The sequence below is a fragment of the Sesamum indicum genome, linkage group LG10 (assembly GCF_026168435.1).
Source record: "Sesamum indicum cultivar Baizhima isolate 11 linkage group LG10, ASM2616843v1, whole genome shotgun sequence".
Classification (NCBI taxonomy): domain Eukaryota; kingdom Viridiplantae; phylum Streptophyta; class Magnoliopsida; order Lamiales; family Pedaliaceae; genus Sesamum; species Sesamum indicum.
In genome coordinates this window covers 7,064,516-7,136,604 of record NC_142666.1, presented here as the reverse complement: position 1 = coordinate 7,136,604, position 72,089 = coordinate 7,064,516, and the positions used below count along the sequence as shown (strand labels likewise).

The 72,089-nt window shown below is 35.8% G+C and overlaps 2 protein-coding genes across 3 annotated transcripts; both read right to left on the bottom strand.

The window, feature by feature from the left end:
* Positions 1–6,373: 6,373 nt before the first annotated feature.
* PNG1 (peptide-N-glycanase 1) lies at positions 6,374–22,719 on the bottom strand. Of its 2 annotated transcripts, XM_011093651.3 has the most exons (17): positions 22,519–22,713; positions 22,374–22,427; positions 21,616–21,783; positions 20,840–20,938; positions 20,467–20,553; positions 17,547–17,629; positions 16,648–16,761; positions 11,179–11,233; positions 11,026–11,112; positions 10,520–10,575; positions 10,364–10,423; positions 10,130–10,217; positions 9,278–10,033; positions 9,116–9,176; positions 8,022–8,124; positions 6,981–7,115; positions 6,374–6,902 (listed from the first exon to the last, which is right to left on the bottom strand). In XM_011093651.3, exons 1-17 carry the CDS (start codon positions 22,594–22,596, stop codon positions 6,806–6,808), a joined length of 2,181 nt encoding a protein of 726 aa, XP_011091953.2. In that variant the 5' UTR covers positions 22,597–22,713; the 3' UTR covers positions 6,374–6,805. The 2 variants fall into 2 exon arrangements, 1 of the variants encoding a protein (XP_011091953.2); XR_016067809.1 differs by lacking the exons at positions 6,374–6,902; positions 6,981–7,115 and having other exon boundaries at positions 8,081–8,124; positions 9,116–9,184; positions 22,519–22,719.
* Positions 22,720–46,294: 23,575 nt separating this feature from the next.
* Positions 46,295–51,360, bottom strand: LOC105172273 (acetyl transferase 1). The gene is made up of 2 exons (XM_011093650.3): positions 50,822–51,360; positions 46,295–47,405 (listed from the first exon to the last, which is right to left on the bottom strand). The coding sequence occupies exons 1-2, from the start codon at positions 51,281–51,283 to the stop codon at positions 46,491–46,493; spliced, it is 1,377 nt and encodes a 458-aa protein (XP_011091952.1). The 5' UTR covers positions 51,284–51,360; the 3' UTR covers positions 46,295–46,490.
* Positions 51,361–72,089: the final 20,729 nt, after the last annotated feature.

Sequence of the window (72,089 nt, the reverse complement as noted above, 5' to 3'; positions counted from 1 at the left end):
ACCATCCTCGCCACATACCCCAACTACACTGGATAAGGCTTATGATGACCACGCCTTACGACACAATCACCTCTCGCCATCTCCAAGACACAGTCTTCATATGCACGCGACTGCTATGATTCCTCAAGTCCGAGTACTAATCCCATACTATTGAAATCGTGAATTCCAGTCTTACCGTCCAAGCCTTAAGAGGATTTCATACGATGTTTCCCGTAAGTCAGTTCAGTCAGTCGACTATCTTGCCAACTAACCCACTAAAATTGTATAGACAACTATAGTTAGTGCAAGTCTCTATATGTCCCTCGATGTCCTGTATTGGAAGTCTTCAACTTAGAACATTCCAGACCGACCCTCAAGAGTTGGTTCTATAGCTGCCAAACCTATGCGCAGCCCAACTCCACGGGTTTAACCTTTTGCTCTGGGGGCATTTCATTATGACATTGAAACTCCATTCAATATCAACGGTAAGCACAAAGAAAATACTGCCAACTTGATGACTTCTTACTATATTCATCAATCCAATATTATTTGACAAAGATTGACGAATGACAAACATCTAATTTGGTCACCTTTTCAACAATCTCCCATTTGATTACTACGCCAATTACCCATGTCACTGAAAACCTTCTGAATATGAATAATCTACGATACTGACTCAGTTTCATAAGTCTACTTTATTTTTTGCTGGAGCTACATGGTCCAATCGTGTATTTTTTTTCGCTATCGCTACTTGTAGATGATTGTTATCTAAGAATTTTTGTGGATCTTGTAATGAGATCTCGGGTCCAAAGGCTTTCTCCTTAGCCTTGTCATTCCTTCAAGGTTACAACCGGCTTGGTCGTGCTAGGCACCACATCCATCCAATGGATGCTGTTTTTTTATCGATCTAAACCACTTTCCAAGATCTACTTGTTAAACTCATGCCATATTCGGCCTTTAAGATGGGACATCTGCTTGAAATCCTTTCAGGGTACCATGCTCACCATCAACTCCAAACATGCATATACTTTTATCCATTATTCACTTGAAGTTGGAAGCTAGTATCACTTAGCCTTTCAAAATAAACTCTCCATAATTAGTGTGTCAGGAACACCACTTTAATCCTTATTCAAGTATTAAAGATTTCTTTTGACAACTGTCCACTATATCATCAGTGTATTTGTGATATACGTTGTGTCATGCCCATAGCATACACAACATCAGGTCCAGCACACCGAACCAATATTTTTGTGTTGCTTATGGCAAAGATGTAGGGAATGTCAAATACATCTAAGCTTTCTCATCAATTAGACGCAACTGAGTCTTGAACAACTTAAGTTTTCTCATGAATCAACAATGACTTAGTCTTGAACAGCTTGAGTTTTCTAATGAGTCCCTCGACTGATTCTTGAGTAGCTCATCTAATATTTGTTGGAAGAGGTGACGAAATAATCAACTGGGATTGACAATTCTGGGAACTATTTAAGCAATCTTTATTCAATTAATATTTCCCCGACGAGTATGGAAAGTATTCATCTTTGGTATATGTGTGTTTTGTGCTTACCAATTGCGTTAAGCAATCCTTTAATGTCACAACAAATGTCCACAGACCATTTTGATAACCCATGTGGTTGGGCTGCGGGTTGGGTGGTGACTATGAAACCAAATTCTGAGGGTTGGTTTGAAATGTTCCAGGTCAAGAACCTTAAGATTAGGCATTAAGAATCCTATTGAGACTTGCACTGAGTATTGCATTCAGTGAATGAGTATCGTGTTTCATCGACTACAGATGTTGGATGACTATGCAATTTTAGTGGGTTGGCTGACAAGGTGGACCACTGATTGAACTAACTCTCGGGGATCGTCATATAGAAACCTAGGAGGCTTGGTCGGTATGACTTCAATCCCCAGCTCCGATATTATGGAAGTAGTCATCAGAATTGAGGAACCATGGCAGTCACATACACAAGAGGGCTATATCTTGGATTTGCATGAGAGGTGATTGTGTCACAATTATGATCATTATAAACCTTGTCCAGTGCAGTTAGAATGTATAGTGAAGACGGTGGGTTCCAAGAAGAGGATCCATTTCCTGTCAGTATGTGACAGGGGTATCTCCTATGCACTTAGAGATGCATTTACGTCTCATAAAATCTGTAGCTACAGTGATTGATTGAATAGGAAATGATTTTCTATGTCGAGCAATTAAGCGAAATGCGGTCTCAAGTATTAAAGAATAGATGCCTAGTCCAGGATGAGAACTGGCACTAAATTCCATTCCTCTAGAATAAGAGACGGAAAGACCGTACCCGTATGAAATTGGGAGCCTAAATGTTCACACGGATATTCACCTGATCTCTAGTACCATGAATCGTTGCTAGACGGCCAACAATGTAGCGGGCTCTCTTGATAAATGGTAGATCAGGAACTATTAATTTGATTTGATTTACTTAATTGATAGTGTTGGATACTAGCCCAAGTCTAGTTGAAAGATGAACCTAAAGAGTCACACACAAATCACCATGGAAGAACAAGGAATTAATTTGAAATTAATATTAAAAAATATAAAGAATTGAATTATTTACCCGCGGGATGATCCATTGGATGCATGCCCCAATATTAAATTAATTGAATTAATTTAATTAGATTTATCTTAATTAAATTAGATTTACTAATTAGAGAGAATTGGACACATGTCTTTAATCGGATTAAATGGCATTGAGTTTAATTTAGTTTGGATTTATGAAATTGGATTTAATTAAATTCACATGCCTTGAAATTATTTTAATTTAATTAAAATAAAATCTAGTCCACTAAACTAAGGCCCACTAGCAATAGAGTTTACTTCTATTATTGAAAGGAGGGTTAGTCAAATTGCTCTTTTGAAAATTGCGAACTTGACCATATTTGGAGCCCTCCTTTATATAACATGATTGGATCATACCATACAGGATGGAGGTTGCCTTGTAGGTAGGTGGCATGTATGTAGACACATTTCTACCTTCCCATACAAAGCATATATATGTGTGTTCTTCATTATTCACATGATGACAACATATAGTAAAAAGTGTAGAGAACACACACTCCATTCCTCTCCAAGCTTGAAGCTCTCGGCCCCTCTCTCTTTATCTCCCTCGCATCCCTCTAATTCTCCAACTCTAATTGATCTAGGATCAAGTGTAGAGCTGTAGAGAATTTTTTATGAAGCGAATACACTAATTGATAGTGTAGTTCTCTTTGATCATTTCTTCCAATTTTGATTTCTTCTAGCAAAGAGATCAAAACCATCTTGCCATGGTGTGGTGTGGATCTTTTCTAGAGGGCTCCTATGTTGGAACCTAGGGTGAACAAGGGGTCAAACGTGCATCGCCTGTTCAAACGAAAAAGGAAAGAGGTAAGGTTTCGTTTAAATACCGCATCTCTTTTGTTTTTAATCTATAGCATTATATGTTGGAATGTTGTTGTTTTATTTTAATTCACATACTACATTGAACCCCGAAGAACACGAAGGGTTCATCCCTTGCTTGGTTGTAGAAATTAGTTTTTTATTTTGCTTTAATTATTATCACTTCTTTCATTTTTCTGGCAATTCCACTCGCGCACTCCTGGGCCAATCCGCTTCTCTTCAAGTGATACCAGAGCCCGGTTCAATGTATGGCTATAGATTTTCTGTATTCTTTATTTGATAAGCATGAAGAACATGCTTACCGGCTTTTAAAGCTTGATTCTATTGCTTAAATTTTGGTGATTCTATGTTAGAATTAACTTGTTTAATTTTGCAATTATTTTAGACATTTAGTGTATTTAAGAAAAAGGATTTTCTGTAAATATAGGATTATATTTCAGTTTAATGTGCAAAAACAAAAAAAATTGAAAAACTGTTGTAGCAGCGCGCTGCATGGCAGTGTGCACACACGCGAGAGCCTGCGCAACCTTGCCAGCGCATGAGCAGGCGTACGCGAGGCAAGCGCAACGCGCTGTAGGGCAGTGTACGGTAGGTGAGAGCCTATGTAGCCTTGTCAGTGCGTGAGCAGGGTTGCGCAAGGCAAGCACAGTGCGCGCGCACAGCCATCTGTGCCAATAGCGGCGGGGCAGCTGAACGGCTGGGCCGTTTTTTAACTGTTTTTTCAAAAAAATTGGATTTTCTGGATTTCAGCATATTTTCTTAAATAATTAACTTTGCTAATTTAATTTTTGAAATAAATTGGATTTTTTAATTAAATTGCTTAATTAATTGGTATATTTTGTGCATTGAATGCACATATTTTATTATCCATTTAATTACATTTTTAAACATGTGTTATCTATATATAATTTTAATTTTATAATATTGAATATCATAGGTAATATAATGCATGGTATGTTTTATATGTGTTAAGCGTGATTATTCAGAACTATTATGCTTAGATGTTAGTTGGATTAACATGAGATGATCATGGAGCCCATAACCATATGTATGGATCTTTTTAATTTCTATTGGGTGGGCCTGCATGCCCCTTGGTTTTATCTCTCTTCTCTCTTCTCTCTTCTCTCTTTTTATGCCTTGAAATAATAAGGCTTGCTTTCCTCCCCACTCATGTAGTCCCCCCGGCCATAAATAGAAAACAACCAGTCCAATTGATTTTTTGGTCACCTTTTCCAATAGAATGATATGTCGTTAGTACTTGCAAATAAAAATGTGTTGACATGCGCTTTTACATGAGTAGTTGCTTATAATAACGGCAGTATGTAGACATGGAGCGATGGTAAAAAAACTACATAAGTATTATATGAATATCCTTTGACCATCTTGAACAGCCTGTGTGGCAAAATAAAATGAAAATAGCTACAATGCGTAATAAAAAGAGCTATTATGCAAAACGAAAGAGTTTTGATGCAAAACGAAAGAACTATAATACGAGACAATATTGATGAGCCTGTGCAGCATGTCACGAGGTTTCACTAAAACATTAACTAATGAAAACTGAGGTTGAGTTGCTGGAAAAAACACACTATATTACCCTCTTGTAAGCAAAATAGGAAAAGAGGAGTTTAATTGATTGTCTTTATCATGTGATAATTGCATTATGAAATAAGGTTAATCGTATTGGAAATAAATTGATTATATTTATATATGTTGCTTGCTTTGTCTTGTCTAAACTATATTTAATTTACATGTATAGGTAGTCTCGGTTTACTTACTAAGTTTCAAGCTCATTCCTCTACTCATATTTTTCAGGTATAGATCTTGTTGTCCCTACTCATCGAATGTTAGGTCCGAGATTTGCATTCCAGTCAGGTTGGGCCAGTATGCAATTTTCTTCTCACTAGCCAATTAAAATAGAAATCACATTTCAGGGATATATAAATATGAATAATAAAAATGAGGATGGCATGTGAACTAATTATGAAAATTTTATTTTGTTGTATTTGGTATATATATATATACATACATATAATCTTGTAGATGGGAAGTTTATTGTGATTGTTTTGACTATTATTAGGTGTACATTCAACAATTACTGAAATATTTGCATATATATGACATGATTTATTTAAAGTGTGATACTTAGGTGATATGTTGTTGTAGTGCCGTTAGGAGGGTGCTATATTCAATTATATTATGGCACATATTACATTCTCTAGGAAGTATTGGTTGAATTGTTGTATTATACATAAAATATATATGTATGTATTATGAATATAATTACATGTGTGCATTTCATGGATGATGGAAGAGTCAAGTGAAAACACTATTGGCCCAAATGAGTCATTAAAGTATGTACAGGGTCATGATCATGCATCTAAATGTCAGATATTAAAAGCCCAAAATAGAAACATCTCACAACCATATATAAATACTTTTTTATGCAACAATTCCTAAAATCTATACAAGGGATGGCTCCACACCTACAACCGCAACCACAAGATGTAGTCATTGCTAATAATTGTGAAGTAGTAGAGAGACATGGTACAAAGCTATTTGCAAGTATAACTGATCCTATAGAAGCAGAAGAATGGATGAGAAACATAGAAAAAGCTTTAGGCATAATTGAATGCATTTATGAACAAAAGTTGAGGTATGCAGTGCCTTAGATTGGTGAAAAATTGTTCCAAAGAATAAGAATCGATCAATCACCTTAACCTGAAATGATTTCTTGAGAAAATTTGCTGAGAAATACACTTCACCAATCTATAGAAATCATAAGTTGAATTTCTTGAATTAAAGCACAATGGTCTATTGATCAATTAAAACAATTATTATCACTTTGTCAGAAAATCTATTGTATATATTAATGTTTCAATAAACTCAGCCAAACATTCTCTAGGACCTGACTTATAGAAGAACTTTGTTATGTACTAGTTTCCTATTATGAAACCACAAAGGATATCTACTCTTGGACAGGGGAACAAATGATCAAAGATCTTGTAAATTATATATCACTCAGAAGGTTCAAAGTGCAGCAATCTACATACAAGTCCACAACTGCAAACTGCAGAATCTATTGGCAACATCACAACACTGTTTTAAATCTTTCTACTCTTCCCTTGTACAGGTAGAGAATACAAACAAGCAATAGCAGTGAGAATGAGGTGGACATCGATATCCGAGTCAGCCACAAACAAGTTCCTGAACGAGTTGGTGGTTAAACTAAAACCACCAGCATCCTCCACCTCATGGAAATGCACCCCGTAGGGAATAAATTGTTTCCTCGAGCAGAGAACTACTGGAAATAAAATTGTGTTTAAGGCTGCAATACAGACACCAACGAAACAAGCATGCCAAGCAGGAAATTTGGTTCCTTGGAATTCTTTGGTTTCTGATGGAAAAGCAATAAGCTGTAGTTCATACTTGGAGACCATCTGTCTTGGCATAAAGGTCGATGCTACCTATTTGAAACCGTGAATTTGATATTACATCTCTGACTGCTAGAAACCTAAACCTGCAGTTATTGTAATTTATGAAAATTGATTAAATCATCAGTGCATCATGATGCAAGCTTCTAGGAGTGAACTTTTACCTGAACGCATTGGCCAAAAATGATGGAGACTTGACTGCAAATGTTTTTCGCTGGAAGCGTTTGTCAAATTTCTGAGAAGTTTGCTTATCCAAAATACGCCAACTGGAGCCTCCATCTTCACTTCCTTCAATGATCCTATGGGAATAATGACTCACCACTTAACATTCTTCCAAAGAAATTTGATATAAAAATACAAGCACATAACACATATATGTATACACATAGACAGACACATGTTACAAGTATTTTATAGAGTGATGACCATAACAAAGACAAAAAATAGTTTTTCATTCTGTAGAGTGTGTATTTATGCAATACCCCTAGATGATGTGTAGGGCATTTTTTGTGCCCCTTAATCCGTTTGACAGTTTTCAGCAATGCCCTTGTGGAGGAGCAAGCAGAGGACACGATTCTTCAGAAATTCCCAACTCTTCGCACAACAATTGGCAAAAGTACAAGACAGCACGCAAATTAATGTTATTGAAATCAAGGAAAAGCCACCCACCTAAAACAATTATTGGGGAAAAAAAAATTGCTCAATTAAATTGAATTTTTTGACTGGAAGCAACTCATCGAATTCTGGGGCAACCATAACTCCCTCAAACATTGCATTATATCTTACAATCAAAAGGCCTGCCACAATGTCCGACAATATAGAGTTAACATGGCTTCTACTGCTGTTTCTGCTCCTCATGCTCTGGACCATTCAAACTAAGAAATATTTGTAGGGCTAGAATATGGAACTAATATAAAAGAACATGACCCCAGAAGAATAATGAGATGGTCATCTATTCAAATGCATGCTTATGTTAACTTTCTCTCTTTCCTAAGCTACCAGCTGTATTGCCTCTTCTAAGTCTTCTGATCAGAAATGACATCCCTTTGACATTCTCACCCACAAAACGAAAAGGAAAGAACAAGAATACCACACTGGCAAAAAATCAGAAAAATGCAAATGTCACAATTTATCCACATGCATGTTGCTAGAAGTAGCACAGAACACACAACCGGAAGCATTAAAAGAATTCAGAAATACCATACCAGTCTATTGGATCTCTCTCTGGAGCATCATTGGCTGACATTAATTCATAAGAAACTAGCTCATACATCCGGTTATCAGACACCTTATAAATGATCCAACATCCTACAAAAACCAAACTTCTCTGTTATATAATGTATATATATTCAGTCAAAACTTCATCGTTAGATGATGTGTGTAAGTTGAGTCGGTGAAACAAGTATATACCAATCTGACATTCTATGGGCATGTGGGTCTACCTTCTTTGACATAGGGCAGAGTGTAGGGAGGACAACCTTATATAACATTCTTAAATCCAGAGCATTAAGCTTAGCAAACAATATCATCTGGAATCTTAGACAAATGACTTTGCAGAAGTTTGTATCTGGAAATGGAAATATGAGCCCAAATAGAAGGGTGGCAGTTCATTAAGAGTATGATGGATCACACCCCTTATTTTTCATGAATTTTAGAAAGTCCCTCGTCAAACAGAATATCCTAAGCTGGATAATTAAGCAAACAGAGAAGTTCCAACACAAATTCGTCATTTATGTTATGAATGAGATGGAACCCAATCTCCTTTTCAAGTCACATGCAATTTTTAAGGTTTGTTTATCGAGTTTGAACTTCATTTAAATAAAGGTCAAATTTTAAATATAAACAATTGTATTATGAAACACAGCAAGACGTATTTGATCCATCATTAAGATAGTTCCCACCCTTCAAATTACTTGTGTTGAAAGAGTTCAACAACAGCGATCATAAAGTCATTGTCTACAGATTCCACAATATGTATTCAATTAGATGTTACTACTATCCATCTTGATATGGTTGACTTTATTCTCTCACACAATAATTTTCAATTCAAGGACAGTACCACCAAATTCTCATCCAAACATATATTACAACATAAAGTGGCTATGTTTGTATCATGGACTGACCAGTGGAAACTCAGTCCCCAATGCTATTTTAAAAAACATAAAAATAAGGCCATTTTGAAGATAGCAAAATCCCCCCAGCACCCCACTTAATATTTTATAGCCTAGAAAGTTAGAGGAAAATGTTTAGAGAAAAAGATTCCATCTATCCAAGGATATCAAGAGAATGCTTCAAATACCTGTAGCACCATTTGGTTCTTCCCACTTTGACATCCGAGTTCCATCGAAAGCAGACGTGACCTGATTTACTCCAAACAACAATAAAAAAACACAAAAACAAATATTGTTGGGAACAGAATTGTAGAAACCGAAATCAAAGAGTACAGTTAAAAGCTCCTTACTATTCCAAAAGGAAGCTCCTCGCCGCTTCCAAGCACAAAACCACAACATATTCTATTTAACTTCAGAAGTGGCCAAGATGGAGTTTCTTTGTTCAACTTCTCACACTTGTTCAGATTATGGATCAAGTCATCAAGCGCATGAAAGACAACAGGGAGTGCCAAGGACGTTTTTACAGGGTCTGAAGCTAGGCATATATCAGTTGTCCCATCAACGCCAATCTCAGTCTTTAACGAGAGGGCATCAAACAGTTGTCCAAAAGCGGGAAGCATCTTACTGGACAACAAATCAGTTGACACAGCATTTATGGTAGTTCTCCTAGTTTTGAAAGGAGAATTCCTTAGACTGATCAAAATCCTCTTGAAGTTCTCAAGAACTTCTGTTGCTCTATATTTATCATATGTTTGCTCAACAAATTGATTAATGACAGGAAAAAATGCATCATATATTTTTGTTACATGCTCATCTACACATCTGCGAACTGGACAAGATGAAGAACTTATAGAACAATGGTTGTCAGAACCAAATTCTGATCTTGATATGCGCCATTCTTTATTCCCACTTTGTCTTCCAGGAAGTGAGATTGCAGCATCATCTCTAGAAAACAAGTTCCTCTCAAGCTCTTCCACCTCACTCTTGTCTCGTTCATCAAGCTTTAAGAGCATCTCAGAGACGAAGTTTTTACGACATTCTCTTGTGATATCAGAAAGTATACTCGCCAAGGCAGGCTCAGTAGTTATGACTCGTCTAGACAAAACCTGCAATAAAAATATCTCTGAAGTCTAAATTTACAAGTAGGGTTTCAAACGTAAAGGGAAGAGTAGTGCTAAATCAGAAGCTTAAAATAGTAGTACCTCATGCCACTTTCTTGTGTAACGTTTAGTGACATCACAAACTCCATCTCTAGATACAGCAATTACATAGTCCAAATTTTTTTTCCAGCTGCAAAGAAAAATTAAAAATCAAGTTAAGATGGCGACAATCACATTTATATACGATTGGTAATACAAATCATTAAACAGCATGTCGTATAATCCAAGATCATGAAGATTTTATTGAAAGATACTGCTGTCAGTCAAGATACTTACCCTTTCTCATACAGGAGGGGATTATCATGTATTCCTTCACAAGGATCAAGATGCATCCATCTGCATATTGTTTATCCCATGAATAGAACATTCTGATGCTTGAATAGTGTGGGCATAAATTGTAAATTGAAGTAGCAGCAATGGGTTAAATTTTACCTTCCCAGATATGGTGAGAAGCACTCTGTCCAAACATGATCCGTGAAGTCCAAGATCTAGAAATGATTAAGAGAACATTAGAAGCATTTTAGCAATCTCTTCCGACAGTTTGTCAGAACAAAGAACTTGACATAACACAGTGCCCAAAGAAAACTCGGAAAATTTACAAAATTTACATAAAGTTCAATGGAGATTATGAAATATGAAAAATTTGAGGTAATATTAGGTTCCATACCTCGGAAAACTTTTTCATTCTCAAGCAACCAAACCAAATTTGGTAAAGCTTTTTCAGATAGAATTCACCCAAGAGGAATCCTCCCTTCACTCCAAATATTTTAGAAAAGCCATAACTTTCATATATCTAGTTATTATATTTTATATATAATCATATATGTGTAGATATCTTCTACATATTTCAATCATTACATCAACAAATGTTTACACCCATAAAAAAGAAAACACTCTTATCCAGAAGACAACAAGGAATCTTTACAAAAGGGACATACCAACCGAGATTCATAGCCAAAAGCTCGACAGTATAGTGTGAAGCAATTAGCCCACTCCCCACAGCGGCCCTTTCTTGTTTCCAGAAGCTGAAAAGAAAAATGTGTTAACAAATTAAAGATTCAGAACCTTTTCAGCCCCATGAAATATCATACCTTCAGTGGGTCATTGTATCTAGGGAAGCGGGTTACATTTGAGCATGACTTGCAGCTGCAGAAGTTGGAAATGGTGTCAAATAAGTGAAATTTTGTCCAATATCAAACATTACCCTTTCTTTGTGAGCGGAGGAAGAAATCTGAAAAAATAAAGAATAGTAGCAGCTTCATCATTGACAAAAGTTTGTTGTGGATGCTTCGCACATAAAAAAACCCCAGAAGGAGAAAACAGAGCAATCCCCAACCATTTGAGAGTCCGTAAAACTATTCAAAACAAATCCTTCCGTCAAGAGCTAGAGCACTTTAGAACCTGTGTAGAAAGAACTCTGATTTTGATATCGAGTGGTCATATATATCGTCTATGCTTTTGGAACTGTTGGTGGGAATCACACGATCGTCCAGTGACCACGAGCACTTTAGAGTTGGTAAAATTTTCAATCAAATCCTTCAGTCAACACCTAGAGCACTTTAGAGCCACCTATGCAGCAATGAACTCTGGATTTAACATTGAACGGTCATATATATCATTTGTACATTTGGAACTGTTGATTGAAAACAAACATTTGTCCAGTGAGCATGAGATATCTTGGGGTAAATAAGGATGACTGGAAAAGGTTGTACTCTCTTCTCCTCTCTCTCTCTCTCTCTCTAAAACATGGACACTCTATCACATTCAGCTCATGGAAGATATGGCAGACAGCAGACGGAAGAACAGGCAAGACTTCACAAATTAGGCAGAGCAAAAACAATGAACCACATCATATTATTTGACATCCAGCTGTATTATAGTTGTTTGATGTACTGGCTTTCAAGATTTCTGACCTTTTCATTTTAACAGACATATGACATGTTAACCCTCACGATTCCTCCATTCTCCTTTATTTGCAGCCTTTACAAATCTCAGTTCAATTCCTGCTTTATTAGTAAGGAAGAGCAAGAAGAAGCACATCTTTGCATGATGACAAATAGTTACTAATTCTTTTTTGAACAAACCCCAAGACACATTTGCCTCTTTGCAGCTTTTCTTTATGCAGTACTCTTTGATTGCTTTTTCTAAGTGTAATTTTTGTGCACTCACAACAAAGATTTGTAATTGATCTTTTGCAATACAACTAAGAATTCCGCCCTAGAATTTTCTTATCCAATGACTTCATCTGCAAAATCTAAGCAACATCAGTGAAATCATAATTTTAGTCATAGTTTCAAAGTACATCACTGCCCATCTTGAGCTTGTTTCCACCAGATGACGGTTCAGAGAGAAATTCATTAATTCTGAGTGCAATGTGTCTTGTGATAGCTATTCATCATTCACAACATCAGTAAGGCTGGCGAGATATGTGTCTACTTGAGATTTTTATTGTTATGTGGCCGTTTTATCCTATAGTCTTTTCACTTTTCTTGTTTCTGTTGTAGTGAAGGGACATCTCTATACCCATTATCTGGAGATAACAAATAAAAGTTTTAGTGCTACAGTCCAAGGTTGTGTGATAATTCCGAGTTCTGTGCATTGCGTACAGCTTTTGACATGGAATTCTACACTGGATGTGTGGAGGTAGTGGAGATAGGTTGTCACACTACTTCCTAGTCGAAATACCAAGTATAAACAAGATACTCTTATACTGTTTGTTTTAAGTGCAAAACTGCAAATTAGTCATAGTTTTCAATTTTCTATTATATTTGTTTATTTTTTAATAAACCACGATTTTATCTACACTACAGAAACGCAAATGCACATTTCATCTTCAATTATATCATTTTGACAAATTGAATCTTGAATTTAAACTAGCATTTACGTAACGACCATATCTTTTTCCCCCTAATAGCTCAATAGTCTAACAAAATCATAAAAAATTGAAGATAATCAACTCAATAAGGTGGTATATAATGTTAGGAGCTTTAATATATATTTAGTGCTTATGAAATATTACTAAATGGTTTTTGTTGAATAATGGTACATGCAACTAATGGCTCTAAAGCTGTATATTGGGTTGAAACATGCTACTCCTTGCTGTTAGGTGGGAGAGGAAGATCTAGAAAATTGATGTTCATATTAATAGTAGGAGATGATGAAGAAGATGTCCACGACCTGGACATGTCAGCAGTAGAGCAAAGCACCTCATGCAGATGATTACATGGCACACATTGAAGAAGAAAGAAATCAAAATGCTAACAGAGGAGTATTTCGTAACCCTAGTACATATTCCAAATTAAACTAGTTTGTTTTTTGAAGAACCTATGAAAATATTTTGCGAACTACTAATTTAAGTTCTTGTTGATCTATAGTCACACAGAGAATCTTTAAAGGGTCAACTCCAGGAATAAAACATTCAGTTCCACGAACTTTTCGGATGAAATAAAATATTGAAATGCACAAAAAAATGTGTAAAATGAATGCAAAAAAAGTAGGTATAGTTGTGCCCAAGTTCTCTATTTTTAATGCTTTACAAGATCTCTATATGTAATCAATACTTGATCCTTGCAGAGGTGGAACCTAGGGTTGAAGAGTCTTTTGGTTATAAAATTAGTGGTATGAACTTGAATGAAGTGGTTAAGGAACTTAAGAAGTATGACACTATAAAATTTAAATGGGCACCTTTCATTGCACAATAGATAAGGCACCAGAACAAGACATGTCATAAATTTCACGATTTATTGTGACAGAAGCAGAATTTGTCAATCTCCATTGATTGTATAAACAAACAAAAAAGTGCAATCTCCAGTTCTTGTCTTATGGATTAAGTGGTAGAAGAAAGTGGAGGCAATGTTTTACATGTTGTGATAGACAATAAAAGATCTTTCAACCATGCAGGGAAGCGCTAATATACAGAAAAGAAGGTGTTTGTTTTGCTCACTGTACGCAGCAAATATTAGCGAGATAAATGAATGGCTAGTTTTGTATACGATGGCAACAAGGTTGTGAATCTAATCAAAATTTATCTAAAGATAAAAATATTTTGGAGACGTATCACGAGATTTGCTATAAGGCAATTATGTAATATGAAGCTATAAAGGTGTATGAGATGATAATAAGAGGTAGATTCTTTTGCAACTATAGCAATAAAGCAAGTGACAAAGTGGGAGGAGTGCTTGGGATTATTAATAGGTGTCCATATCCGCTATTTTTCTTGCACTAATATAAGGTATTATTTTGGTAAATCAACTTCGAGTGCCTTTGATGTTTGTTTCTTAACTTTTTCTTCAGCTCATTCCTTCAATATTTGATCACCTATCCGGTTTTACCAAGCTTAGCTGTACGATCTAATACAATCAATGAGGTACAAGTTTGTTACATCTTTTAGTATGATTAGTTTTTCTTTTCAGTTAATTTTGATATGATACATAAAATCTTTGGTGATCCTAAGGAAATTAAGTATGCATATATATATGTATATACCAATTATAAATGGAACTTTTTGTTGATACCTTGAGAAAATTGGAACTCCAGTTGTAAGACTGAAGTATTTAACTCGCTTTCAGGTGTCAACTCAATTTAAAAATCTTTTTAATTATTTCTACACATTCTTTTTTGATTGATACGCATGATCTTTAAATCAACTTTTCAGATTTTAGCTCAGTTATGGTATAATAATGACAATGAAGCACCCAACCTTCAAAAGATAGTTGTTCAAGTTCTCTTTCAAACATGTGGCATATCAAGGTTGAAAGAAATTGGAGCACTTGACCATTGATTTATACCAGATTCTGCAATTTTTTCATAATTCAAAACTACGCAAGAGTAAAAAACTCTATGTACATTATAACTCAATTAGTTTGAACCATATTTTTCATGATCACATGTTGGATGACTCAACATGGGAAATAAAGATGCAGTTGTTGCAAATGTAAAGTGGTTACACAAAAGCATTCAACATACTGAAGGGACAGGTGATGAAAGTGTAAACAATGATGAAGATGATGGACCTCTTTTCAGTTGTCTCATTGGTCAATTAAGAAATCATACAAAGAAAAAGGCAACCGAATTTCATCCAAAAAAATGCTGAACAAGTACTGTTCAAGGGAAAGAGTGCAAAAATCTCATTGAACGGAAAGGATGAACAAATTTTACCTACTTCAAGCAATCACAAGGATAGTGCAAAAAAACTACAGATGATGATATGGTGAAGCTGATGATACGAAGACGATGACGACGGGGGAGTCAGAAGAAGGCATAAAGAAAGCTAGCCAAGTCATGGCATGTCACAATTTGAAGGCAATAACATTTACTCTGCAACTCATGATACAAACCAACCATGGTTACCGCTGTTAAATTGAGAACATTCATTCCTGCCCGTACAAACAGAATTTTCTACTGAAAATGATGTTTTTCCATCCTAGAGCCATGGTAAGAAAAAAATCCATAATGAGAATTTTATGCAGAATTTGGTAATCGGCCATGGAAAGTTGTCACTACATATAATATCTCCACATGCTTATTATAGGAGTGATGATGGAGATCATTTTGAGCCCCAAAACAGAATCAATTTTCTTTTGATTATGTATGTATTCTTGGGCTATATAAAATACATTTCAAGTAACTAATAAATATAGGAATCTAATATTTGACATCTGAAATTGAAGTTAAATATAACTTGGTGTTGGCCTTACAACGTCCCCAAGTCTATGTGTATTTTAACAACTCAAGATGAGTCAGTCAAGAAGCGTACAACAAGAGTTGGATATGCAAAAAGCGTAAAGTAGCTATTTTCTTCTTGTCACGTGAATCATCTTATTGAAAAACTATAAAGGATTATGTGATTCTAGAATTTGTTTGATTTTTACGTCTTAATCCCTTAAGCCAGTATAACTTTATGATTAATTTATCAATGTTTGATAAAATAAGAGTTTTTATATGTAACAGTAAGTACCATTTTCTGACATTTATATTATTCTATAATTTTACTAATTACATCATTTGTCCACGTCTTCTAATTATACATATATATATATATATATATCAATACAACTGATAAAATCATGGATACCACAACTTTGAACAAGGGCATCATCACCATCAAATTTTTATGAGACAGAGATTCGTGCTCGTTTCACGCATTCTTCATATTGCCTCCATGTTTACTCAGATACAAAGTATATTCCAGTTCCCATGGATAGTAGTAAAATTAATCATCTCAGTAAACATCGATGTTGTGTGCTGCATATGAGAATGTAAATTTTGATGGAAAATCAGAGCATGCATATGTCAGAAAACATGTGAGGCTTGTGTAAAATCATCTTGATTAGTGAAGGTTACAATTAACTGACACCAAGTAAGATTCATTAAGCTTTGTAGTGCATCCGTGTCATTCACCAAGCTCGTGCTACTCAAAGCTTAGTAAGAAGAAATAACAAAAGTCATTGTGTATTAGCAATGAAATAGCGAGTTGCAGAAGGAACTTACCAAATGCCAAAGACAAAGTACAACAGTTGATAAAAGATAAAACAACTGTAAAACTTAGCAGTAAACTGTACCAGTAAAGTTCAACGCGAGATGCCCCATAAAGTGATTCTGAATGATTTGCAACTCCCATGCCCTGATTGATTGTGTCATTATTGCAACTATCACAAGGAGGTGCATTCACCCACCTAAGGCCATGAACGTGGAATGTCCACATATTTTTGCTTGTCAGTTACCGAAGCTCAGATACCATAGAAAGTAGATGAGTAATATTAACAAAGAATAAATAAGAAAGAAATTTTCCCCCAAGTATGCATTTTCCTATTACTATTATGGATGTTCTGCAAAAGGTATTTTCGTTCTCAGCAAATCTATTAAACAGACTTCCTCTTATAAGTACAATCAGGAGAAGCACTAGCTCACACATCGAGATTAAAGCATGCACAGAGGCAACGACTGCATTTCTCAAATGATTATCATCTAATCAGAGACAATTTCCCAGGTAAGAAACTTGAAGACAATTGCAATTTTCTACCTTTCTTCTTGGTCGTTTGTTTTCCTATGCAGCACTAACCTCCCTATATATACAAGTTTTTACTCATTTTCTTCTTCAATACTTATGATGTTGTTGATATATTGTGTCTCAAACAAAAATAGTTCAAGCATCAATATCATCTTTCTCAATATGGCAACCATTACCAGACAGCACTCTATAATTGCTGAGTTGACCTAACAGGCATATAAGAGATTATATGCTATTCTTTCATAAATTATTTGCTAAAATTTTTCCATTAAGCAGGTAGGATATTGTGCTGCAAAAGATGAATCTTCCATTCCAAATACATATGTTCATCAAAGAACAATTGTGTGGACAATAAATTGCATTGCAAAAGCATTAAAGAATATAATAGTCTTCTAGAAAGATTTAAGCAAATGCTCATTCATAATTAACCAAAACATGGTGGATTTGGACCTGAATGACTGCTTAAACCAGAGAAGCAATTGCAACAGGAATGCATGATCAAGTTCATCTTTCGCTGGTTTGAGATTTCCCTCCTAATTCAAAGCAGAAAACTGTGAGAAATGCCAATTGGCATGAAAATAATACAAACAAAAGGAGAAAAAAATATATAATTTGGATCTTATAGCAACATGTTCTGTGTCTTTTCTGAATTTTCAGATCATCATTCTCACAATAATCATCTGCCATGATAGTAGGATGTACATCAGGCCGAAATTAAATATGAAAATATAAAGAAGAGGACCAACCCAAGAGTAACATTGCTCTTATCAAGAATATGTGAAGCACTCAGTCCTGTAAACTAAAAGATCTGTTCTTTCGAACCAAATAGGTGTCGTCCTTCCATATCTGTACAGGAATCCCAATTAATAGGGGAAATGAGAATGATAAAAGCAAATGTGGAAGAAAATCTTTGTTTCTTTGTTTTGCCAATCTGCAGCCTTACCCAGTAGCATCACTACCCCATATCAGTACCTATCCAGCACAACTCTTCCTCTATTTTAAGGTTATCAAGAGATAATAGCTCCCTGACCAGATAATACCTATCCAGGGATGATACTTTCATAAGAGCAACTGACCTCCATAGAGCCAGCAATGGAAAACTTTATTTCCCTCATTCTGACTAATTAAAAGTATCAAAAGTAAATACTACTTTCAGACCCGTTCTACTTTCTACAACATCAAACAAAACGTTTGCAGCCCTGCCCAGACTGATTTCATAAATATTTTAACTTCTTTGCTCATTATTATCAATCACAAAACCTGTCTCCAACATTAATAAGTCGTGACCACTGCCCATAAGGGGTGCGCAAGAAAAACTCAGCCCCTTTTGGATATCCCATCAATATGATGGAGATAAATGTACAAACAGATCATTCACGACACTCTCATCTTCACACGTGAAAACAAGAAAGATAGCTTAAACATTATCAACACTGACTGAAAAATTAAAGAGTGAACACTCTTACATCCCATTGCCACCTCACCTTCTCCATGGTCATTCCAGCCTAGATCAGGCCTCACAATCATCCATTTCAGAAAAATTCACCTATCTATAATACATTGACTAATTTCATCAGAATAGCTGGTTAGCAGACACTGGCCTACATAAGAGTCTAAGACCCCACTTCTAATGATAAGAAGAAATTAATAGTTCCCCAGATGGTATTTAATCAACCTGATAACTTCTCCGTGAGAGATCTCTCCTAAACCGTTGACATGTTCACTTCTTTTTAAAAGAAGCTCATGAAGGAAATAATAAAAGGAAAAATGTTAACCCAGCAGGAAATATTATTTTGTTTACAGAGACCAATTCTCTTTCTTGTCAAGTCTGAGTATATAAGCACGTGAGAGACCTTGGTATCTAACAGAAGCTGCCATAAGTAATCCCAGTTTTCATTTAAAGATGCTTCAAGCAAAAATATAAGCAGTGACCAACTCACAAGTAATACTCGATTTCTCTATTAATTCTCTTTACCAAGAGAAACTTTGACTTCCAACACAGATTCTCCCATAAGGGTTTATCCCTTGATGTGTGTGTCATGGTACCCAATTAAATTCCAAATACATTATTTTGAGCATTGTCATATCATCGATAGGTATGGTTGAGATTCTTTATGACTATTAAAGACTCTATCTCCATGTATTTGAATAGAAGTCCATGCGTATCCTAGTAACATTACATAATTAGTTTTCATGATAGAGAAATGTGTTTATTTATCTTAATCGGGTAAAGTAGCAGAAGTATGATGTGATTTAGTTCTGCTTGTTCATCATCAGCTGGAGGGGATGATTTATTTATTTTCTATCTAATCCTTTCGTTCTAACTGCTTTTTATGTACCTGTGGAGTCTTTGTCATTTACTTAGATTTTCTTCCCCTACTAAAACTCTTCCTTTCATCTCATAACTAATCCATTTTTGCGGAGACAATATATAATTAAACTTACAGAAAACCAAGAGTCCACTTAAATATATAGTTAAGCTTTACAGAAATCATACTCTGTCTATCTTAAACCGAATGCTCTTAGATTCTTTATGAGAAGTCCACAAGTAATATTTCATTTCCTAAAAAAAAATATTCTTTCCACAAGTACCCGTTCACTTACATTACTGATGTAACAACAGTTAAATCTACAACACTAAGGATACTCAAAATTTCACTTTTTGCAAAGCAACTCTATGCCAATCAAAAAGGTAAATTCGTTATGGATGAATGGGAAGAATATAAAGATTTAAACTTTCTCAAGAGTTCAAAATTATGAGTATAAGCTAAATTTAGTGCCATCTTGATCTCACCCATTCATAGTATGAGAGAAAGTTAAGTTGAAGCAAAAACAAATGATTTGGCATGGAAATTTGGTATTTCCATATGTAATTCTCAAAGATCTATAAACAGCACTGCATTCTGAACACTTAATAAATCAAGGGGCCGTACCACATGGGCCGATAAGATGTAATCTCATTATGTTCATCTGCATTGATCTAAGTGACTGGAAGAGACTTGACAAATCAAACAGTGCAGGTTGAGTGGTGTTGTTCTTTCAAATTTGAGTTTTTACTGTACTAAAAACATAGTTATATGATGAAAGGAATGTTGATTTACCTAGTGTTTAAGAAAAAGAAATTTGTAGTCCAGAAAATTTGAAAAACAAAAATTCCAAGCTCTTCTTAGGTAGTAAGAGTTGATGACTTGATAAGATGAATTATTTCGTGAAAGCTAACTAAAACATTTGTCATAGTTCAAAATGCAAAGATATACGAACTCTTTTTGTTTTAAACAAGATATTAAGAATTTGATTCACATAACTAGGTAGTTTGTGAACTTGGTTTGTCAAAAGAATAGACTTGGATGTTGAAGATTGCAGCGTTTACCCTAGCCAATGCCACCATTGCTTTTTCCTCAAGCTTTTCCACCAGTACTGTCTTTCGAGCTGCCTCCTGTCGATGTGGATCTTCGTACTGTTCCACCACCATGTAACAACAATAACAAATGTGTTTCCATCTTCTTCAAGAGAATACCGAAATTAAAAGTTTTATCCACTATTCACATTCCAGAGATGCCAACAAATCACATAAGCATTTCAAGTCCTAATCCGGTTAACATGATAAGTTAGAACCATTGCCTCAGCATTTAATTTGAGACACTCGTTGTTCTCTTCTCAGCATTAAAGACATAAGCAAGGATCCATAAACTTGTACGAAATCAAGGACCAAATTAGGAAAATGAAACATTCTAAATCATTACCATTAAGACTTGATCAACATAAGGTCGAATCCTCTGCTCAACTTGCTCTCTATTTTCACTTGTTACAAACTGTTGCATCATCAATGCTTCTTCTTCTGCCTAAAACAAGGCCAGAATATCCTTAGTATTATCCAACATAAGAAAAATAGAACAACTTTATGTTCATCTAGATTCTAGCTAATAGAGTTAAATTCAGAATCTAAAAATCACAGAATTACTTCCAATATGACTTCCCCCCACGGTACAGTGGAAATAAAACCAGCTACTAGTTTGAAATGAATATAATGCAACTAATGTATGGGTTGAAATCTTTCTCCAAAACCTCCAGCTCAGTACATTCTTGTTATCCACCTTATACTTCATGTGCAACACTGTCACAGGCCCTCAACAATTAGTATTTTTCTTCAAAAGAAAATGGCTTGAGATTAAAACTTTAACTCAACCTCAGTCAGTGGTAAAAAATATGTTGAAAAACTTTTAAAAAATATGCCTAGGAATCTAGTATTTCCAAAGACCTGGTCCACAATCATGTAGAGAAAAAGTTACCTGCTAATCTAAAATAAGATTGGCAGACAATTTTTACTTTTTTCCTTTCCCAAACCTCATATAATCTATCCTGTAGCAATTCATATTCTAAATCCTATTAAGACTATCTTCAACTGCGTTTGTCAGTGAATCACCACTTACATGACTATGACATATTTTGCTGACAAATTGATTAGATCAAGCAAAGCAAAGAAACATACAAAGAAGCAACTTAAAATTAAAAGAAAAACCTGCAGTATTCGAGCTAATTCTTCATCGGATGTCATGAGATCAGCTGTAGTTGTTTCCATTTCTTTGGCTTTTTCATCCTCATCAATTAACACCACCCGTAACTTTTCAGAAATCAAGTTGAGATCAGAATCATCCAGTAACATGCGATTTTCGTCACCTCCCAATATCTGTAGTTACATATCAAAACTCCCACCACTAAATTCAAGCAGAACATTATCTACTCATGCTCACATTAGAATATGAATCATTTAAATAGTTTTTGTACTCATGAATTAAACAATCCATTCACCAGCACAAATCATGATGAGTCCATGCACTGGTGCAAATGATATCGAGCCAAATGCCAAATGACATTAAGCCCAACTCGGGTAACTGCTAATGATACCAAAAGGGAATGCAATCAAGAAATTTGTATGCATCCTACAGTTTTTAGGAAAATCTAACACTTGATTAATGTGATGTACTAAAAACATGTGTACTAATCCTTTAAAATATTTTTCCTAATTGGTCATTGCTATTGAAATCACCAAACACCGGGTATAGACGGCAGAGCGCCGAATAACACACAAAATTGTTCTTTGACCAGGCAGAATGAACATATAAACATTTTGAGATAAACAAATGCTGGAAGAAATATGCAACACAAGATATATACAGAATCCTCTTTGTTCTTTGATCCAGCAGAATGATCAAAATAAACATACCTTGCATAAAAAAAAACAAAATAATAATGGGTAAAAAGGTTTAGAGAAGAGACCTTTTGTTGATCAGGAGGAATGGAGGTCAGAGAGAAGAGCTGGTACTGCAACACCTGAAAAGCAACCAAAACAAAGCGGAGAATTGATTGAGAACGATGATAAGAGAGAGAGAGAGAGAAAAGGGTAGAGCTAAGTGTAGAGAACTTCAAAGCCATCATCTGTGTCATATTCGAGGTCGAAGGCGGAGCCGCCGTGTTCAACGATGAATTTTCGAGCCACCATTTTCGCCGATTCTTTTCTCTTCTTCTACTGTACTCTTCTGCCACCCCAGAAACAGCAGTTCTAATATCTGATTTATATGTTTCTGGTAAGAATCTAGAGAAAACAAAGTGATGGGTTTATTACAACCTAAAACACCATAAAATAAAAGGAAAATATTACACTATGTTTGGTTTTGATTTTGGCCCATCTTTGAGATAGGCCAAAATATACATTATGTTTGTCTTGTTTTATTTTGCCAATTTTAGGAATATTTTTTATTGTTCTGAAACATTATTTTGATTATTTTTTGTCTAAAAAGTATACATATATATTTTCATACATATACATATACATATAAATATATATTTTCATACATATACATATAAACATATATAAAAGAGAAATGATTTGATAATGGAAAGTACTTTTCGCCTCCACTACCCAACATCAAACATACTCATATTTATTTTATATTATCTTAAAAAACAAATCCAAACATACACACTATCTCTAACTTATACTTATTTATCTTTGTTTTTCTCTCTCTATCTCCACAAAATACCCCAAAACAAGTTAAAAGCAAAACCAAACATTATGTTAAGTTTTTCTATTTTAAATGAATTTTTGTTAAATTTAACAGTAAAGTTAATGAAATGACCAAAAATACCAAAAAAAAGTAAAAGTTTGAGAACTAAAATTACTTTGAAAACCAAAATCGCATTAGTAATTACATTTGAGGACCAAAAAGGCATTTATCCTTAGCATTGTCAAATTAGATACAAATGGGGTTAAAAGCATTTTACCCCTATTTTATTTCTATAAGATCAAAGAAAAACTTATACTTCAAGAATAATGCAGGGGGCGGGCGAATTTGGTGATGGAAGAGGAAGGTTTTTGTGTTGTACTATGTAATGAATTATTGCCCTAATAATCACATACAAAATATATTTATATACTTTGAATAGATAAACAAGAATGTGTCTAGATACATTCTATTATCTTTAAGGTAATTCTTCAATCCATTCGAAATAGAGAAGACTTTGAATATGACCAAGCTAACACTTTCAAAAATACAATTCTTTGGTCAACTTTTCCTCCATTAATTTTTGCTAGTGGGTCTTAATCATCGAGCCTATTTTATGAAAAATAAATTCAAGGCCCAATGAATTTTAATTAAATTCAATTTAATAAGATTTATTTAATTGAGTCCACTAGGTATTAAATCCAATTAAATAAAAGTCCAAATTGTCTCTTATTAATTAATGGAATCCAATTCATTAATTAAATAAATACAAGCCAATTAATTTAAACTTGGCTATCCATCCAATAGACCCCCATGTGTGAGTAATCCAATTACTTATATCTTAGGGAATTAATTTCAGATTAATTCCTTACTCTTTCTCGATGATTTGTGTGTGACTCTTTAGGTTCACCTTTCAGCTAGACTTGGGTTAGTGTTCAACACTATTATTAATTAAATCTAATTTAATTAACATTTCTTGATTAACCCTTAATCAAGAAAGTCCGTCACCATAGGTGGTCGTCTAGCAACGGTCAATGGCACTAGGGACTAGGTGATTTTTCGTGTGAACATTTAGGCTCCCGAGTCCATACGGATACAGTCCTTCCATCTATCATCTCCCGGCCTTAGTCTAAGGCATGGAATTAGGTTTCCATTCTAGACTAGGCATCTATGCTTAATAATTGAGATCTCATTACGCCAAGTTTCTCGACATAGGAACCTCTTTTTCCTATTCGATCAACGACTGTGGCCAAAGATTCATAAAGCGTGAATGCATCTCTAAGTGCATAGGATATACTTCTATCACATACTGACAGGGGACGAGTCCTCTTCTTGGAACCGTCCTCGCTATATACTTCGATTGCACTGGACAAAGCTTACGATGACCATGTCTGTAACACAATCACCTCTCCCGCAGATCCAAGATACAGTCATCATATGTACGTAACTGTCGTGGTTCCTTAAGTCTAAGGACTACTCTATTACTATCAGAGCTGGGGACTTAAGTCATACCGACCAAGTCTCTAAGGCTTCCATATGACGATCCCCATGAGTTAGTTTAGTCAGTTGACCACCTTGTCAACTAACCCACTGAAATTGTCTAGACGTCCAACGTCTATCGTCGATGAAACGGGACATTCATCCAATGAATGCAATACTCAGTGCAAGTCTTAGTAGGATTCTTGAGGCTCTCGACTTGGAACGTTTCAGCCCAACCCTCAGAAGTTGGTTTCATTGCCGCCATCTAATGTGCAGCCCAATTACATGGGTTATTAAGTAATCTGTGGGCATCTGTTGTGATGTCAAAGCAGTACTTAACGTAATTTTGCAAGCACAACAGACACATGCACCAAAGACATAACTTACCATATTCATCGTACAATATTGCTTAAATGAATATTTTTTTACTGGTTCTCAAAACCGCCAATCTAACAATTTGCCACTTGACCTTAAAGCCAATTACTCATGTTTTTAGAATATTCTGATCATGAGCAATCTACGATACCGGCTAGGTCTTATGAGTCTACTATAGTTTCTATCGATGTCCTGCGGTCCAACCACACGTTACATCTTCCTATCATCACTCCAAGCAGATGATGTTGTCTAAGATTTTTTCTTGGACCTGTCATGAGATCTCGAGCCTTTTCACTTGTACTATAGCCAAGTTGTCATCCGCTAAGATGACTACTAGCGCGGGTATACTAGGTACCACACCCAACAATTGGGTGTTGTTTTTCAATCCTAACTGTTTTTCCAATATAACCTTTTAAAGTTGTCATACATTCAATTTTTCATGATGAAATTCCTTGTGGTATTCCACTTGGAACCTTTCCAATATTACTATATTATCATAAAGTTTGAATGTACGCTCATTTTAAGATTAAACATTATTCATATTATGCTGGAAGCTATAATCGCTATAGCCTTCCAGAATAAACTCTCCGTCAATGTGTGTCAAAAGCTCTTCTTTAATCCTTATTCAGGAATTAAAGATAGGCCTTCAACAGTTGTCTGTTGTCTTGTCGATGCACACTCGATATCCGTTGTTATGCTTAAAAAGCATAAGCAACGTTGGGCTTAGTGCATCGAACTACATCCCTATGCTGCTTACAGCAAGGGCGTAGGGGATGCCAAACATCTAAACTCCTCATCAGTCAACCACAACTGAATCTTGGATAGCTTATCTCTAGATATGAATCCAATTCCTATATGAAGAATTTTATAAACAATATTCGTGTTTTAGAGTCAGACGACATCTTTATATCATTCCAAATGATCAAAGATGTTTTTAACATCTAAAACACTAGGAACACAATTGAGCTCCCACTGACCTTCCACCTTATTCTTGACCAAGTATGTACCTCATGAATTTGTCAAAACAAGCATCCTAGTTACAGGACTTTCAAACCTAATTTGAACTCAATAGCGGATTTTATGGCTTCAAGCCATTTATCCAAATCGATGTCTTACGTCGCTTCTCCTTGTACGGTCAGATTCAGGAACTCATACCTATCAACTGGAGCGTCCTTCGGAGAATCTAGATATGGTCAGTGAAGTTCTGGTCATATATAAATTTTGACTAGCAAACCATTTTTTCATTTCCATTTTACCCTCGCCCACCAAAGCGACAGGAGCTCAAAGCGCTTGCAGCGGCTGACTTTTCTTCATCCTTCTTTCTCATTCGGTGTTCGGCGCCCTTGCCTTTTGTTCTTGAGGTTGAAGCCTCTAAATTCAACACTAGTGGCAGGATTCTTTAATCGTTGTCTTGTATTGGTCCAACCATTTTTATCAACTCATGAATGATCTTTTTAAGCCCATTGAGAGTTCATGATAAATAGGTCAAAAAGTGGGATGAAGAGACTGAAGAATTACGTCAATGTACATCTCCTTTCAATATCAACATTGAGGTTATCGAACTTTTCCACAAGAATAGCATCTCAACTCCATGTTTATGTACAGACCACCCTCTGTCATCTTGACTTCAAAAAATATTTTTATCGCGGCATATCTAATATGCTGATTTGGTGCAGTATAAATTTGATATATGTGGAGCATTATTAAGCCAACATTGTCCAACATGCCATGTGGAGAGCCTTGTGGGAGGCAATCGATGCCATTCTCATTCCATGAGATTCCCAAGATAGTTTGCCTCACCTTTTCACATCATCCGGAGTTGCTACTCGATGTTAAGCCCGGCCCATTAGTCAAATCACACCTGAATTATGACCCGCACGACTCGTGAGATAGGGAAACAACGAACGTGTTTCTTTGTTCATAACAATAATGCAACTTGCCTTCTATCCCAAATGTGCCACGACTCGTGAGACCGCATCTAGATAGTGGTAGCTTCCTCATGATATTGTTATGCATGGAAGACCTGGACAGATTAAAATGTCATTTCGACCTAAGTCCATTATGGGCTTAATATTTAATTAGTGTCAGGCTCAGCCCATAAACCAAATCACACACAACTATCACCTCCCACAACTCGTGAGATAGGAAAACAGTGAGAGTGCTCCTTTGTTCACAATAATAGTGCAGCTTGTCTCTAATCCAAATGTGCCACGACTCCTGAGACCACACTTGGGTAGTGGCAGCTTTCTCACCACATTATTATGGATGAAAACGTTGGACAGATTCATCAAGTTAATATCACATTCATAAACATTGCTAAATGGTTCCCAAAACCGTGTCACAGGCGTGCTCTTCTTCATTGCAGCGGAATATAATTCTCATATATTTTTTGCCTGTGCGGCCTCAAAGGTTACGCCTAACCTTCGTCCGGCTTCGCACACATCAGAGTATAGCGACAGTCTGTCGCGTGTCCTCGACACTGAAGCACACTAGCGCGACATCTGAACGCCTCCCAGCACTACACCGCGTGCCCTTGCGCTCGCCTATCCAGAATGCCATACTTGCTGAGGCTCTCGGCACTCGTGCCTTAGCATCTCGCACACAATCTCGGAACCTGCCGACATATTGCTCAATGGCAAGGAGCATCCTCGCTCTGCCTCGGCATTATGGCGCTACTCGGGCGCCCGCAACGCCCATCTCAGGCCCAACACTCACTCGATACATCCTAGGCGCTCGCCCTCGTCATGGCCGCCTTCCATGCCTCGCCCGAGTAGGACAGTATCATAAGTCCGAGGCCCAATCGATACGCCGTCATCTTGCCATTCTCCCGCACGGCATGCCCGACATGCCTTCTTGTCTTTCGGCTTTGGCTTTGTAATATGCCCACAGTGTGGCGTTGTCCCATGACCACCTATCTTTAGCCACCGGACACCCATGGACGGCTGGAACTCGACCGCCTATCTTTCGAATGCTTGCCTCGATCACCCATTCGCACAAGAGGCGTTGCCCCTGATATCTCGCAGCACGCGGGCAACCTTGCACGTCATACAGAGCCTCTCGGCAGTCTCAACGCCCAACGTAGGCCATCCTGGCCCTACGATGCCCGTCAGGTTTCCAAGCCCTTCGGGGACTCTAGTACCCCTCTCATGAGCTGCCTAGAGCCGGCTCTTGAAGGCCCCCATCATACCCCCAAGAGATGCTTATTTAGTGCAGACGTCGTCTCATGCTACTGCCATCGTGCACAGGGAGGACTGGCTGATGCTCACCACTGCATGCCCTCCTTGTTCCAAGAGTAGAACACTCAAAGGGCCGAGGAGTGCACTTTTATCGCATCTCCAAGTATAAAGCGCTCTGTTCCGCACATTAGCTTCTACTCACACCCGAGGTTGCGCTCCATCATCGCTGCGTGCTGGCCGATATCCCCTAGTCACCCGCACGTCATCCACAGGTCACAGCCGACCTGTGAGACCCTCACCCACTCGTTCTGTTGACGTCCTCGTCAACACATACACGAAGGATTGATGTGTATGCGGTGCCCAATACACTCTCTCAGTATCTCGCGACACCAGACCGACCTCCTGCTCTTTCGAGCGCTCCAATCGTGAAGTGCCTCTCCAGCACAACACGAGATCTCCTCAAAGCGATGCTAAGATCCGCCTCCACAAAAAACAGTATCTCTTGATGCACTCATTCAACACTAAACTTGAACGGAAGTCTGCGCCTCTCTCTGCACTCTTTTCCTATGGTGGCGCGTAGCTCTTAACAAGCAGTGCCTTTATACACCCGCTTGATCGCCTCAAGCTGGAAGTCTGTGTACTCGTCTACACTCGCTTCCCCAATGTCGCTAACATTAGAAGTCTGTGCCTTTCTCTACACTCTCTTCTCAATGTAGCCTGCTGAAGTCGGAAAACTGTGCCTCGCTCTACTCTCTCTCCCAAATTCTTGTGCCTCTCTGCACTCTCTTCCCCGAAAGTCTGTACCTGGCTCTACACTCTCTTCCTGACTCTCTCAACTGTGCTCTAAGTCTTGTCAAGTGTGCCTCTGAAATCTCCGATGCTCCTCAAGACAGTGCCTCCAAAGCACTCGAATTGATCTAGAACGAAGGAAGTGTGGAGTCTGTGTTGTCCCTCAAAATAGTGCCTCGAATACACTTGAATTGATCTTAGAACAATGAAGTGTGGAGTCCCTGCAGCGTCACACTTCACACTCTCTCCCCTACTCGATGTGTTGCCGCCCTCGGCAACACGCAAACCCGCCCCTACAGTAGCCACACTTAAACACTTGCAAACACATGATGGGCCGGATGCCCAACTGTCGGAATCACGCCACTCGTGGACCGAACATCTCTGAAAAAGGGTTATCACTCAAACCCATAGAGAATGGGGCCTCTCCCTCAATCCGGTTGACGACCAAGCTTTCCTAGCTTGACTGCAAAACTCAATCTCATTGTCTCGTCCCAAGGGCTTGACTGCAACTGCAAGGATAGGATCTCTGAATCCCCGTCCGGCAGCAAAACTCCAAACTCCAGTTTCGCATTGGTCCGATCACAAACAAGAATGGGATGTTCAACTCTAAGCCTGGCTGCAAAATTCAAACTCAAATCCCAGCCCGGCCGACCGCACCATGCCACTCATGGTGGCGATGGAGCCTGCTGCTCCTGATATCGATGAAGCCTGCTGCTCCCCTCGAATATCCACACGATAGTCCCCCTCGGAAATCTTAGACCAAAGAGCCCATATTATGGTGTCAGAATCCCTTCGAGGAATCTTCACAACTCAACTCAAAATCATGCTCCTGATGAGCACCTAACACACGGCTTAGTGGGCTGCTCCCACTCAAGCTCCGGACAAGTTGTCTTTCTCGCATAACGGATGTCTATGCTCCTTGGTTCTTGAAGCGTGTCGTCCCCCGCTAAATGCACCCTCATCTACCACAATAGCATTTCATCCCATAACTCTGCTCGACCACACACGGCTCGCACTGACAACTGCCCACAACGGAAAAGGGGTCTTAACGTCCACTTCTCGCAACCCCAAGGGTGGCTTGTTCCACACACCTCATGTGCATTGTGCTTCGGCTCCTGAATATTCAACACATCCTTCTCTGCAAGAAGGTCTTCAGACTAATGAGAAGGTGGCCCTTCATCCACCACTCTCAACTCAAGGTGGTATCTCGCCCACCAAAACGGCCTCATCGCTAAGACCGCCTCCTGGCTTGCGGCAATCCGCACACATGGTTGCTACCCCTCACTCACAAACATGGGTCTCATAGTCCATCCAACTCATCGGCATGTCCCCCTCTCGCTCAGGGAAGCCAAGTGAACTCTGAAGTCCGAATATCAATCCGCTGAAAAGAAATTTGGATCTCGGTTGACAGCTCGCCCAACACATCTCCGGCGCCCACACAACTGGCAACCAACAACGGCAAAGTTGGACCGTAGCCGCTTTCTCTCTGAAGCAGCCTAAACGCACACAAAAGACTCTACCCAACATGCTCTCTGCAGTAGATGTCCCCCAAAATCATACTGTTGTAAAACGGTCTGATCTTGTCGCAACTGATGCTAACTCGCCTCTACATCAGGTAGAACGTGTGTGCCCAATCAGATAGGCACAACTCTCAATCGGGAGTTCTCATCCTCCAGGCTCGCAACTCAACTCGCCCCATGAAGGTAACGAGGCTCTGAAACCACTTGTCACAGGCGTGCTCTTCTTCATTGCAGCGAAATCTGAAACTCACTAGCACGACATCTGAACGCCTCCCAGCGCTGCACCGCGTGCCCTTGCGCTCGCCTATCCAGAATGCCCGTACTCGCTAAGGCTCTTGGAACTCGTGCTTTTGCGTCTCGCACACAATCTCGGAACCTACCGACGCATTACTCAATGGCTAGGAGCATCCTCGCTCCACCTTGGCATTACAACACTACTCTTGCGCCCGCAACGCCTATCTCATACCCAACACTCACTCGGTACATCCTAGGCGCTCGCCCTCGTCATGGCCGCCTTCCATGCCTTGCCCGAGTAGGACAACATCATATGTCCGAGGCCCAATTCATATGCCGACATCTTGTCGTTCTCCCGCACGGCATACCCGACATGCCTTCTTGCCTTTCGGCTTTGGCTTCACAATATGCCCACAGTGCGATGTCGTCCCACGACCGCCTATCTTTAGCCAATGGACCCCCATGGACGGCTAGAACTCGATAGCGCATTCCATGAGTTGGATCACGAGGTCTTTGAATGCTTGCCTCGGTCACCAATTCGCACGATACAATTGTGGTGTTAAGCCTATAAACATAATCAGTGAGCACAACAAATATAATTGCCAGATAATGAATACTCACTTTATTCATAAATAGTGTTACAATGACACCAAAATTGTCGAAACAGATTACATAAAGGCCAATTGGCTTTTTTGGTCACCTATTCTAACACACTTGCCAGTACGTGTGCTACCTGCCTGGGCTAGGGCACTGCCTGTGTTAACACCCGTCGGTGCATGCACGCTGTGCAGCCTCGGCCGATAGTGTGCTACTATAGTGCTAAAAAAAATTTTTAATTCTGCATATTGAACTGAAAAAAATAAAAACCAAGTATTTACAGAAAAATCTAATTTTTCTTAAATACTAAAATAATCCAATTAATCACAAACTTAAACAAGTTTATTTCTACATATAATTATCAAAATACACAACAATAAAATATAATCATACGAGGCTATGCTTTGAAAGATAAAAGTAGAAGCAAATATTAAAGTCGATATTTACCTCTTAAATATCGAGCTTCCAACCGGTTAGTTATGTTGAATGTTTAGCCTAGATTTCAACATAGGAATCCTCCAAAGATGATCCACACCACACCAAAATTCGAGCTCTTGATTTCTTTTCCAGAAGGAATCAAGATCGAAAAACTCAGCCTAGGTGAGATGTAGGGGGCGGCCGATTTCATGGTGATGCAGGAGGAGTTTTTTTTTTCTGTGTATTGTATTGTCTAATGAATTATTACCCTAATAATAATACACAAAAATATATTTATATACCTTGAATGGATAAACAAGAATGTGTCTACATACATTCTAATATTTAGGCTCCTGAGCACACACGGGTATGGTACCGTCTCCCGACCTTAGTCTAGAGCATGGAATTTGGTGTCAATTCCCATTCTGGATTAGACATGTATGCTTAATACTTGAGATCGCATTACGTCAAGTTTCTCAACATAAGAACCTCCTTTTGCTATTCGATCAATGACCGTGGCCACAGATTCATTAAGCGTGAATGCATCTCCAAGTTCATAGGAGATACCTCTATCACATACTAATAGGGAATGAACCTCTTCTTGCAACTCACCATCCTCGCTACATACTCTAACTGCACAAGATAAGGTTTATGATAATCATGTTTGTAACACAATCACCTCTCGCGTAGATCCAAGATACAGTCATCATATACACATGACTGCAGTGATTTCTCAAGTCTGAGGACTATTCCCATACTATCAAAGTTGGGGACTCAAGTCATACCGACCAAGTCTCTAAGGCTTCCATATGACGATCCCCACGAGTCAGTTCAATCAGTTGACCACCTGATCAACTAACCCACTGAAATTATTTAGACGTCTAATGTCTGTCGCCGATAAAATGTGGCACTCATTCAATGAATGCAATATTCAGTGCAACTCTTTGTAGCACTCTCAATGCCCAGTCTTGAAGTTCTCGACTTGAAACGTTTCAGACCAACCCTCAGAAGTTGGTTTTCATAGCCCCAAAAATCATTTTTAGCTTTGAAATAATAAGGCTTGCTTTCTCCCTATTTTTGTACTCACCCCAACTTTTGACTGGGGTTTCAAATTTCAGTTGTAATAAGTGTAGTCAGGAATGTGGGGTTTCATTCATTTTGAACAAATGTAAGCTTTCAAGGAGATAAAGGTCTAGCCCTGTTGGACGGAGCTTACGATGGAAGAAGAACAAAGAGGAAAGCCCATTAGAATGATAATGGGTTACTATTTTGTAATAGTAAGGCCACGCCCTAGATTGACCATAGACTCACTGCAGGCTCAGTAGGTTACTTACGATTGGGCTAGTGATAATCCAATGAGGACGTGGTAGGCTTGTTTTTGCATGTGGTGTATGTTCTAATATTTGAAGTATGATGTCTTTTGACTGCATCTATTTATACTCAATGATTAAAAGTGATACGTGCAAAAATCTTATAATGATGAGGTCTCGATTACAACAAACTTAACTCTCACTTGGATGGTCCAAGTTAGATATTAGGCCCATAATGGATTAAAATTATGATTTGATTAAATCCAAGCCTTCCATCCACAACAATGTGGTGTGGATGCTACTTTCACCCATTCGTTGTCTCACGAGTCGTGGCACATTTGGAACGAAAGAAAGTTACACAATTGTGAACGAATGAAATATACTCTTGTTTCCCTATCTCACAAGTCATGAGGGGCGGCAGTTGAGATATTCGTTCGATTGATGGGTCAGTCCTAATGCTGAGTAGCGTGATTCGCTTGGAGTCCTCGGGATTACGTGAAGAAGAGAGGCAAAATAACTTGGGGATCTCACTGGTTGAGAATGGTATAGGTTACCTCGCATAAAGCCTTTTTCCATGTGAATTGTAAAAGCAGGGCATGTAGAATTGCATTTGTGGACTCCAAGCCCACTAGAAAATAATTTTCCAAAAACCCACTTGAGAGTGGTGAGCTTTTTGAAAAAATAGTGGGATGGGTTAATGACTGAATACCAAGTCTTAAACTTGATATTTAATATTAGAATAATCTACTAAATTTTTGTTTACATTTGATGTCGATGTCTAAGAATCCACTCACTGCAACTCTTGAGGCTAATAAATTTTAAAGGAACAAACTACAATGATTGACTGCGAAATCTTAGGATTGTCATAGATTTTGAGAACCGGACTTATGTTCTGGATAGGACTCTTCCTTGGACCTTGCAGGAAGGGTCCACATGTGTTGAATGTTTAACGTTCCAGAAGTGGTATGTGACAACTGAAAGGTTCGCAGCATTGTACTGGCATCAATGACCAATGACATCTAGAAACAGTATGATAGGCACGATAATGTCCAATCAATAATGGTCCGCATGAGCCAGGTTTATGCGGTTCTGGACCAGCATATTAGATATGCTGTGATAAAAGCATTTTTCGGTGCCAATATGATTGAAGGTTCTTCTGTAGAGGAGCATGAGGTTAAGATGCTATCCCTTGTGGAGAAGCTCAAGGACCTCAAGGTTGATCTTGATAAAGAAACGGTCATTAACGTGATCTTCCAGTCTCTTCCCCTCCTTTGACTCGTTTATCGTGAACTATAACATGAATGGGCTTGATAAAGACCTTAATGAGTTTATAAAAATGTTGGTATAATACAATGCAACAATTTAAAAGTCTGCGCTATCGGTATTGGTAGGGGAAGCTTCAACCTCAGAAGCGAAAGGCAAAGGGGCCGGACGCTGGGGGAGGAAGAAGGGTAAGACAGAATCAGCTACTGCAAGCCCTCCAAGTGCTCCTGTTGCCCTATGGGCATGGGTAAAAGGAAGAGGAAGGCGATCGGCAGTCATGGATTTCAAAAGATGTTTGCATTAATTGCCATCAAAAGTGGAAGAGGGAATTTTTTAAAGTCCTCTATAATCAAGGTATAATTTGTTATTGAGCCTTAACATGTTTACTACTATACTTCTTAGGTATTGGATACCAATTGTAAAGCTCATATCTGCAAATGGTTTGCAGGTGGTGAAAAGGAGTAGAAGGCTGAGACAAACAGTATTGAAACTTAGCAATGGCAGGCTGTTGCTATTGTGGTTAAAGGACTGGATAGTCCTTGCTATTAGTGATCATGTTATGATAAAGTTGATAGGATATATTTATGTAACCTAGCATCATCAAGTTATGTTTTTCCATTGTTGGACAATTTGGATTACATGATTTTGATCAATGATGGTTATTTCATTTGACAAAGAATGGTAATTCTTGTCTGCTAGGTTGGTTACGTAATTATTTCAACACATTCTCATAATTTGCTTATGAATGCTCAAAATAAATGGTAAAATGGATAATCAAGATAAACTCACAAACCTGGCATGTGAAGCTAGGTCACATTTCTCTAGTTAGGATAATAAAGATGGTGAATTCAACGATTCTAGAAATAGACAAGTTGAGTTTACAAGCTTGGAAGTCCTTCCTGAGCAAGATGAGGACCGAGAAGCACTTTGTAGGATAAAGTGTGTCTGCCAATGGTCTATTGGATTGGATCCAATTAGATATCTATAAGTCATTGAATACACAGAGCCAGAAAGGGATTGACAAGTCTAAGAACCTTTGGAAGGTTTCGGAAAATTAGATTTGAAGTGAAAAACCAAACTAGTTGCAAAATTAAATCCTTCGATTAGATTAAGATAGTGTGCATTTAGTGGGGGTTCTTGAAGTATCTGACGAGAATAGAATTCTCACTCAGTGGAGTTCTTCTTTGGAGTGCCACAACTGAATGGTGGCTCTAAGGGAGGGATCAAACTTTGTTGGACTTGGTTCTATTGTTCTTTCACTAAACTACCTTAGCCCATGTGGAATGGAAAGCTTGTTTCCACAATGTACTTTAGTGTATGGGATCATCCTGCATACATTAAGGGACTAGTGGGAGGCAAACTAGGTTTGTACAGGATCATTTGTTGTCCTAAGGGAAATTAGATTTCATTCGATAGTGAGGAGTAGCTCCTTAAGGAATCAAGTGGAGAGATACCTTAGTCAAATGTAGCAAATATCATCGTAATCAAATTCTTCCACTAACTCACTATATTCCATCCTCCTAAGGGATGACTAGAACACTTTAGTTACCTAATAGGTATAGGTTTCTGAGTCTGACCAGTTAATTAGATTATGATCTAAAGACATAAAGGAGAAGCGATGTAGGACATCGGGTTGGATGAATGACTTGGAGCCATGAGATTCGACATGGAGTACAAACTAGGTTTGAAACTTCCTGTATCTGGAATATTCGTTAGACAAGGTCATGTAAGGTATGACTCAAGTTGAGAATGAGTTAGAAGGTCATTGGGAGCTTAGTTGTGTTCCTACTGTTTTAGGTATGAACGTCTTACTCATTCGGAATGATGTGAAGATGTTGGGAAACACTAAAGCACAAAGATTATTCATGTAATTCTCCATGAAGGAATTAGATTACTTCCCTAATTATGGAGTTAAGCTGTCCAAGATTCAGTCTTCATGGACTGGTGAGGAGCTTAGAAAGATGTTTGACATCTCCTATGTCTTTTACCGTTGACAACATGGGTATATGGTTCGATGCACTAGGCCGAATATTGTGTGTGCTTTGAACATAACAATGAATATCGGGAGTGTATCAAGAAGGCACTACATGGCAGTCAAGATTACTCTTTAGTACCTAAATAAAGATTAAAGAAGTGTTTTTGATGCAAATCCATGGAGACTTGAAAGAAAGAGAAGTGGATCGGCGCGGAACGCGCAAGCAGAAGCGGTGATTAAAAAAATCATAAATTAAAACCGAATATAATTAGACCATGATTCCAATGGGTGTATCCTTGGATTTCATGGGCGTTCGATGTAGTTAATAAAATAAGCAATCATAACTGAATCGGGCTTATGGTGAAATTAATGAGAAGTGGAAGAAATGTAAATCAAGGACTACCTCTTCTTTGATTTACTTCGGACCTTCTTTTGTTGATTTGTTCTCGCGAGACTCGAATGTAGAAGCCCTCTAAAGACATGTCCACACCACTCTGCAAGGATCCCTTAATTCCCTTTGCTATAAGAGAATAGGGAGAAAAACACACCAAGTGTTTATGGGGGGGGGGGGGGCGAATTGGGGGTTTCAGGAAAGGAAATTTTTTTGTGTTGTGTTAAATTATTAGTTATTCCAAATAACTAATATATGTACCTTGTATGGATGTACTAGAATGTATGTAGGTTCATTCCATAATCCATAAGCCAATATATTCTCTATTCTAAATAAAGAATGACCAACATAGCACTTTCAAAAGTGATAATCGCTAGTCACTTATTTCCTTTCCAGAATTATCTAGTGTGTTTAACTATAGGTGCTTTGCCAATTTTATTAAAATAAAATACAAGGCCCAACTAATTTTAATTTAATCCAGTTTAATTAAAATTCACCTAATTAAGCCCATCATATATTTAATCAATTAAATACATGAGCCTAATAAGTATTTATTAATTAATAAGTCCAATTTATTAAATAATAAGGGCAAGCCTAATATAAATTAATTTTATTAATTTATCCATGGGCTCCGTCATCCAATGGATCTCTCTCATTTAAAGTAATCCAATTCTTATGGAATTAATTTCCAATTAATTCTTCATCCCTGCTTAGTGATTTGTGTGTAACTCTTTAGGTTCACCTTTCAGCTAGACTTGGGCTAATGTCAAACACTACTATTAATTAAATCTAATTTAATTAATAATTCTCGATCAACCCTTGATCAAGAAAGCCTGTCACCATGGGTGACCGTCTATCAACGGTCCATGGTACTAGAGACTAGGCGAATATTAATGTGAACTTTTAGGCTCTCGAGTCCATACGGGTATGGTGTTTTCGTCTACCCTCTCCAGCCTTAGTTTAGGGCATGAAATTGAGTGTCGGCTCCCATCCTGGACTAGGCGTCTATGCTTAATACTTGAGACCGTAGTCAAATTGCTCGACATAGAAACCCATTTCCCTATTTGACCAATGACTATGGCCACAAGTTCATAGAGCGTGAACGCATCTCCAAGTGTATAGGAGATACTTCTGTCATGTATTGACAGGGGACGGATCCTGTTCTTGAAACTCACCATCGTTGCTACATGCTTTAACTGTATTGGACAAGACTTATGATGACACACGATCACCTCTACACAAATTCAAGATGCAGTCATCATACTCACATGACTGCCGTGATTCCTCAAGTGTGAGGACTACTCCCATACTATTGGAGTCGGGGATTCTAGTTATACAGACCAAGCCTCCAAGACTTCCATATGACGATCCCCAGGAATTAGTTCAGTCAATTCGACACCTAGTCAATCGACCCACTAAGATCGCATAGACGTCCCCACGTTTGTCGCCAATGAAACACGACACTCATCAAATGAATGCAACTCTTAATGTAAGTCTCCATAGAACACTCGATGCCCATTCTTGAGGTTCTCGACTTAGAACATTTCAAACCCAAACCTTGATAGTTGATTTCATGACCTCCATCCAATGCGTAGTCCAACTGTTTCATAGTTGTCAAAGTGGTCTGTGGGATTTGTTGTGATGTTTAAAAAATATGCAAACATATATAATGAGCACAACAAAGAAAATGCCAGTAGCGAATACTCATTTTATTCACTAAATAATATTACATTGAATCGAGTTACTGTTAGAATGGGTTACAAGTATACCAATCTAATTGTCTTTCAAGTCACCTATTCTAACAAGTTGATTTTGGAAGGCTATGGCGATACTAGCTTCCAATTATATGTGAATACTGACTAGTCTCAATTTGAATGTACATTCAAACTTAATGGTGATGTGGTGGCTTGGAATGGTTTCAAGCGGGAGGCCACAAATTGAATAACCCACGTAACTAAGTTGCGCACTAGATGACAGTTAAAAACCAACTTTTGAGGGTTGGTCTAAAACATTTCAAGTCGAGGACCTCGAGACTGGGCATCAAGACTCCTATAGAGACTTGCACTAAGTATTGCATTCATTAGATGACTGTCGTGTTTCATTAGCGACAGACATGGGATGTTTATGCAATTTTAGTGGATTAGTTGACAAGGTTGTTAACTAATTGAACTGACTCGCGAAAATTGTCATATGGAAGCCTTGGAGGCTTAGTCGGTATGACTTGAATTTCTTACTCCGATAATATATGATTAGTACTCAGACTTGAGAAATCATGGCAGTCGCATGAATATGATGGCTATATCATGGATCTGGCTTGAGATGACTATGTCTTCGATGTGGTTGTTATAAGTCTTGTCCAGTGTAGTTGGAGTATGTAGTGAGGACGGTGGATTTCAAGATAGAATCTGTCCCCTATCAGTATATGATGGATATATTTTCTATATGCTCTGAGATGGTTTAGACTCTCTAATTCTATGGCCATACCGATTCGTCGAATAAGAAATGGTTTTCTTCGATCAATAGACTTAACGCATTTCAAGTATTCAGCATAGTAGTCTGGTCCAGGATGGGAACCGATGCCCAATTTCATGCCCTAGACTAAGGCCAGGAAATGGTCGACGGAAGGACCGTATTTGTATGGAACTCGAGAGCTTAAATGTTCACGCCAACATTCACCTAGCCTATAGTGTCATGGACCGTTTCTAGATGGCCACCCATTGTGACGGTCGTTTATGATTAATTGTTAATTAAAAATAATTAATTAAATAAAATTTAGTTAATTATTTATGTTAGACACAATGCCAAGTCTAACTGAGGGTAAACCTAAAGAGTCACACACAATCACTATGAAATTGGTGGAATTAATTCGTGAAGAAATAAATTAATTTAATTGGATTAAATTAATTCAAAGAGAATATATAAATGATTGCATCATTTATTTAATAATCCATTTGATGGATGGCTCAAGAATTAATTTAATTGGATTAATTAATTTTTGGGCTTAACACTTTTAAATTAATTGGATTAATTTATTAGGTTTGGCTTAATTAATTAATTAAATTAATTAATTCGTGTTTGGGCTTAGATTTATTTGAGTGAATTAGATGAATTTTTGGACTTAGCTGGACGAAAATTAATTTAATTAATTATTGTCCAATGAACTTTAGTTGAGTTTGATTTAATTTGATTATATCAAACCCGATGCATACTTGAAGTCCAAGCTCATTTGAAGGAGGTTGGAGCAAGTTAAGAAGGAGTTGAAACTCCTCACTATAATGAACAACATGGAGTGGTTATTTCATCATGGTTGAAGGTTATATGCACGTGTGTGTATAGGTTGCCTTGGAGGCAAACTTGATAGTTATTAAATTTTAAATTTAATTGTATGTAATATAAAGAATTATACACATATCCACCTTAACCTAAGACATAAATCACGAATATGGCTCTTTTTCTCTCTCAAATATATTCTCCTTTTTGTTCTACAGTGAATTTGATTCAAGTTAGAACATAAAACAATCCAAAAGCACTAAATAATAGTATTTGTTTGGAGTTGTTTTTCTTCCTGTTCTTTGTTCTATCTAGCAATAGAAAAAGAACTATATCTATTCCATAGTGTGGTATGGACAAATTAGAGGGGTTCTAATTTGGATCATAAAGTGAACGAAAGAGGAACGAAAAGGGAAACAACGCATGTTGCTGCTCATCTAGTTACATGTTGTATTTTTATACTTTTATTTCATCCTTTAGCCACATATATAGCTTGCTTATATGTTTGTTATTATGCTTTTGACAAACACTGGATGCCCGGAACTTTTAAAGGGAACACCCTTTGTACCATTTTATTATTTTTTATTTCACGCTTCCACCGCATTTTCGGGCCATACCAATTCCTTTAACTAGGAAATGGTCTCCCGATGATCTTGCAGGAAAGGTCCTCGCCTGAAGAACATGTGATGTTCAAAAAGTGGCATGAGGAAAACTCCAAGGTCCGCAGTATCATATTAGCTTTGACGACCAATGACATCCAAAAACAATATGATAGCTCGGCAGATGTTCCCTCCATAATGCTATGCATGAAAGAGGTTTATGCAATTCCTAATAGGCATACTAGATATGCCACTACAAAAGTATTTTTCGAGATCAAGATGACTGAGGGATCCTCTATGCAAAGTCATGGGGTCAAGATACTAGAAGCTTGAAGACATCAAAGTTGGACTTGATAATAACACGTACATCAATGTGATCCTCCAATCACTTCCTCCGTCCTATGACCTATTTATTATCAACTACAACATGAAGGGACTTGAGAAGTCTATTCATGAGTTAATTAATATGTTGGTCCAATAAGAGGCAATGACCCTCAAGTCTACGCCTGCAGTATTGATAGGAGGGGCTTCGACTTCCAAGGAGAAAGGCAAGAGGGTCGGATGCTGGAAGAGGAAGAAGGGAAAGGGAAAAACTGTCACAGCCACTGCTAGAGCTCCTAACGCCCCTGTTGCTCTGATGGGAAAGGGAAAAGAACAAGGAAAGAATGGCGGTTCACAACGTTCGAGGACAAATGATGTCTGCTTTCTTTGCCTTGAAAAGGGGCATTAGAAGACGGAGTGCCCACAACTCCCCTCCAACCTAGGTATGTTTGTGATTGAACTGAATATGATAACTAATTCTACTTCTTGGGTATTGGATACTAGCTGTGGAGCTTAGATCTGTAATGATTTGTAGGTGTTGGAAAGAAGCAAAAGGCTACTTAAGGACGAGATAGCCATAAGGTTTGGTAATGGCAAGGTCATTGCTGTGGAAGCCATGGGATCTCTCAACTTAGCTATTTGTGATCATATTCGGATAGAATTAAAGAACTTTTATTATGTACCGAGCATGATCAAAAATATTATTTTCATTCCTGTTTTAGACAATGATGGTTGTGTGTTTAAGATCGATAAAAATAGTTTTTATTTGATGATTGATAATAATCTTCATCTACTTGGTACATTAATAAATGATCTTTACATTCTCCAACAGTCAAATTGAATTATGACTGCCCAACAAAAATGAAAATTAGATAATCATGAAAAGTACAAATTTGGCTTGCGAGGTTAGGTCATATCTCTAATGAGAGGATGAGAAAAGTTGGTAGAGTCAAAAAGTCTAAAGGTAGATAACTTGGATAAACTACCAACTTGCTTTAATTTTGAATTTGTTTGACCGAGACCTCATCACAAAATTGTGTTGCATGCATAATATCAAATGCTAAAGCAATAAATCATCGCAACACAATTGAACACGCACCTATGGGATGATCACTAGCCCAACCTATGCGACCCACCGAGCCTGTAGTGAGTCTATGGTCAGTCTAAGGTGGCCCTATACTATTACAAAATATTTTACCCATCAACATATAGATGGGCCTTGTAATATATTCGTGGGCCACCTTCTTCGTGGGCTTCTCCTCTGTGGACCATCTTCTCCATAGACCTTTTTCTCTATGGACTTGCTTGAAATAGAAAACCTCACAAAAATTTTCTACACTACTCTCATTACAACTAAAATAGGAAACCCCGATCAGAAGTCAGGGGAGTACATAATGGGGAGGAGAGCAAGCCTTATTATTCCAAAGCATAAAACAAGATAGACAGGAGAAAATAAATCGCAAGAGGGTACACGGGCCCACCCAACAAAATTAAAAGGCATACATGCGGTCTAAGGCTCCATGATTATCCATCCACATTCAGCTAGCACATAATAACAATTAATCATGCTAGATAAGAAAATTAACATCCTAAGGAAAATAACGTGATATTCAATATCACGACATACAATTATATGCAGAAAACAACAAGCTTAAAATTTACAATTTAAAAGGATGAGAACGTTCTGTGCATTCAATTCACGAAAACAAACTAAATTAATTAAAGCAATTTAATTCTAAAAAAATTCAATTTTAGCCAAAATTAAATTAGCAAAAAATAATATCTTTCAGAAAATGTGCAGAAATTAAAAAATCCAATTTTTCGGAAGAAACAGCGAAAAACGGCCCAGTCGTCGGCTGTCAGTGACAACAACGGCCCAGTGCCCGCGGGCGCAGATCGCCTACAAGCACTCGCCCGCACAAGTAGTGGATGCTGTAGGAGAGCTCACACAGCGCGTGCTCTGGCCAGGCTGCATGCAAGCTCTTGCCCAATGCGCTGCTGCAGTACCAAATTATTTTCACGCATAGGGCCTGCGCAGTGTGCACGCATGCCCACGCGCGCGACATCCACTGCTTGAGCGAGGCCTTGTGTGCACTGTCTCCCATTGCGTGCGCACTAGTAGTGCACTGCTATAGTACCAAAAAAAATTTTCTACACATTAAACTTAAAGTAAAAGCAAGTATTTTACCAAAAAATCAAATTTTCTTAAATACTTAAATCATCTAAAAATTGCAAAAATTAAACAAGTTAATTTTTCCATACAATTATTCAAGAATAAGCAAAACGAATAACATGCTTCAAAACCAATAAAATCATGTTTCATGCTTATTCACATAAAATCGTAGCCCTACATCAAACCAGGCTTTGATACCATTTGAACACAATAAAAAAATTATACCGTAGCCCTACATCGGCCCAGGAGTGCGCAAGCGGAAGCGGTAAATAAAAATTCATAAGTTAAAAACCAAACATAATAAAATCACAATTCCAAGGGCACCAGCGTTCGATATAGTTAATTATAACAACAATAACTAAAACAGGGGTTTATGGTAAAATTAAAACTAGGAGTGCAAGAAACATAAATCATGGATTACCTTTTTCTTGATTCAGTTCGAACCTCCTTTGATTCGTTCACACGAGACTTCAACGTAGAAGTCCTCTAAAGACACGTTCACACCATAGCGGAATATTGAATCCCTTGATTCCCTTTGCTAGAAGAGAATAAGGGAGAAAAGAATAGACCAAGTGTGCTTAGAGAGGGGCGGCCGATTTTGAGGTGTCTAGGGTAGTAAAATAATTTTGTGTTGTGTTATGTTATCAGTTATTCCAAATAACTAATATATATACCTTGATGGATGTACTAGAATGTGTTTAGGTTCATTCTACAATCCATAAGGTAATATATTCTTTATTTCAAATAAAAAATGACTAACGTAGCATTTTTCAAAAGTGATAATTTCTAATCAATTATTTTTTTCCTAGATTTTTCCAACAAGTTTAATTAGGGTGCTTGGCCGATTTTATGGAGATAAAATGCAAGCCCAACTAATTTTAATTAAATTCAATTCAATTTAAATCCACCTAATTAAGTCAATCATATATTTAATCCAGTTAAATACATAAGCCCAATAAACCTTTATTAATTAATAAGTCCAAGTTACTAAGTAATAAGGGTAAGCCCAAAATAAATTAATCCTATTAATTTATCACCGAGCTCCTCCATCCAATGATCCCTCTGATTTGTAAGTAATTCAATTACTTACGAAATTAATTCTCAATTAATTCCTCGTTCCTTTTTGGTAATTTGTGTGTGACTCTTTAAGTTCACCTTTCAACTAGACTTGGTCTAGTGTCAAACACTATTATTAATTAACTCTAATTTAATTAATAATTCTTTATCAACCCTTGGTTAAGAAAGTCGGTCACCATGGGTGACCGTCTACAAATGGTCCATGGCACTAGAGACTAAGCAAATATCCATGTGAACTTTCAAGCTCTCGAATCCATACGGGTACGATCCTTCCATCTACCGTCCCCCGGTCTTAGTATAGGGCATGGAATTAGGTGTCAGTTTCAATTCTGAACTAGGCATCTATGCTTAATACTAAAGATTGCATTACGCCAAGTTTCTCGTGATAGGAACCTCTTTTTTCTATTCGATCAACGACCGTGGCCACAGTTTTATTGAGCGTTAATGCATTTTAAAGTGCATAGGAGATACCTCTGTCATATACTGACAGGGATGGGTCCTCTTCATGGAACTCACCATCCTCGCTACATACTCCGACTGCACTGGATAAGGCTTACGATGATCATGTTTGTGACATAGTCACCTCTTGTACAAACCCAAGATACAGTCATCGTATGCACGTGACTGTCGTGATTCCTCAAGTCTAAGGACTACTCCTCTACTATCGAAGCTGGGACTCAAGTCATATAGACCAAGCCTCTAAAGCTTCCATATAACGATCCCCGCGAGTCAGTTGACCACCTTGTCAACTAACACTGAATTTGCATAGACGTCCAACGTCTGTTGCCGATGAAACGGGACACTCATCCAATGAATGCAATACTCAGTATAAGTCTTAGTAGGACTCTCGATACCCAGCCCGAGGTCTTCGACTATAAATATTTTATACCAACCCTCAGAAGTTGGTTTCATAGCCACCATCCAATGTACAACCCAACTACATAGGTTATTAAGTGGTATGTGGGCATATGTTGTAACGTCAAAGCAGTGCTTTGACGTAATTTGGTAAGCACAACAAATACATGTGTATAGGACAAATACATACCATATTTTTTGGGACAACATTGCTTAAATAAGATTGCTTGAATGGTTCTCAAAATCACCAATCTAATTGGCTTTTGGTCACCTATTCCAACATTAAATTGGTCTCTGTTACCTAATCAACCAACTTAAGTGGTGATCAACATTAGTTGATGGTCCAAAATTTGAGTAATAATCTACAAGCTAATCAAATTTATATGCACAAAAATCAGAGTGTTGAGAGTGTGTGTGGTTAGTATTAGAAGTTTTACAACAAATGAAATAAAATGAAATGAACACATATAGATAATTTTTTTTGTAGTGACTTTTGTAATGGCCTTTGGAACGCCTAAGATAGCCGTTAGAAAATGTAGCCGTTATTTTGTAATGACTTTTGTAACAGCTGTTAAAAAAAATAATCGTCTCCAATGTGACTGCTTTTGCAACACCTTCTTTTGTATATTTTGCAACGTTTTTTGCCATTGTAATAGCTAATTATTTGACCAAATAGTCGTTATAGAAATAACTAGCCATTACAAAAATCATAGCAAATTAGTAATGACTATTATATTCATGTTTATAAATCTTATGTTTCATACGGCTATTCACGTTGTTAATTAGTGCGTCCTCCATTAACAATTTTCCACTTTGTCGGGAGAATTGGCCTAATAAATCATATGGATGCTGAGTGGGAAAAATGCAAGCAACTCCTTATAATATTACAAATAAGTAAATTATTCCTTTATCAAAAATATAGAAAAGTATTTTTTTTATATTTTTTTAAAATAAAATAGTTTATCTCGTTAAACAAGAAGGTAAATTGCTTTATTTTATAAAAATACAAAAAGTAAATTGAAAAAAAAATTATAAGAAGATAATTTACTCATTTACAATATTATAAGAAATATTTCATTAGATCCTTTCATTAATGGGTGAATAGCAATTTATCCCCCTGTGATATTGAAAATGAGCTTATTACCCCATATGAAAAAAATCAGCGTTTTACCCCCTTGTACTTTTTAAAATGAAGCAGTATACTGCTTCATTTTAAAAAACATAGGGAGATAAAATGTTGTATTTTAAAAAGGTGAATCGCTATTTATGTTTTCATAAGGGGGTAATTTGCTCATTTATAATATCACAAGGGATTGCTTGCATTTTTTCCTTTCATTAATGTTTTGGTAGTAGCATATATATGGCATGACATTCATTAAAGAGAAACATTTAACAAGTATAAAATACCATAAAAAAATCTTTCAATACGAGTGATATCCTCGGATTATCTTTCAGCAGAAAGGTCACTACTTTTGGTTTGGCAAAAGCATTTACCTCCACAACATGTAATCAGAAAACGGTACAACAATTCAATCAAAATGCGCCGAGAAATATGAATTGAGAAAAATGCTTTATCTCTTCCCACTGACGATCATCTTGGGCTCCAAATCTAGTATTGTTTGATCCTTGCATATGTTAGTAATCTCCTCTTCCGGCAGCATGACCGTGACGGTCCGTGCAAGCCCACCCTCTGCCGAAGGCATCACCATAATCAGCCCTTGTCCCTCTACTTTCCCCACATGATAGCTCACATGGATAGGCCTTTCCCCCTTTTTAAACGACGCAGCATACATAAGTGCCGTCCCATTCTCCGCAACAGCCATATGTTCCATGTTAATGCACGTCAGCCGAGGGCCGTATATGGTAAAGGGCCCTTCTCCTTCGTTGCTATGCTCATCCAACCAACGCATAACTGACCAAAACTCGTCAGCCCTGGCCTTTGCAACATGACTGTGGACATACTGAGATACTTGGCCTAATCCACAGCTCAGCAACTTGTCAGCATCCACATATAGTACCGAAAAATGCAGGGCGTTCCCGAAATAGCCAAAAGGCACCTCGGGATGCCCTGCACTTCTCGAGTCAACACATATAGAAAGAGAGCATTTGTGATTGTTGAAAGATGGTTCTTGCCACCGTGCAATGCGTGACCAGAAGATAGCCACCAAGACGTCAAAGGGAGTGGCATCCGGGCACTGGCTTTGGACTTGTAATAGGCAGTTCTCAATCACCGAACCGGAAAATTTCATCGTAACGGTGCCCATGTTTGCCGGAGTAATAGGACTGTGCAATGCAGTGAACGATGGGACGAAGTTGCCGTGAGAGGATGGGGGTGGGGGAAGATTGAAAATGGGAGAATGGGTGAGGGGCTGGCCAGAATGAACCTCTGTCCATGACTTGATAAGCATAGTGGCACTTGTCATATCTGCATGCATGTGAGTGCAGCTCAACCCAATGGCTAAGGCCCCGCATTCGAAATTGTTTATCTGCAACATGATTCTCCTATCAAAAATCAGGATGCTCAAAGAAACCCAACTGAAAAAAGACAACAATTGTTTTACTTGAGTAGCGCCTGATATGTATAAGAGCTACCCTATGATGTGAAAAATGAATAAAAGAATTTAAGTGAAAAATGACATAGTAAATTACCCCTTGTATTTTGGAAAATGAAGGAAATTACACCGCATCTAAACCATTGTTAGGGGAGTAATTTGCTTGATTCAAAATATTCATATTGTTGGGTTTTTTTTTTCTTTTTAATACCTGGGAGAAGAAAATTGATGAGAACAAAGGAAAAAAATTCAAACAGCCCCTTGTAAAATTATAAATGAGTAAATTATCTTACTATGAAAAAAAAATAATTTATCTCTCTATTTTCTTAAAATGCAGTAATTTACCTTTTTTATATTTTTTAAAAATAGAGTAAATTATTTAATTATAAAAAATATAAGAGAATAAACTATTATTTATTTTTATAAATAATTAATTTACTTATTTATAATATTATTAAGGATAAATCACATTCAACCCGAGAAAAAAATAAGAATGTGGAATGCGGATAGGAGAAGATGGGAGAGAAGCGAATAATAAGAAGAGAAGAGGGGAAGAGGGGGTTGGTGGAGTGGTTGAGAACATTAAACCCGTGCTATCATGTTTTCAATATTTCAGTCGGTAAACTAATGGCAAGTAATAAGCACGTGGCCTTTTCATTAGTTTCTTATCGGCAAGACTAATTTTGCACGGAAAAATTAAACTGTGGAACAAAAAATAATCGTAACGTTTGGTTTTGTTTTTAACTTGTTTTTTGAGTATTTTGTGGAAATAGAGAGAGAAAAATAAAAATAAATAAAAATAAGTTAGAGATAGTGTGTATGTTTGGATTTATTTTTGGAGATAATATAAAATAAGTTTGGTATATTTGATGTTGGGTAGTGAGGAGACAAAAGTACTGTTTATTGTCAAATCATATCTTTTTTATATATATTTATATATATATGTATAAAAATATATATAATTTATTTGTAAATGAAGAGAGAGAAATTTTAGTTTTGTCCTCTTACAAAATACCTAGAAACAAGACTAAAATTGGCAAAATATTGAATGCCAAACATTGCTTCGATTTTGGGCCACCTCGAAAATGGCCCAAAAACGAAGCCAAACATAATGACGATTTTTCAAAACCTTTGGGCTAACAATGCCTAACACCTTACAATTTGGGATGAAAAATTCAATTTCTCAGATCTTCAAATAAAATATTTTTAATTTTATAATCTCTTTAAAATAAAAAAAATTAATTTCACCCAATTTTTTAAAAATATTTGTTAATAATATTAACCTTCAATATACAAATATTCAGTTAATATTTTATCAGTATTTTACTTTCTTTCATATGATTAACGATTCGCTCCAAAGCAAAATTATCTATATATATGATTTTTAATTCTATTAGTTTGATGGTCTTTTTGGTAATTATTATATTATTAAAAAAAAATTATGTCAAACACTCTAATATCTTATAAACTTTGACATCTTATTAATCCAAATACTTTAAGGCCTTATTTGTAAAATATGTTGTCAACTTGACCATTCTAAATTATTTAGGAAAAATTATTTTTTTAGTCCGTTAAGTATGCCCAATATTGATTTTAGTCTGATAAATACTCATTTTCTTGAAGTCATTTAAACTTCAATATCTGATGAAATTTAGTCCGAAAAAGGGTTTCGTATAGAATTTTTCAATGAGATTTTGAAAACTAGCAGGAAATTGCCTACGTGGCACGTAATTTGTTAAACTTCCGACAACTTATACATGTGTAACGATATGTAGTCATTAATGTTGACTGTATATTATTTCAATAGCAAAATTCTAAAAATTATATAATTTTTTAAAATTTTATAATTTTAATTGAAAAATTAAATTATAATTTCAAAAATTAATATGATAAATTCATTTTTCAAATTAAATATCTATATAACTAAATATTAATTAATTCTAATAATTATATTTTATTATTTAATTTGAATAATTATTTAGTTTAAATATATTTTTAAATTTTACTTAATTTATCTTGTTTTAATTTTTCAATTATTTTTAAATAAATTAATTTAACTGGACACTGACATCCCGTTCCCCTCACATCATCGTCCCATCTGCGAACGGTGCTAGGAGAGTGGGGAGAAGGTTAAGCGACAGCCGGAGGGGGAATTATTTATAATCACTTAAGTTCATTAAATAGGGTGAATAGAAATTTATCCTCATGTGATATTAGAAATATACAAATTATGTTCCTATAAAATAAATAACAATTTACGTCCCTATATTTTAAAAAATAAAAAAAGATAAATTATTATATTTTTAAAAATATAAAAAAATAAATTATTATTTTATTTTTTATAAAAGAATTATTTGTCTATTTTCATATTTACCCTCATTAAATATAATCCACTCAAGGATCTAACCTATGACACTATTCACTCCACTATCTGACTAAAACATCACTTGTAGTATTATAATTAATTTTTTTTAAGGATATTAATATTAAATGATTATTATATTAATTTTAATTTTAATTTGTTATTGAGGTGGTCGTTTAACACCATATATAATTCACACTTCTTTAAATAAAAAAAGGAAAACTACGAGGCAGAAAATTACTAGGATTTAATTCAATTTATCCCGTATAATATTATAGATGAGTGAATTATCTTCTTATTAAAATAAATAATAATTTACATCATTATATTTTTAAAATAAAGTAATTTATCTCTTTATTTATATAAAATAAATTATTTTAATTTAAAAAATACGAAAAACAAATTACTTTATATTAAAAATTAAAAAAGTGAATTAGTATTTTATTTTTTACAAAAATAACTTATTTATATATGATATGGAATGTGATTGCTTGCATTTTCCCCATAGAAAAATACCCATAGTATTTAGATTTGTTTTCTAAGTGTTTTGTTGTGTTTTGTCGAGATATCGAGAAAGAAAAACAAAGATAAATAAGTGTGCGTTAGAGTTAGTATGTATGTTTCGATTTGTTTTTTGAGATAATTTAAAATAAGTATTATATATTTAATATTGTATTTTGGGAAACAAAAATTACTATTATTGTCAAATCGTGTCTTTTTTATATATATTTTGTATATGTATGTTATATATATATGTATTTATGCTAAAACAGTTAAAAACACTTAAATAAGATATTTTTGAATTATGACAAATACTGAATATATTTTGACTCGTCCTAAAAATACCTTGAAAATAAAAACAAACATAGTGATCAAATCTAATTGACAAGATCCTCAAATTAATTCGGAATAAAATAATATTATTTGACTTCCTATAGTTAAAAAAAAAAAAGGTTAAATACATTGTCGAGAATAACTCAAGTATTACCTGGATCCGAAATGGAGACCAATAGCTCGGGTCTTGGGGCATGTCCTCCCACAACGTCAGATCCCGCTCCTCAGACGCATCCGCAGATCTCAGCCATTCATCCATTGAGGTGTTCACCGTGGCTTGGAGTATCCGGACCCCAGCATCATTGCACCTGACTTGCCAACCACCTTCGGCCCCTCGGGTCAACCGACCCGTTACTATCGGGTACTCGTCCAACAATTTAGATAAAGAAACCCGAAGATTGTCTATGTCCAACGGGAACGGTCCATCCTTGAACGGGTTGGATTCATAGTAGAACACAATATGGATAGTATGGTGCCCCATCGCCCGATCCAACGGAGACAATATGTGAACCTTACCCGGCGCAACCGGGCTGCCGGACACCACGCTCAGTAGTGAGTGCACTTTCACTCTGCTAACTTTTCCTCCTTCCATTTTTGCACTAACAGTAACAGACATGCGTATGTGAAAATGTATCTGTGCAATATGTGGATATGTGCATGGATATATTTACCTAAGAGGAGTGTGGGTTGGGAGGAGTTGGTTGGTCTTTTATGGGCATGATTTATTATTTTGGGGTGCAGGTGATATAAATGCAGGCGGCCAGCGTTGACGTACAACTACCTGTTTCATAAAGGGAAAAATGTAATTTATCTCAGGGAAAAATATTATTTTAGTTCGCTAAGTGTGCTTAATTTTAATTTTAGTCCGATAGCTATGTCCATTTTTGTTTAGGTCCAGTAACTTACGAAATTGCTTACTTTTAATCATCTGACAGATTTTCAAACAATTTTGCCCTATACAACTTTGAAAGGCAGTTTTAGTCCATATGCACTCGTAGGGGTAAAATTGTCCGAAAATCTGGCAGATAACTAAAAGTAAGCAATTTCGTAAGTTACTGGACCTAAACAAAAATGGACATAGTTATCGGACTAAAATTAAAATTAGGCATATTTAGCGGACTAAAATAATACTTTTTGCTTTATCCCATGTAATTATTGTGAATAATAAAATAGCAAATTATTCTCTGTGTTTTTAAACAAATTATTCCCTTATCTAAACCATCGATGGGATAATTTGCTTTATTTTTCAAAATACATGGAATAATTTATTAATTCTTTTTTTTACAAGAGTTGATTAATTCATTTCTCTCGTCGTCGTCTGGTAAATTGCACTTAACCCGTTTAGCAAATTTAATTACCAGGCACATATAGCCACCATTTATGACCACATGTTGCACAGACACAGAAGATTTCAATTTGCCAGCTGCTGCACCGTCAAATTAATGATTCAGGCGCAGCTCATTGTGGAAAAAGGATTTGGACGCAGCTAATTAACTTCGGCGGCAAATAGGTAACTACCAAAAAAGACTGGGCGCAGCTAACTTCGGCAGCAAAGATTGGGCGAAGTTATAACTTCAAGATTTGGACGCGGCAAACTTCGGCAGCAAAGATTGGGCAGGGCTAACCTCCGTAAGGTAGAGTTAGCTAAATAAGGGCCAGCGAGTGCTCCACCAGTTGTTCCGGTCTTGGATGTTGGAAATTAAAGGCAATTTTGTCATACATGTAACATTGCCATGTAAAGAGTTGAGTAGGTATTGGAACTCCCCAATGATGGTCGGAATCGTTAAAAATTAATTACTGATTCTAAAATAGCGGCAGAAGTAGAATTAAGTTGAATTTTTAAGGAATTATGAATTAATTTCTCAATCCCAGTTGTAGTAACAATTCTTTTTTTTCGGGAAGGGGAGGGGATGGTTGAATTGAGAATTTACTATGTACGGATTAATATAAATTAAATAGAAAGCAAAAATAAGTTAATAGGGTAAAATCAGAATTTCGACCATGGGGGGAGGGGGGTTCACTCAATCCAAGGTATAGCAATAATAAGTTCCTGTTAGACAGTACTGTAGCTAACTTAATTGTAAATGATGTTAGACAGTGTATTCTTAGCGTTGAGTTAGCTAGTTCGATTAGTACATATGCATTATACCGACTGTAGCGCATTCCCTGGCATGTTGAGGATACTGCCTAAAAATGAGCATTGTTGTACTATACCTCTTTACTTATTAATGAAAATTACATTTACCCAAAAAAATAATAAGTTCCTGTTTTCGTAATTGAATTATTTAAATCAAAAGTTATTCTCTCAAATGCACATTTGCGTCAACGAAAACAGTTAAACCTAGATTAAAACAATTGAGATAGTTATAATAATTTAATCTAGCTTTCTTATCCCAACAAATATAAATCATGGGAACCACATAATTAATTTGCATACTACTCATACTACTTATTCATGACAATTACGAATCACTGAACTTATACATAACAATAGGTCAATTGATATTAAGTCTAATTTTCCGATCATCAATAATAATAATAATTACATAACTAGTAAATCAGGACAAGAAATATTCAACAAAATCAGATAAAACCAAATTTCAAAAACATAGCAATTAGGTTTCATCATTTATCTTGAATCAAAAAAGGGGATCAGTTACACCATATGTTCGTTGAGAAATTGTAACTCCTAAAATAAATCATAAACTAGAGACACTACAAGAAAATATGCCTTTTACTACCAATGTTTTCTCCTACACCAAAGAACCTATAGCAAAAGTTACTTTTCAATACAAATTTCTGGAATCAAAAGTCCAAAAAAAAAACATCGTTTCAAACGTTTGATACGATGTTACTTTGTTACAAAACAATTGCATTTTATAATTAAAAAAAACTGCAGTGAGACGTGATTTTTACTGTTTTTGTAACAAATATTTTTTGAATGTAGTAAGATAATTTGGTTGCAAAATAAAAAATTATTTTCTCTAAATTTTAAATTGTTAAATATATAATTTTAAAAAAATAAAAAATTACATCCCACATATCATATATTTTAAAAAATCACTGTTAATTGTCAAATCATATATTTTTATATATAAGTATATATATATATATAAATATTTTATGTTTAATATTGTATTTTTGGGAGATAAAAATTACTATTTATTGTCAAATCATGTCTATCAAATCATGTTTGTTTTGTATTATGTATATATATATATTATATAAAAAATTGAAAAATAGAAAAACACGCAGATAAGGTGTAAAAATGCAAAAATAAACATTGAGTGTGTTTTATCTTGTTTCAAAAAATGGGAAGCCACAAATTCAAACACAGCCTTTATATCTAGGGAACCTGTAATAGAGTCGTTGATGATGCTCCAATGCTTCAGCTCAAAATTTGGATACCTGTGGCTTGCAAATAAATTATTGAATTATGGAATTGGCTCAGTGATGGGACCATCCGAAACTTCCAACTCAAATCAGGATAGATCCTTTGGAAAATAATGGATGTCTAATTACAAAGGCAAGACATTATAAAAAGGATGGAATTTGGCACGGATGATCTGACCGTTCTAAAGCACGTTTGATTTTGAAAAGGGTATTGGAACATTATAGGAATGAAACTTCGTAGATGGCGTCATGATTTTTATTTTTTATGTTTTTTTTTCTTTGAACGGCCAAACCGTGTTCCAAAATAACAGTTACAAAATCTGCTCCATGACAGTTCCAACATAGTAACGGTAAATGGTTGGAACTCTGCTCGGAACACATTATTAGAATTAGGGACGGTCTTGCATTGACCGTTCCTATATGTGAGACAATTGATATCCAAAAAATGACAGTTAGTAAATGAATTTCAAAATGAGGTACAATTTGGAACAATTTTGAGTACGCACCTAAGCAATTATACGAAAAACTGTTCCTAATTATGAGTTTCACTTAAGATGATTTGTGTTACAATGACCGTCTCAAAAATCGGTACAAGCTGGAGTGATTTTGTTGTTTTATTAATATTGTATTAATAAGACCGTTCTAAATAAAATACAACGGATATAAAAACCATTTTAAGTTCGGTCCAATGATCGTTGCAAATTGTAAAATAACGGGTTACTTTTTAACGGCTAAATATGTGTTCCAATACCCGTTCTAATTTTTTTTTTATATATATATATATATTCCTCTCTTTTCATTTAATTTCACTACCTTCTTTCATTTTTCTTATTTTCTCTTTATTTCCTCAATCTCTCTCGAATTTTTTTGATCTCACTATCCCACTAATATTTATATACTCTTGTTCGTCAATCTCTCTCGAATATTTTCATTTATATTTGAAGTTCTTTTAGTTAGGTAACAACTTTAACCGTTTATTTGTCAATTGATTATACTTGTTATAATTTGTCAATTAAACTTAATATTATAATATATATATGTGTGTGTGTGTGTGTGTCTGTGTAGAACTTATCATCATATTAAGACAGTTGAGGAGATGGATGTATGAGAATAACTTGTCGAGTAGGGCGGGTCTTACTCTGGAGTTTGAGGATGATGTTGCTACATTTATAAAATGGACCAAGTGTCCTTGTTGGAAGTGCAAAAATGAATTCTTCGAGACTATTAGAATAGGTGACCTGGAAGCAATTAGATTGGCATACTTGTAATCCATTCTGACAATAACTGCATTTCATGTAATATTATTTAATGAAGAAAATGAGTATTCGCTATCGTTTGCTTACAAATGCCATAGCTCAGACGAAGGGGAGTTCACGATACTCCCTCTTCCAATCCCCTTTGAAAATTTTATGCAAACATCATATGTGAATTTTAACTGCCGAACCATTTTTCTATTTTCCTTTTACCCTCGCCCATCAAGGCGACAGGAACGCTGAAAGCGCTTGCAGCAGCTGACTTTGCTTCATCCTTCTTTCTCATTCGGCGTTCGCCACCCTTGTCTGTCACTCTTGAGGTCAAAGCCTCTAAATCTAATACCGACTGCACAAATTTCAATCGTTGCCTCATATTGATCCAACCATTTTGAACAGTCTTCTTAAGACCATTTAGAGTTCAAATGATAAATAGGTTAAAGGGAGGGATGAAGAGAATGAAGGGTTACATCAACGTACATCTCTTTTCAAAATCAACATTGAGGTTATCGAGCTCTTCCACAAAGGGTAGCATCTCAACTCCATGTTTATATACACACGACCCTCAGTTATCTTGGCTGCTTAGAAAATGCTTCCATCGTGGCATATCCAATGTGCCAATTCGGTGCGGCATAAATTTAATTTATGTGGAGCATTATCGAGTCAATAATGTCCAACCTGTCATACCGCTCCTGAGTGACAAAAGCAGATAGGCTGGCTGACCTTGCGATTGTCCTTATGATTTAATTCCAAACATCAAACGTTCCTTAAGCAAAGACTTCCTTTTGCAAGTCCGATGAAAATGGCTTTTTCATGACATAATACTAGGTTCAAAATCGAGGACAATCCTCCAATTTTTGCAGTCAATTTTAATCGACAGTCTTCTATTTAAATAAATCTCAAAATTAAAAAAATTGAAAAATGTTATCCTAGACAAGCATTCTAAACGCAAAGCAGAAATAGAAAGTAGATTATAGCAATATTGAGTTTGAGTTAAGACTCGGTCTTTAGTCGTTAACTTCTCCCATTATTTCTACAAAATCCCACCACTCTCAAGTAGGGTTTCGGAAAATTCTTTCCTAGTGGGCTTGGGATCCACAAACGAATTTTTCATGCCCTACTTTTACGATTCATATGGCAAAAGCCTTGTGGGAGGTATCCAATATCATTCTCATCCTATGAGATTTTCAAGATCTTTTTCCTCACCTCTTCACATAATCCCGAGGACTCCAAGCGAATCATGGTACTCGGTGTTAAGCTTGATCCATCAACCAAATCATACCTCAATTGTCACCCCCACGACTCATGAGATAGGGAAACAACAAGCGTATTCCTTTGTTTATAACAATAATGCAACTTGCCTACTATTCCAAATGTGCCACGACTTGTGAGACCACATTTGGATAGCAGTAGCTTTCTCATAATATTGCTATGGATGGAAGGCCTGGACAGATCGAAATGCCATTTCGATCCAAGTTCATTTATGGGTTTAATATTTGTTTAGTGTTGGGCTCAACTGATCAATCAAATCACACATCAACCATCGGCCCCCACGACTTGTGAGACAAGAAAACATTGAGCATGTTTCTTTGTTCACAATAATGGTACAGCTTGCCTCTAGTCCAAATGTGCCACAACTTGTGAGTCCACACTTGGGTAGTGGCAGCTTCCTCACCACATTATTGTGGATGGAGACCTTGGAAAGATCAAACTATTTTGATCTAAGTCCATTTATAGGCCCTAACACTTCAACTTGATCCATCCAAGTAATTATGAGTGGTTTGACCGAGACCTCATCATGTATAAAACATTACATGCATAAATATCAAATATTTTTAGAGCATTTAAATAATGCATCACATGCAATGAAATCTAACATACCCCCGTTGGATGATCACGAGCCCAACCTATGCGACCCACTAAGCCCTCAGTGAGTTTATGATTAGTATAGGGTGGCTCTATGCTATTAGAAAATATTTTACCCATCAACATATAGATGGGCATTGTGATATCTCCAGGGGCTGCCTTCTCCGTGGGCCTTCTTCTCCATGGACCTTCTTCTCCATGGACTTGCTAAAAATAAAATCCTCACAAAAATGCCCTATACTACTCCCATTACAATTGCATAAGAAACTTCAATCAGAAGTCAGGGGGAGTACATTAGGAGGGTAAAAGCAAGCCTTATTATTCCAAGGCTAAAAATGAGGAGGAAGGAGAAAATAAAATCACAAAGGCACACGGTCCCAGCCAACAAAAGTTAAAAGACATACATGTCGTTTAGGGCTCCGTGATCATCCATTCACAATCATTCTAGCATATAATAACAATTAATCATCCTAGACAAGAAACGAGCATCACAAAACTATCGTGATATCCAATAGGACAAAATGCATAAAATCCCCATATGTTTTAAAAAGTATGAAAAAAAAATTCTCCTGTTATGAGAATAGGCTAAAAGCTCCTCTGTATTTTGTAAAACTCAGCTCAATCGCTCCCTCTCCGTTAAATCCAACTAACGGTATTAATTTTTTAGACAATAACCATTATACCCTTACTTAATATATATTATTTTTTATTTTAATGACCGCTGGATCTTCTTTGATCAAATATTGATCGTTAGATCTAATCAATTAATCTTAACCGTTAGATTTTAAAAAAATAAAAAGTTTAGATTCAATAAATTATTAACTTATATTATATATAAATAATTTAAAATTTTTAAAATATATTATTATTATATATATAAAAAAAAACTAACTACCCCACCCCACCCCCTTACCCCCACCCCCACCACCATCTCCTCGCAGCGGCGCACTTTATTAAAATCATCATATCTCTATAAATTTCTTACCAAATTGAGTCAGGTTGCTCTCGTTATAATTATCTTGAAGAGACGAGTCTGATGGTGGTGGTTTGAGACCGAGATTCAATCGGACGGAGACGAATCGATGGCAAATATGTTCGATGGTCATAGCTTGTGCCAAATCTCTCTGATTGACGAAAACTCAAATTGAAGGTATTAAAATGTTCATCTTGAAGAGAGAATTTGAATAGTACCATTGACCGTCAGAAACTCGTCCAAACAACACCGAAAACTTAGAAACAAGTTTCCGGCGAAAAAAGGGCGAAACCATTCAGTTGTTTTTTAATTTTAATTAACTTTAATTATATTAATTAAAATATATTTTAGTTAATTAAGAATATTTTAAATAATTATAATATTTTTTAGCTAATTAAGAATAATTATTGTAATTAAATATATATTTTAATTAATTAAAAAGAATTTTAGATTTAACAATTAACAGTTATTAAATTATTTGAATTTAAATATAATTTAAATTAATATTTAATATTGAATAAATTAAATATAATTTAATATTTCAATTTAAATTATAAAAAAATACAAAAACAAAATAAAAATAAAGAAAGGGCATTTTAGTAAAAAAAACACCTAAGAAAAAAATAAAAAAGAGTTAAAAAAGATCCCCACATGCACAAAGAGCACGTGTAATGCACTATCCATTAATTACTAACGAAAGGGGTGTTTATTGCTGAGTTTTACAAAATACAGAGGGGCTTTTAGCTTATTCTCATAACATGAGGGTTTTTTTTTTTTGCAGACTTTTTAAAACACAAGGGGGCTTTATGCATTTTGTCCTATCCAATATCACGACAAACAATAATATGTAGAAAACAATAAGCTTAAAATTTGCAACTCAAATGGATTATCAAGTCTTATGCATCCAATGCAAGCAATTCATCTATGGCACCATGTGTTTATTGTGCGTACTATTTATATTGAATGGTGTCTTAACGTCACAACAAATGCTTACAAACCAATTGAATAACCTATGTAGTTGGGCTGCGCATTGGATGGTAGCTATAAAACCAACTTCTGAGGGTTGGTTTGATACGATCCAAATTGAGGACCTTGAAACTAGACATCAAGAGTCCTATAGAGACTTGCACTAAGTATTACATTCATTGGATGAGTGTCGTATTTCATTGGCGACAGACATGGGATGTCTATGCAATTTTAGTGGATTAGTTGACAAGATAGTTAACTGATTGAACTGACTCGCGGGAATCGTCATATAGAAGTCTTGGAGGCTTGGTCAGTATGACTTGAATTCCCGGCTCCGATATACAGGATTAGTCTTTGGACTTGAGGAATCATGGCAGTCGCATGCATATGATGGCTATATCTTCGATTTGGCGAGAGATGACTGTGTCTTCAATGTGGTCATTATAATCCTTGTCCAGTGTAGTTGGAGTATGTAGTAAGGATGGTGGATTTAAAAATAGAATCCGTCCACTATTAGTACATGATGGATATATCTCCATGCTCTCTATGATGGTTTAGACTCTCTAAATCTATGACCATAGCAATTGGTTGAATAAGAAGTGGTTTTCTTTGTTGATCAATAGAGTAAACGCATCCCAAGTATTGAGGATAGTTGCTTGGTCCAAGATGGAAAACGACGCCCTATTCCATGCCCTAGACTAAGGCCAGGAGATGGTTGACGGAAAGACCATACTTGTACGGAACTTGAGAGCTTAAATATTCACTCCAACAATCACCCAGTCTCTAGTGCCATGGACCATTGCTAGCCGGTCATCTATGGTGACGGGTGTTTTTGATTAATGGTTAATTAGAAATAATTAATTAAATTATATTTAGTTAATTATTTGTGTTGGACAGAATGCCAAAGTCTAGTTGGGGTTGAACCTAAAGAGTCACATACAAATCACAATGGAATTGGTGGAATTAATTCGAGAAGAAAAATGAATTAATTTAATTGGATTAAATTAATCCAAGTAGAATATATAAATGATTCGATCATTTATTTTATAATGCATTTGATGGATGAATCAAGAATTAATTAATTGAATTAATTAATTTTTGGGCTTAACACCTTTATATTAATTGGATTAATTTATTAGGTTTGACTTAACTAATTGATCGGATCAATTAATTAGAATTTAAACTTAGATTTGTTTAATTGGATTAAATGAATCTTTGGACATAGCTAGGCTAAAATTAATTTAATTAATTATTGTCCAATGAACTTTGGCTGGGCCTAATTTAATTTAATTAAATCAAGTCCGATAGATACTTGAAGTACAAGCCCATTTGAGAGAGGTTGGAGCAAGTCAAGAAGGAGTTGAAACTCCTCACCATGATGAACATAATGGAGTGGTTATTTAATCATGGTTGAAGGTTATAGGCATGTGTGAATAAAGGTTGCCATGGAGGAAAAGTTGGTAGTTATTGAATTTTCAATTTAGTTGTATGTAATATACAAAAGTACACAAATATCCAACCTATCACATGACCCACGAAATTTGCTCCCATTTCTCTCTCAGAATATTCTCCTTTTTTGTTCTATATTGAATTTGATTCAAGTTAGAACATTAAACAATCCAAAAGCAGTAAACAATAGTGTTTTGTTTGCAGTTGTTTTTCCTCCTTATTTTTTGTTCTATTTAGCAATAGAAAAAGAAGTATATCTATTCCATAGTGTAGTGTGGACTAATTAGAGTAGTTCTAATTTGGATCCTAAAAGTGAATGGAAGAGGAATGAAAAGGGAAACAAAGCATGTTGCTGCTCATCTAAAAAAACAAGTAAAGTTTCATGTTACATTTCTATGCCTTTGGTTTCATCCTCTAGCCACATGTCTAGCATGCTTGTATATTTATTATTATGCTTTTGGTTACTCTTAATTAAAAAATATTTTGCAACATTAGGCTACTAAGAAAAATGGAATGGAAAATGAAGAAAGGAACCAAAATGGAAATTTGGACAAAAACTCAAACTCGATTTCTGGCAAGAATTTGAAGCTGCTTAAACTACCTTTTTTACGAATGAGGAGTTTAATTAGGATAATAATTTTATTTCCATTAGTCTTTTAGTTCAATTAGGAATCTACCTTTTTAATCCTAGTAGAATTAGGTATCTAGTTAGTTTATATATGTGATGTAATTCACTTTAAAAGACACTTTTTGACTCTTGGGAATTTCCAGACCTTGAATTCTCGTCTTTCTATTTTTCTGCGTTTTTATAATATTTTCTCACTTTGCATTCCATGTGTTTTTTCATGAGTATGTCTAGCTAGTTTTCTCATTCCGGTTGAAGACTTGGTGAAAGTTTAAATCCAACAAGTTGTAAGATCTAATTTTTGCTTTTTTACTTTCATTCATATTGGTATTTGTGTTGTTCTCTGTGTTAAAAATAATCTGATTTATGAATGATAGGTACCATTATTCATTATCAAGAATATTTGCTTAGCCAATTGAACTTGCAAATCCGTAATTATTTGTTAATTCAATAACTAGTAGTAACATAGCATAACTGATTATATAGAAGTTTTCGATTATATTTTGGGGAATGCAGAATCTAACTTAAATAAATCCTCGTAGGAATTTATTGGTTAGAATTGGGCCTTTCTAGTTCTTAATGTTGTCGGTAAATTAAATCTTGAGGACGTTCCCAAGGTTGTTTACTGATTAGGGATTTAGTCAACGGACGTTCCTTGACTATCCACAAGGTAAGGAAAGGTAAGGTCGTTAGGTCGTACCAATAGCCATAACCAATTTATCTATCATGAATTATTGTTATCTTTGCATCTATGATCGACCGTGGAATTAAGCATGAACCTGGTCCTGGCTTTAACTGGAATACTCTTCTCTTATATTTACCTCTTCTAATTTTAGCTCCTTAGTTTAATTTAGTTTTTATTTTTATTCTTGTTCACGATAAAAACCCCTCTAATTATTTTTATTTTTGAAGGAATTAACATAAAACCGATCCCTGTGGATTCGATCTTACTCACACTTCTACAAAAGTGTTCTTAGAATTTATTTTTGGTGGATTCGACACCCATCACTGGGCTATATCGATTCTTTCAGTTTCTTCGGGCAATCTGGAGATATATGACCTTTTATTCCGCATGGCCAGTACTTGTAGTCTTTGAAACTTTTATTGGCTCAAGTTTGGGCTCGTCTAAAGTGCTTCTTTTAGGGATTCTTCCTATGGATTTTGTTGGAATAGGTGACCAAAAGCCAATGAGATTGGTGATTTTGAGAACCATTCAAGCAATCTTTATTTAAGCAATATTGTCTTAACGAATATGGTAAGTATTCGTCTTTAGCACATGTATCTATTGTGCTTACCAAATTACGTCAAGCACTGCTTTGACGTCACAAGAAATGCCCATATACAACTTAATAACCCATGTCGGCTGTGAAACCAACTTCAGAGGGTTGGTCTAAAATGTTCAAAGTTTAGGACCTCGAGACTGGGCATCAAGAGTCCTACGGTCCTCAACTTAGGCATAAAGAGTCTTACTAAGACTTGCACTGAGTATTGCGTTGGATGAGTGTCTCGTTTCATCGACGATAGACGGTTGACGTCTATGCAAATTCAGTGGGTTAGTTGATAAGGTGGTCAACTGACTGAACTGACTCTCGGGAATCTTCATATGGAAGCCTTAGAGGCTTGGTCGGTAAGACTTGAGTCCCCGACTCTGATAGTACGGGAGTAGTTCTCAGACTTGAGGAATCACGACAGTCACATGCACACGATGACTGTATCTTGAATTTGTGTGAGAAGTGACTGTGTCTCAAACACGATCATTATAAACCTTATCCAATGCAGTCAGAGTATGTAGCGAGGACGGTGAGTTTCAAGAAGAGGATCCATCCCCTGTCAATACGTGACAGAGGCATCTCATATGCACTTGGAGATGCGTTCACGCTTTACAAACCTGTGGCCATAGTCATTGGTCGAATGGGAAAAGAGGTTCCTATATCGAGCAATTTGGCATAATATGATCTCAAGTATTAAGCATAGACGCCTAGTCTAGGATGGGAGCCGACACTCAATTTCATGCCCTAAACTAAGGCCGGGAGATGGTAAACGGAAGGACCTTACCCGTATGGACTCGAGAGCCTAAAAGTTCACATGGATATTCGCTTAGTCTCTAGTGCCATGAATCATTGCTAGACGGCCACCATGGTAATGGATTTTCTTGATCAAGGGTGGATAAAAAATTATTAATTAAATTAGATTCAATTAATAATAGTGTTTAACACTAGCCTAAGCCTAGCTGAAAGTGAACCTAAAGAGTCACACACAAATCACCAAGAAGGAACGTAGATTTAATTGGAATTAATTATGTAAGTAATTGGATTACTTACAAATAAGAGAGATCTATTGGATGGAGGAACCCAAGGATAAATTAATAGGATTAATTTATATTGAGATTATTTAATAAATTGGACATATTAAATTATTTAATAAATTGGACATATTAATTAATAAAGGCTTATTGGGCTCTTGTATTTACTTGGATTAAATATATGTTGGGCTTAATTAAGTGGATTTTAATTAAAATTAGTGGGGTTTTTTAGTTTATCTCCATAAAATCGGCCAAGCACGCTAATTAAAACTCATTGGATAATCCTAGGAAATGAAATAATTGACTAGCAATTCTCACTTTTGGAAAGTGATATGTTAGTCACTTTTTATTTGGAATAAATAATATATTACCTTATGAATTGTGGAATGAATACAGACACATTCTAGTACATCCATATAAGGTATATATATTAGTTATTTTTAATAATTATTAAGATAACACAACACAAAACTTAATTCCTACCCTAGACACTAAGTCGGCCACCCCCTCTCTCTTGACACTTGATGTATTTTTTCTCCCTTATTTTCTTCTAGCAAAATGAATTAAGGGATCCCATATTCCGTTGTGGTGTGGTGTCTTTAAAGACTTCTATGTTGAAGTCTTGCATGAACGAATCAACGAAAGGAGGTTCAAAGTAAACTAAGAAAAAGGTAACCTTGATTTACGTTTCTTGCACTTCTAGTTTTAATTTTACCATAAGCCCCGTTTTAGTTTTATTTATTTATTTAACTAAATCGAATGTCCGAGAACTCCAAGGGTACACCCTTTAGAATAATGGTTTTAATATATTTGGTTTTTAATTTACGCAATTTTATTTACCGCTTTCGCTTGCGCATTCTCGGGCCGATCCACTCGCATCTTTTTAATGCTTTCAAATCTTGCATCTGTTCATCTAAATCTCTGGGATGAAGCCCTTGTTGGTCTAATTTTCTGTCAAAATCTGTATGATCTGGCCTTTGATTTGGACCACCATGATCTCGGCCTAAAAGTGGTTCTTCTAGAGTTCCTAGAGTAGGAGTCACTATTCTACTTCTTCCTCTTACTCGGCTTGCTTGATTCTCCTATAACCATAGAAAAATCATTGTTATCACAATAGAGAGGGGTTTGTTTGATCTTACTTCTTAGCCTCTTCATGTTTTTGTGGATGGATGTTTGATAACACCAGTCCTTCAATTTATCTTTAAGAAAAGACATTCTCTTTGCAGTTGAATCCAACTGTCCTTCAGGTATTTTGTATGACTGGATCAATATCTCACTCCATGGACTTCAGATTTTTACAAAGAACATTGGAGTTGCTACTTCTGTTCGTATTCCACTCTAGAATAAATACTTGCAAAACTGTATATATATATATATATATATATATTCATCTATTGCACAAATACTTCTTAGTTCAAGGCTAAAAAGGGCTTGTGCATATCCTCTAGCCTTCTCTTCTCTACTTCTTTCAAGGTATCCATCTCTGATGAAGTGTATCTTGATAAACCTTCTTAGCCAATCTGCTCCAGCGCTCTTCGAATCTCCCAAAGATACTGACTTTGGTATCTTCTAGGGTGTTATCTAATCCGATCTTCACAGATACCTCCAAGCTCAACTCCACTAGTTTTATGAGATTTTTTCTTTGTCGAGTTTTAGGGTGGTTGCTATTTTTATGGCTGCAACCTATTCATTTATTAGCTTCTCAATGTTTCGAAAGTTGATAACATCCAAGTTGAGTACGATGTTGTATTGATGCAAGGGTTGAAGCATGGTCCTTGCCTAAGGTGTACTTTCAAGCGCTCTCCTCGGATTTCTTCCTGGATTTTTTCTAAGTCTGGTTCCCATAAACGTTGGTGTTGCATTACTGTGGAAATCTATGGGCCTGTTTGGTTGTGTTTTCATTTTCATTTTCAGTTTTCAACTTTTGGAAATGGGTGGAAATGGTTTATTGGTTTTTGAGCGAAAACTGAGAATATGTTTGGTTTAGTTGTTTCCAAATGTAGGTATATAGGTGTGAGAATGTTGAATATAGGTATATGTACTTTTGATGTGACAGAAAGTAGTTATGAGAGTTGACCTAATTGATTGAATATATGTCTCCTTTTTATATTATTTTATTTTAATTCTGTTTATATTATTTTAAATTTTGAATATTATTTCATCAATTTGAACAGAAAAATAAAGAGTAAATTAATTATCATGAATAAAAAACTAAATAATTATAAAATAAATTAAAATAATTTAATAGTCATGAAAGAATAGACCACTTTCATCGGTGCAAATAAATCTCAAAATAAAGATGAAAAACAAAATAATCAATTGAACAAAAAACAAAAAACAAATCAACAATTGTAACAATATTTTCTAAGATATTTAAATCATAGGAGTGTTTCAGCGCGAAAAAAATTGAAAGGGATGTAATTACAATATGACAAATTTTAAAGAATTTTTTAACTACTCCCAATGGAAACTTAAAGCAAAATGCACATATACCGAATAGGGAATGCAACAAGCAACACATTACTCCTAGAAGTTAGGACACATACCATAATGCTATTATAAACATTGATAGGATGTTTGAAGTATACAACAGTTTCTAAGAAGAGAATATTGTTCTTGAAACCAAACCATGATTCAGCAATGCTCCATCATTGAGAATCATTAACATAATGACATATATAGAGTATGCCATATAGACAAGTATTTATCAAAATGCATTCTTTAGAAGTCTAAATGCATTAAAAAAAAAAAGATTGGTTGCGAAAAGAAAAATTATAATAATAAAAAAATAAATTAAGCAAAAATTTGGAATACAAAATAGATAGAAATGTATAAGTAAACAATAACTATTATTTTATTTTTTTAAACCAAATTAACAAAATACATAAAAAATAGAATGCATGTAAAAGTAGAAGATGTATATTATTATAATAAAATATATTTTTTATAAATAGAAAAAAGACGTCAATGGAATTAAGTAGAAGATGTATATTATTATAATAAAATATATTTTTTATAATAATAGAAAAAAGACGTGAATGGGATTAAATATATTTTTTATAAGTAGAAGATGCATGTAAAAGACAAACAAATTTTATTATTACACAGTGAGTAAGAAATAGAGATTATAACATAACTTGGCCTTGTTATATTATTAATTCAACAATTAATTAAAATGTTTGAGAATATATATATATTGCATGTGAATGGGAGAGGAGAATAGCAATTATGAAGACTATTACGTGCAAAATTGAGGGTCTTTCATAAATAAAGCATCAATGGCTTACATAAAAATCAATCTTCAAATTAAAAAAAATTTTACAATCATTTTCCAGTACAAGGGTTTCTTCCGGCGGCGCCGCATTGGACGAGCTTGCACCATCGTCTTTTGGCACCTTTGGGACGTTTAAGTCCGTGCCATCTTCGTCATCCGAGCTCGACGACGCATCCATGCAAATATGATAAAAAATGACGGTAGCAGGCTCATCACGTTGGGGGGGGGGGCTGCCATATTTGGAAATTCGGGAGAAGATCAGCATCGTCATCTTATTCCTCCTTGTTGGGTACCGAAATGTCGAGGTTCTCATCCTCATCGAAGAGCTCGCACAACTCTTCCCACTTTGGCTCGTACGCATTCTGGTAGCATCGAGCCATTCGATTCTCCTATTCATTAGCATACAGAAAATTATTTCAATTTTTATTGTTAAAAGAAAAAGAAATTTGCAATATGAAAACATAACGAAACATACCCGGGCAATGGCATCCCACACTTGGTCGTCCGTCGTTAGTCTCCTTTCGTCATGATTTCATGTAACGCCCGGACGATTTCACACCCATTGGAACGTATAAAAACGATCTCGGAGTTGGTCAATCCTTGTATACGCCCAAGCGTAACTTATTCACGTGAGGAAATCCCTATTCACGTCGAATAGGGCGGAATGGATGGCTTGCATGTTGTGGTGGTTTGGGCGCCATATACCTAGCCTTTTGCAGTAGATGAGAGATTGGACGAATACGTCCTCCATCTCCCTTGTCAATCGTTCACGATAAAAAACGACGGACTGAAATATATAACCGCTTACAACCATGTTTATGATTTTATGAATAAGAAGGAAAAATTTGCTCACACGTTTTGTGAAATAGGAGAAAGCAGAAAGCACAAAGCAGAAAGCAGAAAGCAGTGGATAACAAGTTTGATGTGAAGATATTATGGATGAAGAAGGTAGATTGAAATGGTGCACGGATTGGATTTATAGACAAAGTTATAAATTGGAAGGTTGCATGGGAATTACACTAAAAAATAGGGACATACTAGTAAAATTTGATGCAAAATACATCATTAGAAAAAACAAATTTGCTACAAATTTCTTGGACAACTCATTGCTTTATTCTTTGTTTATTTTTCATATTTTTCTACCGTATTGATTATATATAAAAAATGATGTATATTTAATAAAAATTGATGCAAAATACTTTTTTTATGAATTAACCACTTTGCTGCAAATTTCTTGGAGAACTCATTGCTTCCTTCCACAAGCAATTGACATTTGATTTGATGTGTATTTAATTTATATAAAATTAAAATTTTTGTAATAATGAATATCATTTTTACATTTATATATTTTAATACAAACAACATTTGCCTTATTCGTTATTTATTTTTCATATTTTTCTACCGTATTGATTATATATAAAAGTGATGTATATTTAATAAAAATTGATGCAAAATACTTCATTAATAAGTTAACCACTTTGCTGCAGATTTCTTGGAGAACTCATTGCTTCCTTCCACAAGCAATTGACATTTGATTTGATGTGTATTTAATTTATATAAAATTAAAATTTTTGTAATAATGAATATCATTTTTACATTTATATATTTTAATACAAACAACATTTGCTTTATTCGTTTTTTATTTTTCATAATTTTCTACCATATTGATTATATATAAAAAGTTATGTATATTTAATAAAAATTGATGCAAAATACTTCATTAATGAGTTAAACCACTTTGCTGCAAATTTCTTGGAGAACTCATTGCTTCCTTCCACAAGCAAGCTTATTTGACATTTGATTTGATGTCTATTAAAATTTATATAAAATTAATGTTTTGTAATAATGCAACTCATTTTTATATTTATATATTTTAATACAAACAATACCGTATTTTTATATTTTTATACCGTATTGATTATATATAAAAAATGATCTATATTTAATTAAATATCATAATTTAAATTGGGTCAAATTCAATAAAAAATTTTGATATATAGAAAGATAGATAGATAGATATAGATGGAGACATATATATAGATGTATAATAAAACATTTGAACTGTAAATCCAACACACAAAATACTAGCAATATATTTTGTTAATAAAACTACTTTAATTTGGTCAATTTTAAGCGATCGCAAATACAATAATTCAATCAACATTATCGTTATCGGTCACTCAATCATTCCACAAATGGCCGGCCATTGCATCGCGGAATGCTGCTTGCGTATCTATATCTTCTTGCAATTGTTGAGGCGAACGACGAAACTGATCGTTTGCTTCATTGTCAAGATTGTCAAACTCTCCTCGTTCCCCACGTTCAAAAAATTGGTCATCTATGCCAAATTTTCGTATGAAGTTGTGGATCACATAACATCCAATGACAAGATCTCATTGACGATCTAAGCTGTATGGCGGCATAGGTCCTTTCAGAATAAGAAATATGTTCTTTAGCACACCAAACGCCCGCTCAATGACATTATGCAACTGCGAGTGACGCTGGTTAAATAGTTCTTTGGGTGAATGGGCTTGCCGGTTGTTACCTCTGAACGAGTTGATATGATAATGATCTTGACGGTGCGACGCCAAGAATCCAGGAAAATTGGGATAAGCGGAATCCACTATGTAATATTTACCTGAAATAAAAAGAGATGTTTATTATCAATGAAGACTGTCAAATTAGCGGTTCCACAAGCAATAATGTAAATGTAATACTATTTGGTGGCGAAGGAAAATTATGATCATTATTTAGGCAGTCCATGAACACACGGGCATCATTTGCGCTACCCTCCCATCCGGCCATGACATACGTGAACATCAAGTTAAAATCACAAACATCCATAACATTTTGTGATATATCACCGTGACGTGAACGGTATGCATTTTGCATGGACACCGGAACACTTGCTGCTATAAGTGTTCCGTCAATTGCGCCGACACAATCCTAATAATAAATAATTTGAAATGTTATGAGAAGGAAAATGCAGTATATATTACCTTAAAATAATTTCGGTGAAAAATGAATGCAGTATATATTACATTAAAATATGGAAAGAAGTGTGTATTGTTAAGGATTCTGGGATGAATATGATTGAAATTTGGAGGACAAATTAGTTCCGATGCAAGAAGATTCAGAGCTCGCGAAACCCTTTTCATGTGCCTGGAGATGGTCTCCAAAGAGTGCTGGAACCGCTCGCAGCTCGTTCTCTGGCGCTCGCTTAAACCAACGATTTGTAAGAAAATGGCGACTGATTCCATGACAGAGACACGCGTCCGTTGCGAGTCTATTAAAACACCTCTCCTTTTTAGGAACATGCATAAATTCTGGAATGTTTCTTTGTTCATATGTAACATATTGTAGATTTGATCGGGTGCCCAGACAGAAGCTCGTTCAGCCAATTAGAGCCTTGCAGAATTGAATTATGTTGTGGTTGTTTCGTCTTCAAAATTGAAGTGCTTAACAATTCATGGATTAACCTGAGGTTGTTTTCCTCATCCGAGGACATATCAGAAGAACTATTAGAACGACTGTTGCCGCTTGATTCATCCATCTATCTATTTTTGCTCAAATTGCTTGGTGGTATATTTGTAATCTAATGCAAATATGCATTAGACACAAGCCAAAGTACTCTTTTATACTTGGCCAATTGTGTATCAACCCCCATTATTTGACAAGAAAGGGGGTTGGTGATAAAATGGTAACAAAGAGGGTTGGCGACAAAATGACAACAAAGAGGATTGGTGACAAAATTTGAAAGGACGGAGGTTTGGTGACAAATATATAATTTTTGTAATTACATCTATTGTAAGAAAATTAGGTGAATAAAGTGAATAATTAATTGAACTATTTTTAATATAATAATTGTAACGCAAAATTGTCATTCTCATTAAATTATAAGCAAACGAGGTGTGTAAAATGAATAATTAATTGGATTTTTATTTATATATAGGATTTCTGGTCAAAATTGTCAAGACTTACTACTTCATTATTCTAGATCTTTTTAGTAATAATATTTTCAAAAATTACTTGGACAATTTTAATTGGAAAGATTTTAAAATCATTCTACTCTAATTTTATTGGATAGTAATAATATGTTTTCATTTTCTTATATAAAATTATTTTTAAAAAAATTAAATTCAAACACATCTATTCAATTATAATCAAATTTCGAAAAGTATAAATGAGTAAAAGGTTTCTAACTAGTCTGATGTATGAGCAGGGAAAAAGAACTTGAATTTGAATTTTTGATAAATACAAAATACTGGAAAAGAAATTATGGTAAATTTTTTTTTATCCAGCTAAATATATTTAATATTAATTTTAGTTCAATAATTATACCTACTTTTTTTTAAATCTTGCAGCATACAAGATTAATGACGTCAGTAAAGTGATGAATTACCATGAACAACATACATGTAATATTTAAAATGATGTAAAGAAAAATACCTACAACTAACATCATGCAAGTATATAAAAAAATTGTCTTCAAATTCATGCAGCCCTATAAAAATAAAAAAAATTGTTCACTTTCTCAATGTTTCAACCCAAGCACGCTTGTCCTCATCACTCATCAGAAGAAACATTTGACGCCTCACCTTCAGCACAAACTGATCTTGCGCTGCAAAGAATAAATCGCGCGGTAGTCCCTCCATTTTAGACAGCGCAGCCATGCAGTCTTCAATATTATCATTGAAAATATTTGCCAGCTTCCAAGTTTTGGCTTCACTGCAAGCGGTTATGGCATCAATGCATTTATCAATTCGCTTCAACCGATCACTTTGCCCCCCTTTTCGTGTTGTTGTTGGAATTTTCTCGGGCCCGGATGAGAGTGGATTACTAGTATCCATTGTAGGATAGCTTACATCAACTTCATCATTATCATTGTTGGAGACAGGAGGGCATGGCAAAGGAATGGGCATTACTGCCGGTGGCCACAGAAGATGAGAACATCTCAGTACATAAATCGAAATGAGGAAGACCCTTCTTTTTCAAGCCAGACTCTCTCGGATTAACCTGCATAATCAATCACACTTAATTGATGTATGTCAAGAAATGATAAATATATGTATCAAAATAACATGAGAAATGTAATACAATTACTGCGATCCATTCAGCCCAACGATCCTCAGAGGCAGTCACGGTGCACGTTGTGGGTCCCAACCAAAACCAGTCCGTTTGTACACCAAACCGGAAAACTTACGCCAAAGCATTCGAAGCCTGTTAGCCTTACCTTTAAGCTGCGCAACTGTGTATTGTGTTTTATTACGTTGGGACAATTCAATCCCGATCTCACGCCAAATTTGCTCACTAAATGTTGATGA

What these genes read in the sequence shown, in the direction of transcription:
- PNG1 (XM_011093651.3), bottom strand. Translation starts at nt 22,596, where the DNA reads ATGGTGGCTCGAAAATTCATCGTTGAACACGGCGGCTCCGCCTTCGAC. An exon ending in TTCTCACCATATCTGGGAAG is followed by an intron (nt 10,424 to 10,519) that starts GTAAAATTTAAC and finishes AACAATATGCAG; the next exon opens with ATGGATGCATCTTGATCCTT. An exon ending in ACACAAGAAAGTGGCATGAG is followed by an intron (nt 10,034 to 10,129) that starts GTACTACTATTT and finishes TTTTTATTGCAG; the next exon opens with GTTTTGTCTAGACGAGTCAT.
- LOC105172273 (XM_011093650.3), bottom strand. Translation starts at nt 51,283, where the DNA reads ATGTCTGTTACTGTTAGTGCAAAAATGGAAGGAGGAAAAGTTAGCAGA. An exon ending in GGTCTCCATTTCGGATCCAG is followed by an intron (nt 47,406 to 50,821) that starts GTAATACTTGAG and finishes ATCATGTTGCAG; the next exon opens with ATAAACAATTTCGAATGCGG.